Genomic DNA, 72,089 nt, shown 5'->3' on the forward strand with positions numbered 1-72,089 from the left:
TGTTGTATCTTTAGCTCCTCGAAGTGTGAGAGTATACGATGAAAGAAATGTTCACAGCATAGATGAGGAAAGTATGCAAATAGAGGGGTCGATATTGGAAGGGGTGGAGGCCGCCCAAAGCTTGGAGCGTGTAGAGGAGGCAAAATCAGGTAACAATGACGGAAAGACAGGAGGCCAAGAATTCTTTGAGAACGAGGCGAACTCATCCTTTTGTGGTGACCTTTCTATTGACCTTCATGTGTATAAGGAGTTGTGTCAAGAGATTGACATGGGACCATAGGCTACATCATACTTAGAGCATCCATCTACTCAATTTGTTGATAAATCGCTTATAAGGGTACTCTAAAATATGCATTTTAAGTAATATCATTTTTTAAAGAGTTATATTACCGTGCTTTGCTTGAATCTATATATTGATTATGCTAATATCAATTTTTGTTTGTGCAAGTGACCTTTGTGGATATTTGGATCCACACAATGAGTCGAGGGATGAGCGACGAGGGGCTACATGAGATCTTCACACATATGTCTCCAAACTAGATGGCTTGATTCAGAGATAAGAAGCTGTCTCAAGCAACATCAGGCCGTTCTGTTAGATCTACTTTGACACGCTTTGATACTTCGGTTTCCAATAGACGAGATCAACGTTATAGACTTGGGTTAGATGGAGGAAGTGGTTCTAGGGGATGCTACACAGACATGGATGTGGTGAGCCCTCGCTCTTGCGCAGGTTCAAGAGAGGGTGGCTTAGGTGGTTGTTGTGGAGATATTGACGCAATGTCTCCATCTTGTCGTTCTGCTGGAGTTGCGTCACTTGTGGGATTTGTCACATATGTGGGGACGTCTACTCCAGTCACTCCAGCTTTTACTCTGCTGTCTGCAGGTGGCATCCCTATGAGTGCTACTCCGAGAGATTCCACCCCCTGGGTGCACCAGATGTACTGGGGTCTCCTGGATATGCTCAAGAGTGTAGTCACATGTGGGAGAGGACACATCTTAGACATACCGCAGAGGGGTATGGATACCTTGCAGATGGTAGGACAAGAACCATCATCATGAATAATGAGAGGAGAAAAATGATGGTTCGTATGAGAGAGTTGTGCCAACAAGTTTTTCAGCACAACATCTTGGATCATTGGAAGAACATACTAGAGGAGAGTAAGGATTACATAGTAGCATCCTTGCATGAGAAGTTTTTGGTACCTACCATAGTAGATAGGTTTTTCATAGGTTGGATGATAGAGTGCATGCGTACGTTCATGTCACACATAGACGATCGAACACATGCAAGGCACTTAAGAGTGGGGCCTCAAAGCTCGAGTGGCTAGACGCAGATGACTAGTGCCGACTTAGGGTGGAGACTACAGATTCTCCAAGACGTTGGAGACAACAGCGCGAGGCAGTAAAGGTACGACTGGAGGCAGGAGTGGTCCATTAGCTTGGGAGTGGCGGCCACATGACTTATTTGGAGGACTTTGTAAGTTTTTCTTTTGTTCTTCTCGCTTATTTTATTGCAATATTGCTTATACTGACAATCATGTTTCTAACAATTGTATTTTGTTTTCTTTGCAGCACTCCATTACAAACCGTGATCCCATCGACTTAGAGACTCGATATGCAGAGAGACATGGTCTCACTGCATTGATAGATAGATTGTATGCACGCGGTGGCCTAGTAAGTCATTTTTTGGTCATGTGATTTATGTAGGCATTTTCTATGCACTATGTTATTATCATCCTTTGTATCTTGCCATGATTCCATGAGTGCTCATTGAGTGACCTTATATTTATTTTATATATTAGTATTGTGTATTCAAGTACACTTTGCCTTCATTTTGATGACCATTGCACACTTTACTTTAACTCTTTTGTATGGCCCAAATACAGCACATTATGCTACATGTAGCAAGCAAGCTGCCCTACCACAATTTTTTTCTCTGTAATCGTCGCTATTAGCATCACAAATTTACTGCACACGTTGCTATTGACATCGTAGTTTGCATCACAAATCGTCGCTATCTGCGATACATATAGCGATGATTGTATGGCATCGTTAATACCGACATGTTTAGCGACAACATGGGCAATTTTTTTAGTGAACATTTTTGTTGCTTTGAACGTCGATATGAGGTCTATATCTTGTAGTGCATATCACAAGCCACCTACCTTCTCTCACCTTCAATGCCTTGAACCAACCTAGTTTGGAATGACATATTGTCGAAACTTACACTTAAAAAAGCATTGTAACACACGTTGCTCTCCAAGCATATACCTCTCTCACCGCATTCTATGTCTTCAAATCAGTAGCCATCCAACATCTCTAACCAAACAGTTTACACAACATGGACACCAACTATGTAAACAACTAGATGGGTCAAGGAGGATAACCATTGGGTAAATTCCTTAACACCTGTAATACACATCTAAAGTCTAGGCTCTAACCTTGTTCTCTTGTATGGATGCATGTAACAGTCTTTATTCCTAGTCATATGGAGATATACTTTGTTAAAGTTATAGAAAAGTTCTCATTGCAAAACTATTGCAAATCAGTTATGTATATATATGCCCTTCTCGATTTGCAAATGTTATCTATGTATGATTGGAAGGAGGAGGTGAATAATAAGATATTCAAGGAGTACTAGGCAACATCACTTAGGAAAGTCTCTTAATGGGCCACTAAATTGTGTTGATGAGGGCTCTTTAGTTGAGCACTTCACATTGTAGCTCTCATGTAGGCTAACTTGGTTATAACTCACACTCTAAATCACAAAGTTATAAGGAGAAACCATATGTGTAATGTAATATCATGCTTGTATTTAATTTTATTATATCACGCTTATTATATAATATGTATGTGTGATACGTATTCATTAACACTTAATTGATCTCTCATCTATTCTTTCTTTCAATTGCCTACTCTTATTCACTCAATCCCCCCATCTATATGTGAAGAAGAAACAATTAGGGCACTTCACATCCTAAGATATGCTTCATGTGATGTGGCACACACACACACACACACACACACACACACACACACACACTCTCTCTCTCTCTCTCTCTCTCTCTCTCTCTCTCTCTCTCTCTCTCTCTCTCTCTCTCTCTCTCTCTCTCTCTCTCTCTCTCTCTCTCTCTCTCTCTCTCTCTCTCTCGCCCACAACAATGACCTATGTGAAACATATTTTTGCTTTGTGGGTGGGGTTTTTGGTTCAAGTTGAGAGTAGCCTAGTGCAGAATACAGCAAGCAAGTGCTTCTTTACTTTATTGCAAGCAAGAAGTTAATAATATAAGGTAATATAAACCATATATAATATGCATTAGTAATACATATTCTATGATGTATATAATAATAATAATAATAATAATGTAATATGTATTATATGATTTGCCGTATCGTACAGTAATCCGATATGTAAAATAAGGTCCCAAGGGTCTAGTTGTTCACCGATGAAAGTGGTATGTGAGTTGGGTTTGGATTGTTATGAGATTATTCGATTCCTATCTATTGTTGGTTTGTTGGCATGTAATAATACATCACATATACTACATAATAAAATATTTATATATTACAATACACATTATAAATATAATAATTATAACTTAATAATATGCATATAATAATATATTATATACTATATATGATGTGTAAATAATATAATACAATTAATATAGTATATTGATATGTATAAAAATACTATATGATAGAATGTGTTAATTTGAGAATACATATTGTAAAGTATGTATCATTAATGTAATAATCAATATTATATTAAAGGTAAATATAATACATAATTTATTGTACATAATAAATTATATCATATAGCTTTTAATAATGATACATAGTACTTAAACGTTTTGATTCTACTTTCCATCATAGACGATAGAATGCTTTTGTTCTTAATATTCTTATACGATTTATTAAAATAGACTTAATAATCGGATTTAAGTACTAATTTGTAAATAAATTGTACATTTGGAATGTAAAAGCACATATTGCAATGAATGTCTTACCAAAATATCATGCTTACAAAAAGTTTATTATCTAGATATAAATTTATCAACTTCACACTGTTTAAATCGTTCATTCTAAATGTTATTCAATTGTTTTCTTTAAATTATAATATAACATATTGAAAATATTATTTTCAATCTAATATATTATTCAAACTTACTTTTATGATAATATATTATATATTAAAATAAATCATAATATTGTGAATGCAGCAAATATGAGAGAGAGAGAGAGAGAGAGAGGTCAATGCTCGCCACCAAAAAGGAGTCTACTATTTATTACTCTTTCTCCTCTTACAAATCATTGTTTTCTCCCTAAGAAGAGAGTGGGGGTTGATTGTTACAATTAGTTGGAGTTTGTTGGCTCCTTGGATCACCAACTTGGCATCCATGTCATCTCTGTCCTTCTTCACCAGCTTGGAATCCATATCACATCTCCCCTCGAAAAGCGGACAAGGTTCTGTGATTGGAACTACAGTTTGTATTTAGTCATTGGATGCATGAATATATCGTGTCCCACTTTTTATTTCTTTTGGAGGGAAAGTTATGAAATTGCTGAGTATTTTGCATTGTGGTCTCTATCATTAATGGCCTTTTGACCCTTTCCTCTACCAAAGCTCATCTTCTTTTGCTTGTCGGCCATTGATGGATTGTATGTCTGTGGTTGCACATTGTGGGATGTTGGGGAGTATATATCTTTTTTATGTTGTGTTTGTTGTTGATTAATTATGCATCCTTACTCCTATTTTAGTGGCACAAATGTCTGGAATCAGCATACTAGCTTGCTTCGTTGTTATCCATGTTATGTCATTCACTGTTGCTTTTGAGCTATTATATAGTTGACAATAGTCTAGGAAAGGCTAGACGTAAGGTTTGATGCATTGAACAAATGCATATGCGATTGTTCCCTTATGTAAATTTTTTGCTTTATATGTATATTACTTGATCTTCTCCATGATCTAATAAGGACTGATCCATCTATGCTGAAATTGTTAGGGGTAAAGGTGCCTCTGCCTAGCCGCCCGTGTATTACTACACCGATAGTCACCGCCACTGCACACTGCAGGTGGCGGGCGCCCATCACCATCACTTTATTCTTTATTCTTTTAGTGACAGTTTGAATAAAGGAAGGCCCGGTCACACATTGTGACTGTTGGAGTTCCCATTTCTAGTCTCTCCCTTTCTTGCTCTTGCTCTCCTGCCATAGCTCTCGAGTCCAACCTTCGATCCATCACTCCCTTTCAACTGGTATCAGAGCTTTGCTTTCCGACTCTTGAGCTTGGCTCGTGGCATTCTCAGCATCCCATCGACTCCCTATTTGCATTGGGCCTTCTTCCCGACAGCCATATTCGACTCCTTTGAGTTCCCGTCACTCCTCGGCTTCCTGAGCACCTTCCCGGCATTGTTGGGCACCTTCAGGGCATTACATTAGAGGTATTTGATCATTTTTCTTTAGGGTTTACTTCAGTTCTCAGGTCTCACAGGCTGTAAACAAGATTGGGGCAGCCACCATTGAAGCTCCCTTGCTTCATTTCTCACTTGCCTTTGAACAAGACTTACTGGAGCTTGTTTAAGGCCTTCCTTGGCTTTAACAGGACCCCTCCGAAGCTTGGACACCATTTTTGGCAGCCCCAGGACCAACATTTACAATTGGCAGAATCACGCAGCCCTCCCATATGTGTCTTCAGCTTTAACAATCACAACAGTAGCTCTCCCCCTCCATTGGCACTTGGAAAGGCTCCATTTCGGGCATATGAACATGCTTTGATGCTTGGTTTTGATGGTTGATATGTTGGCATAGCATTTGGACTGATTTAATACTATTTTGGGACTATCATAATAGTCCACAAGAAGTTTATGACAGTGTTACACTGACATTTGATGCTACAGCTTGTTTGGCATCATCATTTGATGCCCGGTTGGTCCCGTTTGATGCCCGGATGTTAGGGGAATGTATGCCTATTGTTTGGCAACCATTTGGAGCTGATATTATTGTTGAAATTCATTTTACTCATTTATACTTATGCCTATGCTTTTCGGGCTATGTTTCGAACATATATGGTGATGTATTGACACTTGGGGCTCGACATAGAGCTTGGTTTTGATTCGGGATTGTTGGTTGAGGTTGAGCTCGCTTTGCAAAGCATTTGGATGCTCCGTCTTGGATGTACTTATGGCATGCATGTTGCTTATGTCTGACCGGTCTTGACATGCTTAGCCTATGCCATTACTACATGCTAGTTTCATTGTTTGGAGCCTATTGCTACTGGAGCTCAGTCTTGGCTTGTTGTCCTTGGATTCTCGGAGCTTACTTGAGCTATTTATTGGCTTGCCAGAGTTGTATCTTGGGATGTACTTGATGTCTTACATGCTTATGGATGCTACATACAGATGCTCTATCGCCTACATGTTCGAGATGTACTATTGATGTATTGTCTTGGACTTATATCATTGGCACTGTGTCTTGCCTTGGCTTGAGCTCTTGAGCTCGTACATATGGCTTTTGTGCTAGTGGGAGCATTCTTGAATACTTATCAGACATTGAGCAGGTGGTACTTTTATGCACTGAGCCATTACATGATATTGAGCAGTAGACACTTGAGACTTTGGGACTTCTTACCTTTTGGGATGATACATCATATGTCTTGGTTCACTGTATGCTTATGAGCTAAGTCTCAATTTTGGATACGTATCTTTGTGAACTGACACCTACTTGTGTCAAGTTTTGGTAGTGGCAGAAACACTTTGCCCCATTGCCTGGGGGGTCTGCCTACTCACTAGCAGATGTTTGTATGACATACTTGGGTGTTGGATTCATGCTTATTGACCGTCATATGCTTATGCTATGCCCACATGATGCAGACTTTGGTCTTGGCGGTATCTGATTGCCTTGGGATCCGATTTTGGCACTGTTAGCTCTCTTTTACTGAAATCTGAAATTTATTACATCAAGCATATATGTATGGACTGACATGGATTTTCATGCTGAAACACTCTGAGATGATGTACTTTCACTAGTACTTGGTAGGTAGCAGCTTTGGTTCCACTTTCCTCACCATTTTCCCTCTATTTTGGTGATTTTTGGGTTATTTTTTGCAGTAAACAGCAAGCAGTTTTGAACTGTCTACAGTCTTCCAGCATGCATTATGGCGAGTTCGTCCACTGATCATGCTATTTTCAACATCACTAAGCTTGATGGTATGAATTACTCTTATTGGAAGAGCCAGATTTGGCAGGTATTGGTGCAGAAATCGCAGATCAAACCTTTGAGGTTAAGCGGACATCCGCCTGCAACTATGCCAGATGAGGAATGGCTTGAGCTTGATGAGTTATGCAAGTCCACTATTGTATTGTCTCTCACAGAACATGTTCACTATAATGTCTTTGAGGAAGAACAGAGTGCATGGCAGTTGTGGGAAAATATAAAAAATCTCTATGACAAGAAAAGTCCAGCGAGTCAGATGTATTGGCTGAAGCAGCTTATGGATATGCGCATGAAGGAGAATGTGACTATGTCTGCTCACTTGAGTTAGTTCCATGCTATACCCAAGAACTTGACTTCACAGGACATCACTTTTACAGAGGATGTCACTTCTCTTTTCTAGCTTGGTACTCTTAATGAGTCATGGGATGTATTCCGCACTGCATTATGTGCCTCTACTGCTACCTTGAAATTATCTGATGTTGAGAGTGCTCTTCTGCACAGGAAGAGATTAATTGTAAGAATTTGGATGCCTCTCGTGTGTCTCATGCTATGACAGTTAGAGGCAGGAATAATGGATATGGAAAGCATGGCAGTGGTAGTGGCCGTGGACAGGATTCTCAGAAATCTCGGTCCAAGTCCCGTGGGAAGTCACGTAGCAAATCCCGTGGCCGGAATGCAGATGTCACTTGTCATCATTGTGGGAAAAAGGGCCATATTAGGCCACAATGCCATGAATTGCGCAATGAAAGGTGCAAAGATAAGGGAAAAAACAAAGTGCAGGATAAGTCTTCTGATCGCAGCATAGTGCCTGCAAAGTCCAGTGTTAAAATTGAAGAGATCAATGTTATGCAGCTTGAGAATGTTGATGATGATGATTATATCTTAGCAGCTTTTTCTAGTGCTTCACAGATGACAGAGATACACTCTATGTATGCACAGTGTTGGCTCTTGGACTCAGGTGCGTCCTTTCATGTGACACCTTGCCGAGAGTGGTTTGATTCATACCGTACTGTTTCGAGTTCTGTGCGCTTGGGTGATGACAGCTCTCTTGATATTGTGGGCATTGGTGATGTTAGGCTGCAGTTTCCTTCTGGCAGCAGTTTTGTTATGCAGGATGGATGTCATGTACCTGCTTTGACACGCAGTCTCATGTCAGCTGGACAGCTTGATGATGCAGGATATCATGTATGTTTTGGAGACTCTGCATGGAAGATCACTCATGGTAGACTTGTGATTGCGAGAGGTGCCAAGGCTGGCAATCTCTACCCCTTGATTGTATCAACTTCTTCCCTTGATCATGTTTTGTCTGTGGGCTCTATCCCACATGTATCTCTTTGGCATGCCCGTTTGGGCCATATGTCTTTGAAGGGAATGAAAATGCTTTCTGGTTTGCAGTACTTACTGCCCCTTAATTATGCATGTTTTGATTCATGTGAGCATTGTCTTCATGGCAGGCAGACTAGGTCTACGCATAAGAAGTCTGGTAGGCCACGCATGAGTGAGCCATTGGCATTGGCACATTCGGATGTCTGTGGGCCCATGCCTTGTCAGTCTATGGGTGGTGCAAAGTATTTTGTTACGTTCATAGATGATTTTCATGGAAAGTTTGGGCTTATCCCATTAAGCTGAAATCCGATGTCTTGGCTGTGTTTCAAAGATGGCTTGCATTGGTTGAGAACCAGTCTGGGTATAGGCTAAAAACCCTAAGGACAGATAATGGGGGTGAGTATGCTCATGTGCTTTTGAGTAGTTATGTGATGAGAGGGGTATTAAGCGTCAGTTGACCGCCCCCTACACCCCCCCCCCCAGAATGGTTTGGCTGAGCGGATGAATAGAGCCATCCAGGAGTGTGTACGCAGTATGCTTAGCCATGCAGGCCTACCACAGAGCTTTTGGGCTGAGGCAGTTAGTACAACTGTGCATGTCATAAACAGATCACCCTCTAGTGGTTTGGATTTCCAGGTTGCAGAGGAGGTATGGACTAGAAAACCTCCCTCTTATGTGCATCTCTGTGTCTTTGGATGTGAGGCATTTTGCCATGTGCCCAGGGACAAGAGAAGTAAGCTGGATCTCAAGAGTGTCAAATGCATTTTCCTTGGTTATGGGGATGCAAGCGAGATGGGTTACTGTCTCTGGGATCCACAGGCGCGGAAAGTCATCCGCAGTCATGATGTAGTCTTCCATGAAGACAAAATGCATAGGCAACCTGAGAGAGTTGTTGAGATCCGCAAGGTCATATTTCAAGAGGAGTCGAGAGCTCCTGCACAGGCAGTTGGCCAGCCTACAGCTACAGCAGATGCTCATGGTTAGGGTGTTGGACAGGCAGCTAGGTAGGCAGAAGAGCCTGCCGTGAGACGGTCTACTAGAGACATACGTCCACCTGATAGATTTCAGCCCTCGATGCATTATGTCTTGGTTACAGATGCAGGAGAGCCTTTCACCTATGATGAGGCTATGCGCAGGGGTGACAATCACTCCTAGGAGAATCCCTGCAGTCTGAGATAGAATCCCTGCATAATAATGACACTTGGGATTTGGTTTCCTTGCCTATGGGCAAGAAGGATTTGCCATGCAAGTGGGTGTACAAGCTAAAAAGTACCCCTAGACATCCCAAGCCGGCATACAAGGCTAGATTGGTGGCAAAGAGTTTTAAACAGGAGCATGGTGTGAACTTTGACGAGGTCTTTTCTCCTCTGGTTAAGATGACCACCCTGCGCTTAGTCTTGGCTTTGGTTGCTCAGCTTGACTTGGATTTATACCAGATGGATGTCAAGACGGCTTTCTTACGTGGGGACTTACATGATGAGATTTATATGGAGCAACCTAAGGGCTTTGCAGAACCTGGCAGGGAGCACCTAGTGTGTAAATTGAAGAAAAGTCTTTATGGCTTGAAACAGGCTTGAAACAGGCACCTAGGGAGTGGTATCATAAGTTTGATGCCTTTATGCAATCACAGGGCTACAGCCGGAGTGCTATGGATCTGTGTCTTTACACAAAGAAAGCTCGTGATAGTTTTTTATTGATTTTGGTACTCTATGTGGATGATATGCTCATAGCTGGGAAAGCTCATGATGAGCTAGATGCTCTTAAGGCTCAGCTCAAGAAGAGCTTTGAGATGAAAGATCTAGGACAGGCCGCTCACATACTTGATATGCACATTAGACGCGACAGGCGCATTAGGGACTCCTCTACTTGTCACAGAGGGAGTACATTCATAAAGTCCTTGAGTGCTCATTAGGGACTCCTCTACTTGTCACAGAGGGAGTACATTCATAAAGTCCTTGAGTGCTTCCGCATGCAGGACGCAAAGCCTATTGGTTGTCCATTGCCTTCTTATGTGAAGGTATCACAGGCTAATTGTCCGCAGATAGATGAGTAGAGGGCCGAGATGGCCAAGATTCCATATGCATCCACAATGGACAGTCTTATGTATGCCATGATAGCCACTCGTCCAGATATTGCCTTTGCAGTTGGTGTTGTGGCACGTTATATGGCTACACCTGGCAAGAAGCATTGGGATGCCGTGAAGGGTATCATGAGGTACCTGAAGGGCACTGCAGATATGTACATATGCTATGGCAGCCAGGATACAGGAGTCGTGGGGTACACTGACTCTGATTATGCAGGACATGCAGATAGTAGGAAGTCGACTTCCGGATATGTATTCACCTATGTTGGAGGTGCTGTTTCTTGGATGTCCAGGGTGCAGAAATGCACGGCTCTTTTTCTACTACAGAGGCCGAGTATGTTGCAGCCACCACTGAGGCTTGCAAGGAGGCCGTTTGGTTGGGTCGTTTAGTTGCTGACCTTGGTATTGATGCTATCCCTACACTCCATTCGGATTCTATGAGTGCTATTCAGTTAGCCAAGAATCCGGTCTTCCATGCGAAGAAGAAACACATTGAGGTGAGGTATCACTTCATACATGGGGTCATTGAGAGGACAAGTCTGTTGATCTTGTCAAGATCTCGACTAACCAGAATCCTGCAGATTTGCTCACGAAAAGCCTCTCTATAGAGTACTTTGTCTTCCTCAGGAGGTTGATGGGCGTGGAATGAGATGACGTCTTTCCTCATCCTGTTGTACATGTGTACATGTTGTACTGTCTTTTTTCTTTTTCTTTTCTCCTCACTGGGGCAGATTCGCCTTTAAGTGGGAGGTTGTTGGGGGTAAAGGCGTCTCTGCCTAGCCGCCCGTGTATTACTCATTGACAGTCACCGCCATCGCACACTGCAGGTGGCGAACGCCCGTCACCGTCACTTTATTCTTTATTATTTTAGTGACAGTTTGAATAAAGGAAGGCCCAGTCACACATTGTGACTGTTGGAGTCCCCATTTCTAGTCTCTCCTTTTCTTGCTCTTGTTCTCCTGCCATAGCTCTCGAGTCCAACCTTCGATCCGTTGCTCCCTTTCAGAAATGATTCTGATAATCCTGATTTTTTAATTGGGGTAATGAATACTTACCAACTCCCCCTTCTTGTAACCCTTATGTTGATGATGCTGATCATAGCTCCTCTTTTGTCTGACTTGACCATGGTGTAGATTTTTGTATATTGCATATTTGATCATTGGTTGTTTTTGTGAGAGGGTTGTATATCACCTTACTGCGTCTGAGTGATGTGGATGTAGGCCTATTGTGACCATATCTGGAGGGAAAACAAGACCTCTTCCATAAAGGGATCTAAATGGGCTAATCCTTGTTGAAGTTTGCAGCAAAGTTTGATATGCATGTGTGACAAATGGAAGCATTTCATCTCAACTTTGGTGTAGAGGATCTACATAGGTGTCCAACATTTTTTTAATTGTTTAGTTTAGTCTTTTTGTTACGCCGTTAGTTTGTAGTGATATGGAGATGAGAATACCACTTTAATGCCCATGCTTTTGGAGAGTAACTGCATAGCTTCACTCCTGAAGATGATTATTGGGCATGAATGTTACAAAATTACTTTTTGCAACATGAAATTTGCTATGGTGTTTGGTAAATTATTGGGTATGGCTTGTGTCTCACATCACCGTGTCAAGTAGTCCATCAAGACCATGATGTATTTGTTTCATGCTATTGTCTCTGGAAATGAGCCTATCAAATCCCATCGTACCATTTCAAATGGTGTAATGACTGCAATGGGCTACAATTTTCCATGATTAGCTGGTGGGTTTTTTAGAGCCTAGCATATTGTGCATGCCTTTGTATATTGTGATATGTCTTTTCTCATATGGGGCAGAGAATTTGGGCTGTTGATCATGTTGTAGGAAGTAGAGTAGTTTTTCTTTGATTTGGAAATTCCTTGTTTTTGTAGATTGGATTTTTTTATTGACGTTGGTGATGCTGTCCTTTATGTGTGTTTTCTCCTGCTACAATCTTGCTAAGGTGTCATGATCTAGTGGTATGCAATACACATGTGTTTTGTATCTCTAGATTCCTTGATAAACAATCTATCACATTCGTGTGGCCTCTTGTATGTTTTATGATGAAGTTGTATTATTGTAGTGCAAGTATCCAATGTAACAACTTGCTAGGAGGATGGGTTTTTTGCATCATTGGGACTAACAATTGGTGGTATGTTTTGATTGTGAACTTTCTTTTCATGAAGGTATGGATGTAATTTATTGACTACCCACACTATTGCTAGTAGCTCTTGGTAGTATGTTTCAATTGTGAACTTTTTTTCATGAAGGTATAGATGTAACTTACTGATTGCCCATGCTATTGCTAGTAGCTATTTCTTTGTTGTGCTCTAGTTTTATTTCGCTTTTGTTAGGGAATGACTCACATAGGATATTGGTTGCCATCCATTATCGTGTGTTTGTTGTAAAGGAGTGCTCCTAACCCTTTGTTTGCCATGTCTATTTGCAACTTGAATTATTTGTTGAAATCTAGATAGCTAAGCTTTGTTGTTGTTTGCATTTCCTTTTTAGGCATTGGAAACTCCTTTCACATTGATTAGTCCATACATAGTTGGTGCCTTTTTTTCAGCAGTTTTCTTAGAGGTTGTGTATTTGATGCTAGATTTGGTTGAAAATGTTATTAACCCCAATAATCTTTAAAGTTTTTTGGGCATTGTAGGTCTAGAGAACTTCTCTATTGTGGGAGCTATGCTAATTCTTGTTGCTGAGATGATAAATCCTAGAAATTTGAGGCATGTTGCTCCCAACTTGCATTTGCGAGGTTGTAGTTACAAATTATACTTCTTTATCCGGTCTAGGACTTGTATGACAACACTTTTATGCTCTTTCTATATTACTATATGGATATATATGTAGTCTAAATAGATTGCCAATACTTGTTTTTGTATGACGTCTCCAAATATTTTGTTTCCCATGCGTTAAAATGTGTTGCCAACATCACTTAATCCAAATGGCATCCTTGTGAACTTATATAAGCCTAATGTTGTGTTGAATGATGTCTTATGTGCATCCTTTTTTGCTAGAGGTATTTGCCAATAGCTTGATACCAAGTCAAGGGATGTAAGGTACTTGGATTCTCCCAATGTATCCAAAAGATCATCCAACCTTGGTTGTGTGTATACATCATGTTGTGTGATTTTGTTTAGTGGGTGGAAGTTAATGAAAATTTGATATATTTTATAAAGTTTTTTTTACAAAGCGTGGTTTCGATGCCTAGTCATCACTAGGAGATGGTTTTATGATCCCTTTGTCTATCATTTCCTTCGTCGCTTCATAGATGTCTTGTTTTTCTTTGGGTGATCTCCTACGCATGGCCATCTTTATTGGTAGATCCCTTCTTGTTCTTATTTCATGACACATTGGAAGATTTATGGTGCTAGTGGCTTTTTTGGGTTTGAATCATTCCTTGTATTGCTAGAGTATATAGTTGATGTTTTGTCTTCTTTTGTCTTAATAAACTAGTGGTGCTTCGTGTAGAAGTTTACACACTATCTCTTCTTTTGTGGCTAGTTTTATTAGTTGGATTGTTGGGTGGTTATGTACTTGAAGTGTTTTGGCAAAAAAAGTGGTTGTTTTTAGATTGTCCTATGTCTATGTCTAGCCAAGTGGCTTTCCTTGTGCAATATAGAATGCAATTATTTTCGAATAGTATGGTGATGGGACGTGTGTTTATGATTTGTGTGTTTAATGTGTTAGCTAAAAGTTGACTTATTGATGAAATTGTACTACATGTGTCTATTAATGCCTCTACCTCTTGTTCCTTTGACTTTGTACTTGGATTGTGCATACTCTTTTACCAGAAGGCGAATTCAACTAGTTCATTTGTCAGTGCTTATAAGTTTTGCGTTTGCCCTCTTTGAAGTTTGCAACAATATTTTTTTATGTGTCCATAGTTATTGTGTTTGTCCTCTCTGAAGTTTGCAACAATATTTTTTGCTATATATGATTGCCCTATTTGTCAGTGCTTGTAAGTTTTGTGTTTGCCCTCTCTGAAGTTTGCAACAATATTTTTTGTTATATACGATTGTCCTATTTGTGCTATTTATGCATTTTGCATGTCAATGTCCATGGTTGTTGATCGATTTAATTGGATTTTTGCTATCATTGAGTTTTCTATTATTGCGGTCTTTAATTGGCTATTTACTTCAATGTGTTGAGCTATCTAGATGGCTTGATGGAATATTGTTGGTTCTTGGTCCCTAACTTTGTGGGAGATATCATGTATAAGCCGTGGCCACACAAAGAATAGTTTCATCTCCTTTGGCATGGTTGGGTCAGTTCTTAAGAGTAGCTGATTACTATGCTATAGGTCCATTTTGTTTTTGCTTTATGTTTTCAGTTGTTGAAGAGCTATTAGAGTTACATTTTGTTGGGCAAAATCTATGATCGGTGCTTGTTTAATCATTTCCCAAGTTGTTTTGTTTGTACGTGTTACTATATGAACCATGTTGCAGCTATGCCTTCAAGTAGTGTGTGCATTTCTAATGATTTTCTCTTGTCATTCCATGCATGATAGTTGGAGACGTTTTGTTTAGATGAGGTTAGTGCAGGTGTCCTTGTATGTTGGTGAAGCAGGATTTTACATGTATATAGGCATGTGTGCATATGTGCATACATGTGTATGTGTTTGTACATAGTGTGCATGCATACATTTGTATATGTATGTATATGCTTTGTGTGTTTTTGTAGTATATACATTTGTAGTAATTTAAAAACATGTACACATTACATACACATATCTAACCATTCAAAGATCATATTGTTTCTCTAAAAGAAAGTCTATTTCTCTCTCTTGATAGTATACGTGCATTCGTGAGTGTTTTTAAAGTATATACACATTGTATATATATGTTCAACTATTAAAATAAATCATCCAATCTCATCCCATATGTTCAATTAGAAAATAAATTTATGGAGAGAGAGAGAGAGAGAGAGAGAGAGAGAGAGAGAGAGAGAGAGAGAGAGTTACAACCTTTTAAATACACTTATTTCCTTTTTATCATTATACCACCTTTAAAAAAAGAACCTCTTTTGTATTTCTTGAATACCAGACCTCTCTTGCTTATGCCACATAGACTCGGGACCTTTTGATTGGTTTGAAATCTCCTGAGACAAAGCTCTAAATTATAAGGTAAAGGGGCCAATAGAGTGTCATCTAACAATCATCAATTATAATTTTTTATTTCAAGCGAGTTTCATAAATGTTTTTTAATGGTCAAACTATTAATATCATATGGAGCTCAAAGATAAAACATTGGGGCACTTAGATATTTTTACCAAGTAGGCAGAGTTATAAATGAAGAGTTCAAAGAAGAGTGACAAGGAGGGGCCAATAAAGTGACACTCAAGGATGAATCGTTTTAAAGTTTTACAAAATCTAAAATACAAAAAATTTTACATGGCTCAGTTGTCTGACTCATGTTAAGCCCATCTTCGACTAAAAAAACTTATATCACAATGGCGAGTAACTAAAAATCACGCATGTTTCTGCGAAATTGCCACTGAATTGGGGTTGGGGTGGGGTGTGTTGTCCTGGGGGGAGTCACTTCATTGGCCGTTTTACCTCACAAGAGTCTTGCAATAGAGTTAAAGCATAAGCAATCGCCTTTAACAAAAAGTTTATCTCAAAAGAAACAAAGAGTGTGGAACCCGTCTCCCTATAAAGCATTCGGACTCTCAATTGGCTGGTAATGGGGAAGAATGGAGTTTGTGAATAGCGGGCCTCTTGAGATGCCGGCTCCTTCGAAGGCCATGGAAGCTCTCAGACGCCTCAACTACCAATTCAACTCCGACCTGCAGCTACGGCACACTCAAACAGGTCTTGCTTTTGCTAATCTTGTGGAAGGACGCGCACAGACACAGAGAGAGAGAGAGAGAGAGAGAGAGAGAGAGAGAGAGAGAGAGAGAGAGAGAGAGAGAGAGAGAGAGAGAGTGCGCGCGCACGCGCATTCCTGGTTAGGAACCCTCCCTCCTAAATTTAGACAGCTGCCGGCCTGTCAAAACAAGTTAAAGAAATCTTGCATCTCTCAAGTGACATGACATGTCTTGTTAAAAGTAACGTTTGTCATTCTTCAAGTGATACTATGTATAATATACTTAGATTTTTACATAATTTGAAACTCAATCTGGATGAATGAAAGATACTTCAAAAAACTTACTTGTCATATGAAATATTGGGCATGCTGTCTAATTTAGGCCTTAAGACTCATGGCTCTTGTTGTTACTTACAAACCTCACAAAAAAAAAGTGTCTTTTGATGGTGTTTTAGTTGGAGCTTTACTTGAAAAAGTTCAACCATTCATCAATCACATAGTGTAATCATGGATATCATATAGGACTTTGGCACAGATGGCACAGATACGATTTTCTTTAGCTGTATTCACACCATACTTTCTGCAGTTAATGAAGTTGAAAGTGGCATAAGTATACAATCTCTACATATCTTGGTATGGCCAATGCTATCAAACACGTCATACAATTTTTATGAGTGTCCAATATTCATGTCTACAGAAAATGAATTTGAGGTGGCATAGATTTGATTTGCAAGAATCACAATCTCTTTGCAATTGCTATGATTAATGTTCATCCAATTTGACAAACACCACATACTCATGATATAGATTGTCATTATATCCATATTCATTGATTAAGCAAGTTATATGGTCTTTCTTGTAATGATAATCAATTTTTTATTTACAGGACAAGCATTCAAGTTTATTGACCAGGTTCTTATTTTATTTTCTTTCTTTTACAATGCAGTCTATTGCTTTTCTACAATTTTGAAAGCTACAATGTTGTTCTTTGGGATGCTGTTACCTAGAAAATTTGTAGTAATTTTGATACATTGTGAATGCTAATATTTATTTTGAGAGAGAGAGAGAGAGAGAGAGAGAGAGAGAGAGAGAGAGAGAGAGAGAGAGAGAGAGAGAGATGAAATGAAATGAAATATTAATGTGTGTAAAAAGGCCCAAATTACCTATGAGACCATGAGTTTCATGATAGTTCAAATATCTGAGAGTAGTAAATGAAAATGTAATAAATTGTAAAAAGACTAAAAGCTACAAGTAAGGGAAACTCTAGTTGGCAAATAAAAGAGTTCTAGTTGATACAATGTCATGGGGATATAGACGGCTTGGGGAATAATCTCCTAAATTTGTCTATAGAAGTGTCATCAACACCTATTTTGAGGTCTGGGATGTTTGGATCAGCCAAGTTGGATGGCTCAATCAATCAATACGCCCTGTGTATATGTAGATGAGTGAGGGTGTGGTTGTGGTGAAATCTTGATCTCTCTCTCAAAGAAATTTGTAAGCTGTCGTTGGGTGGAACCTCAGTGTCTTGGAGTTGCTGTGCTCCTGAGGAGTGAGTTTCGAAGCTGTTGTATCTCTAGGAGGAAGAGATCAGGGCATCATTGGTCAATGAAATCCGTGACTCTAGATAGTGGCCCAAACCTATCTCTGAATAGACATTGGAAATGGCCTCGAATCTCATAGTATGCCAAGCATCGACAAATATAGCGCTCCTCTGTCTCTGGCTGTATTTGCTGGTCTCAATCCCCAACTGGTGCGAAGAGGTACATATGTGACCAATAACACATCTAATCCCGTGTGAGAGATGGGTGTCCATGTATCTCGGGTGGCGGACAATAAATCCATTGTCTATAGTGCGGAGAAGATGTCCTCTCTGTAGAAGGCCATCTTCGTCCTTAGCTCCTGGGCTAGTGCCAACCATGGCCTCTTGATGTTTAGCTAGGTAAGATCCATCTTGGTAACCTTGCCAATCTCTGAGTGACTCAAGGTAAGCAGTGGTGTATCAAGGGAGTATTGGAAGGGGGGTAGCCTGTCCATGCTAAAGCCATGTAACTCCAAAACCAAGCTATTTTTTGTGCATACCAACATGAGGTGTCACTCTCCTTGGCAAGCTGTTGAGAGGACTCAAGGGCCAATTTGGCACATCTATGTTTGGGTAGATCCCATAGATTGTATACATATATGATTGATGAGGTGAGGGCTTCCACTACAATAGATATGGCGGCTAGCTCAGCTTTGATAATCCCATGTGGTACCAAGGCCTTGCATTTGATCATTCTGGAAGTCATGGATACAAGTGCTCTCTATTCTTTGCTCTGGCTACCCATCCCATCTTGACGATGTTATCTAGCGTGGCGGCTAACGGTGAGGTGGTTGGCCTCTCCCTTCACACGGGAAACTGGGTGGCCAACGTGTATGCAGTCCTTGATTCACCATAGTATAGAAACTAGTGCCATCACCAATGTATCTTGGCTGCCCCATCATTGCATGCACCCTGTTGTCCAAAAAGCTTTGGATTGGCACTTCCAAGCTGGCCTTGCATATGCATCAATTGCCCCACTAGCATCATTTGCTTTATTATTATCATTAAATAAATGAAAGATAATTGCACTATAATGAAGATGATTAAACTTTTTCAATGAAATACTCATAACTTGTAACATTTTTATTAGATTTATATTCATTGAATTTCAAGGATGATATCATATTTACATTAGATTTGGTGATCTTGGAGGGTGAACAACCCTTGATCGCAATGAAACGAACATCATATTGAAAAAGGTGTGGGAGCTCACGCTTGACCGCTAAGACCCACATACCTCTTATTGTTTCAAGCATTTCAAGCCAAGTGCAATGGCTACCTCTCACATAGCTGTACGCGCTCTCACACCTATGAGTGTAGTGAGCTTACCTCCATGCTCGATCGAGTTGCCTCCTTCCTCAAGCACTCCGGTAGCTCCACGATCCAATGTGCAAGCCCAAGTAAGCTCGATCCTCAAGCTTCAAGCTCCATTGCCATGCGTGTGACAAGAGAAGAGAAGGGAAGAGAAGAAGAAGATAGGAGAAGATGAAGAGCTTCTCCACCACGGTCCCTCACACTCACTCCTTCACTCCCTCACTCTCTCTCTCAAGCACAAGCACAAGCATAAGCAAGAAAAAGAAGAAGAAGAGAAGAAGAGAGCTAGTTTTGGTTGCACATAAGAATGAGCTTCTTCATTCACTTTTTGGCTTTTATACAAGGCCTCATCCCCTTTGGGCACCCATCCCTTTTTTTACATGACCAGCCATTTTAGCCTAGGTCCTCTTTTCCTATTTCCTTCCTATTTACATTGTGTCTTCACCCATGCCCGTTTACATTTACAAATTGCAGAGGAGGGAGCCTGGCGCTCTTTTACAAAAAAAATTTAGGGTGCACCTTCGCATTTAAAATGTACATTTCCTCTTCTGCACTTACCCTGAACTTTTATTACTTTCTTTGCACTAGGATTAACATTATCCCCCTCCTAGCCGAGTGCCAATCCCATGGCACTTATTGGCACTTGTTGATGAAGGCTCGGGTGATTGAAGGGTTGCCATGTGGGTCAATGATGGCACTTTGTGGAGATTGGACGTGGAGAAGAAGTTTCACAAAATGGATGTGAGATTGTGGAGGTCAAGAGTAGATTGAGTGGGTGACGGGGGCCTCCGAAGTTAGTGGTCGGTCACGGATTGTTGAATGTACCCGAAAAGAAAAAGGAAGCGCACTACGTGGGGGGTGTGCCTACCTCACCGTGCAATGCTGAGTGTCCGTGCCAGTGAAATTGGGAGTTGGGTCGAACCTCCGGGAAGCCTGTGGTGTTGTTCTACACTTGAGATTCCAATTTGTGTGCAAGGGGAGATGCTGTGGGTGTGACTTAGGGAGACAAGTCTAACCGTAGGCGAGCGCAAACTCCCTACATGTGTCTTGTCCTTGATGTGCCGTAAGGGTGAAGTGGGGGGACAGGGAAGGCTAGGGGGTAGGCACGGAGCTGGTCGATCGAGACCAACGAACACACCTAACTTTAGGACCCCTAGGTACGGTGTTTGTGGCACTCTGATATTACATGCGAAAGCTCTTTGTTCCTTGCCTTTTGCTTCGTGCAAGTCTTTTCTTCGTTTTTTCGTTTCTTTTTTTTCTTTCCCTCTTTTTTTTTTGAGATACATTGGGAGGGAGTACGTTAGACATCATCTTGGTGCTCTTCAATAGTTACATTTCGAGGGGGCCTAAGAGATTGCTAAGGAATGCATGGTTTTGCATGTAGCTCTTTTGGTTAATTTTTACATTTAGAGGGGTAGTAGATAGGAAACGGTGATTACACTTTGAGAACCTGTTGTTGCTCATATCTTTCAAATGGCTCCTGCAAAAAGCTGGCAAGAGAGCGAACCTTAACATCAGGTGGGTCATTGCACAACTATCTATTCTTGCATTGATATCAAAATAGAGGGGTAGTAGGTGCTCTTCTTGGGTTGCAGGTTTTTGTTTTAGTAGGATTCGCAAGAGATGGAGGTAATTACAAGTGGTAAGGAAAGTGGGTTCAAGGCATGCCGTGAACTTGTCCAAGAAGTGAGTGATGGAGGGTTGGAGGTCTTGTGCCTCAAAGGTAAGGCATTCTTTAGGAGTAGTAGCATTAACGTTGTAGATCAAAGGGAAGTCATATCTGCCATGCTTTTCCCTGTCAAAATTCCACACTGTGGCGCTTCGGGTAAGCCATGTAGGTGGGGTCATCCCTTTCGTATGGTAGAGTGTTGCAAAAAGCTATCCATGCCTCAAAATTGTTGCCCCAGGTCTTTTGGAGCCATTTAGGTTGGGATTCATAGCCTTTGACTTCTCTTGGCTCTTCCATGACCTTATCCTCCCAGTACTTTGCAGGCTCTCTTCTCCATAATGTAAGATTTTTAACCCTCTCGTCTAGCCACCGCTTCCCTAGCCTCTTTGAGAGTTGGATGGCTCCTTCAACCATTTGTGGAGGTAGCACTTGATTCAGGGCAGAAGGATAGAAGAATTCAAATTCAAATGGCTTACATCCATTCTCTCACTGCTCCCAATGGTTCAATTCCCATGCCCAATTGATAGGCAATTGTTCCTTAATTTGCAGCATTTGGACATCAGGCATTTTTTGTGGTCTAGCATTAAACTTTCTCCTTGTGAGTTTAGTCCACTCCCTGCGTTTCCTTTTGGCCTCGATCATTTTTTTTTGCAGTGGTAGGATCTTCCTCGTCTTGGCCTTTTGCTTCTGTTAATGGAAGGGAGGATGGGCTTTGTTCATTGGGCTATGCCTTGGTGTCATTAAGTTGCTCAAATCAGGCCCTTCTTCCCTTGGTGGTTCTGCTTGGGTCGCTTTGTTTGACTGCTCTCGATGCTCTTGCTCTCCAATTCCAAGCTGCTCCAACTCTTCCATCAAGAGCTCTACTCACATCTGAAGTTGCCTTTGTTGTGTCAAGCTTGAGCTAGTGCTGGTTCTAGGGGTGTGCTCTTGAAGCCCATACCTTATGGCTCTCCTTGAGATCTCCAACTTCCTCTTTAGCCCTTCCAGGGAGTCCTCATCTCCAGCTTGAGTTACGTGAAGCACTGTGTTCAGGAAGCCGTGTTGCTGGACTTTTAGCCCTATCTCCATTGCTTCAGCTCTTGCTTCCGCCATGATTCTTCCACTTTCTGTTAGGGCCAGGCGTTTGGCCAGGTCTTTGACCCTTCCAAGATTTCTCTCTTCCCAAGCCGTGGCCTTTTCCTCCATCTTTCTTTGACTCTAGCTCAGCTCTTGTGATAGCATTGTCACCACTTCTTCGTGTTCTTTTCAGATTACCGACATCTTCTCCTTGTCTTGTTTGTGACGATTCAACTCTTCTTTTAGTCGTTCTTGCACTAGGAGGATCCCAAGGAGTTGGTTCTTCGCCTCTAGCAGCTTTTTAGTTGACAACTCGTCTTTCTGTGCCCTAGCCTCTTGTAGTTACTTTAGTAGTTGTTCCTTTTGCCGTCTCTCCTTATGAAAATTGCATGGGCTTGTGTCTTCACCCCTTTCAGCTTCTCGGTGAGCTTCTCTCCAAGATTCTTTAGTTGTTCAAATTGCTCTTCCATGTTCTTTTGCCCTTGTATGAGGCTTGAGAGGTCCATTTCCAGCCCCATTTCTCCCTCTACCTTCTCCACTTGGAGTTCCTTTGCACTCTCTTCTTCCTTCTCCACCTCCATTTTCTTCCTTGCTTCTAGTTTCTTCTTTAGATCATTCACTTGCCTCTGATAGATGGTTATTTGCTTCGTTTTCTCTAGCTGGTAGGCAGCGAACGCATCCTTCTTAATCTCTAATTCCGCCATAGTGGCCTTCCTGTCTTCCTTCATCTTTTCGAGTTGGCTTAGGAGCTCTTGCACATATTTGTTGTAGTTGGTTGCTGCTGATATGGCTAATGGCATGGACGTTGTGTCGATGCTTCGACCTTGGACTTCTTTGGGTCTTTTCTAGATTTTGCGTCCAGAGCAGCAAGTCTCTTTGTCTCTATCACTGGGGCTCTCCCACTTGGCACTGGGCCAAGTTGCTTTACTGAGTTTAGTAGGTACTGCACCTACGCCACTACATTGCTTTGGTCCACTTCCACTTCTGAGGTCTCCTAGGTCGTGGTTGGAGTGGCAATTAGGGCTGGTGGTGGTGGGTACATGGGGCCCTTTCCCTTGCTTGGCACAATGGGTTCTTGAGCTCTTTTCTTTGTTGCGGCACTAGAGCCTGGTTCATCACCTGGGCTTCTCCTTGTGAACTCTTCAAGGCGGGAGGTTTGCTCTACCGACAACCGCAAGGCTAGGGCCATTTGCTCGTCATCTTCTCTTTTCAACCTTTTCTCGTTCTCTATTTGCTTCCTTTTTTGTTCCTCTTTCGCCGTTCTGGACTCTTCTTCCACCTTTCTTAGTTGCTCCTCTTCTTCTTCCTGCTTTTTTCCCATTCGTCTTCTAGCTCTTATGACTCCTTTTGTGCAGCTTCTGATTCCTTGTCTTCTTTTGATGTGGCTTTCTTCTTCTTTTCTGGGATGTTCAACTTGATTTTTCTTTTTGTCTTGCTTGATGGGATTGAGCCCTCCTTTCCTTCCTCACGAATAGTTCTTCTGCTCGATGCCTCTTGTTGTTGGACTTGGAGTATAGCTTGGAGTATAGCTTCCTTCTTTTTTGCGGCTTTGCTTTGCTTTTTCCTTCTACACTCTCATGGCCTCGTCATACCCCAAGTTTCCAATGGAGACTGGGGTGCTTATCTATATGGATGATTGCATAGGCGATTTGTGGGCCGGTGAGCGCTCGGGGGTTTCTTCCACCACTTCTCGTCTTTTTAAGTCTTCAACGGCCTCTTGGATGATGGCGGTGAGCACATCTCCAAACCCTATGTTGGAGGCCTTGGTTGCTGGCTTTTTCCTTGCCATCTCCGTTGTGGAAGTCGGAGATTCCCCACCTGCTGCTTTGGCTCTTGTGGCTAGTGCTTATGCTGAAGATTCAATAGTCTTACGCACATAGCCATTCCAAATGATTTCATCTAGAGACTTAGCCGCAAGGCTTTGGAGCAGTGACACTCCAATCTTGCTCATCAAGGCATTGTACCTTTGACCTAGTATACCGTAAACATCTCTTTTATGCCGCCTCTTGGGCTTGCTGACTAGCCCTAGAGCTCTTTCCACCATTTTAGGGCTCTACTCCACTTCTTCTCTACAAGTCTCTCCTTGCCTCACTGTCATGATGCCATGGTTCCTATTAGCATCAAAAGCTCGCAAGAACTCTATGCACTTGTTGCAGTCAATGGCATGGCCGACGACCTTCTCCATATATTTACCAAGATTACACTGGTTGACAATCAGTTTTACCACTTGCTCTTTTATCTCCATGTTTTCTAAGTTCAGGATACTTTTGAACTTAAGTTGATTAAAGGCCCTTGTTTCCATTGTTAGGTCGTATTCGGCTTGCTCTTCTTCCGTGAATGAAAGCTTGCTACCTTTGTCGTGCCCGGCCATCTCGTGTTACTGTTATGATGCAACAACTCAATATTAGTTCACTTGAAACGACTTTTTGCAAAAGATAAGGGGATCATGAATATATGCTACGGAAAGGTGAAAGACTCAGGTATAGAATGGAAATTTTTGCTTGAAGGAGTCCACACAGTCCAACAAGAATTTCATGAGAATTTTTCTTAAGCACAAATTGACTTTTATCTTATCCGTCCTTTTTGCTCTCTTTTTTTTTTTTTTTTTTTTTTTTTTGGGTTTAAGGTTCAAGTCGTGTCTTCTTTTCCATCTTACCCCCTCCCTCCCGGGAGTGATGAAAATCCTTTCTAGGATTAGCAGGTGAAGGGTTAAGGGCATTAAGTGCATGCTTGCTGTGCTTTACTTTGTTATGAGCCAATCATAGAGGTTTTGGTTATACTCTAAGTGGGTGTTGTATCGCCAGCTTTGTCTCCTAGGCCTAGGGCGTGAGGTTCTGTGGTTACGGGCTCGTGCGGTTTGGCTTTTAGGCGGTTGCAGTTGTCGTTTAGGCATCCATTTTTGATGTTGCTCAGTGGTCTTGGGTGTGTCTCCTTTGGGTTGTGGCCGGTTTGTCTTTGCAGGGTGGGACAAGTCACGACCCCCTTCCTTAGACCTTGCACTCGGTTCATCTACCGGCGGCACTGTAGGCTTCGATGGAGTTGCGCCGCCCTTGTTGAAAGTCATCACTATTCAAACATTGCCAATGGTGAGGTAAATGCACTATGAGTCATAATTGACATTGTAGTGTGCTTGTTTCTTGAATGCGCGTCCTAGCAGCGATTCCTTACGAGCAGCTTTAGTGTTAGGCAACACATAGAAGATTATAGGTAGGCTTTCAGTCTTGATAGAGACCGCTATTTTGCACTTTCCCAGTAGTGAGTAGGACTATTCCCCAAACGGGTTAAGCGTTAGTAGGCTGCAGTTGGGGCTGACCAATGAGGATCCAATGGTCGTGCGTAAGGATATTACAGTCAACTCCCTCATCAATGAGTGCATCAAAGGCATATGTTATGTGACCAATGATCGATATGCACAAGTATGTAGGTGTCACTTCTTTCTCATCCTCTTCCTCAATCTTAGTGATAGTGGCTACTCTTACGTTTATAGGCCGGTTCAACATTGGAGGCTTGTGTGGTGGGTGCGCCGGTGTTGGTTGATTGCTAGAGCTCTTGGCTATCATGTAGAGTGGCGCTGATAGTTGGATCCTACTCTTCAATAGCTGAGATGTTGTGGCTTTATACTCACTGGCTGTCCTTGTAGCTTGCTTATAATCCTCTTCGTCGTTTGAGAATGGCAAGTCGATGATGGTGGCTAGCACATATATCCAATCCCGCTCATCCTCGGAGTAAGGGATATACTTTGTTTGTGGCCCATAGGAATTGCTGACTTGTGAGTCTCCTTTCAACATAGCGGAGATGGCATCTAGGTCGATCGGAGTGGTCTTTCAAGTATCCATCTTGACTCTCACGGCTTCCGATCTATTGCCTAAGAATATGAGACCGTTATCCCAATCTTCTATCACCCGTGCTTTTTGTATCTAAGGTTTGCCTAGCAGGATGTTGTAGTCCACTCCCTTCATGACTATGAAGTTCACTAAGAACTAGACTCCCACTATCTTCAAGGACCAGTCTTTTAGTACCCCAAATGGCCTAACTTTCATTCCATTGGCCAACGTGACATTAAACCTTGCGGTTTCCACAGGTGGGTTACCCCAAGCCTGTAGGATTGCATGGTTAAGTACATTGACTCCTATTCCAGTGTTTGCGATTGCCTTTCTTGTAGCGTCCCCTAATGCTATGAAAGGTAAGATTGCGTGCATCTCTATGTCTTTTCAAAAGGCATTTACGTGCAAAGACTTAGGCATTGAGTTCAAGGTTAAGCTTGGCATGTATGTTACTGTATCATGGTCAAGCAAGTTGATAGCTCCAAGCACGTCATGTTGTTCTATCCACTGCTTCAACACTTGCGGATTTTGCGTAAGCAGTTCTTCCAAAGGTAGAGCTACAGGGGCCGATACTAACATCGTGAGTAAGTTGCCAACTGCTTGCTTTTTGTTGGACTCTACATTCTTTTGCCAATGATCTTGAGTAGTCGGCACTTGTGGTGTCTAGGCTCTGTCTATGCGCGGTGCTATGTGGGGTGCAGATTCATCTATTGATCTTAATTGAGTAGGCGAGATTGGTGTGCTCACGCTAGAGAGCTCATTGATCTGGTCTTCGATAATGAATTTCACATCCTTTAGGTGGGCTTTCTCTCACCCACTCCTTGACCTTATCAACGACTTCTAATTGGTGCCTCTGATCGGGATATTCTCCAACCTTGGCACTTCCCTTTTCTGCCATCTTAGGAGCAAATGTCTCCGCTTTTGCAGCCATGACTTACTGGTAACATGGTGGCACTATCTATCTTAAGCGTAATCTTTGTCTCAGCCCTCTTTCTCCTTCTTTTACGACTCCTCTTTCCTATTGAAGCTATGCCATGATTGCTAGGTTCGGGTAATGAGATACTGGCCTGCTTTATTTGTGCTTGGGTCATGACATTCAACGGAATTGTCGCCATCAAACGTCTCAACTCCAAACAGCCCCAATGGTACGGATGGTATGATAGTCGAACTAGTGGAAGGTTTCCATCTAGGGCACTTGGTACAAGTGTGTGATCCCACACTCAGGGCATGTTAGGTCAGCCTTGTCTCGATTGGCTTGCTCCCTTTCAGGGTATCGAGATGAGATGTGCCCTGGGTGATGCAAGTCCAGTATGCGATGGGTTCTTGGTTCTTCCTAGATCTTTGCCTCTTTGCCGGCCCAACGCCATCACCGGCACTGGTTTGAAATCCATTAAGATGGGGTTATCCTCTTCATCCTTGTTTGGCTCCTCTACGTAATGTATCGGAGAATCGCTTGGTGGATGGGTCACAATGGATTCAGGTGGTCTAGGTATCCTTGTGGGATTGATATCCATCCTAGGGACAACTGGCTTTGAATCATTGAATGCTGGGAGAGCTATTGGATCTCCCCTTCCAAAAGGTAGATGGTCTATTCCCTAGGTAGTAAGGCTGATTGCATAGTTGTGAGTATGGCAATCGCCTTGGTAGTCGGCAATGCATTGCGTCATGGCCAAACCTATTGCAATTGGCACAGGGTTTGGATCTAGGATCCATGCACTCAGTTAGAAGGTGGTTTCCTTTGCAATGCATGCATTGCACATGAGGTCAGGCAGGCCTTTTCATAATCTCTTGAAGCCTAGCCAACTCTAGCTTCACGTCCGCCAGTTTCTAGCTCTAGTCGACACTCTTTTCCTTGTCTTAGGTGTTGTGGTTAGATCTTTCACTAACGGTCATAGCTCTTTCTGAGGTTCTAGAGGCAGTGCTATCTCGGTCTGTAGGTCTTGAGTTTCTTTACTTGAGCAGGTCATCCACTCGTATGGCTTCTTCGAAGACCCTAGCTAGCATGTCCCTTTGCAAGTTTGAGTTGCTCACCAAAGCCTTGTAAAGCTCTTCACTTTGGATTCCGTTTATGAACACGGTGGAGACTGCTCGTTTGCTAGGTCGCTCTACGACTGGGATTCTCTTAAAGAGACTCTGCACATGGGTGATGTAGTCTTGGATATCCTCCTTATTCTTTTGACTGACATTCATCAGCTTGAGGATGAGGTTATTAGAGTATCCTACCTCAGAGAATCTCTTGATGAGGAGACAAGCTTGTGCGTGTTGAGCAAGGTTCGTGAGGCCGTTCGCCTCGCATACTTGCTCAAACTACTCCACAAAGCTATATGGGTCGTTATCGGACTGATACTTGTTGAGTTGCTTAGTAACCACATGTATCTTAGTCTGGCTCTTAGAATTCAGGGTGATTCCTATTTGTGCTAGCAACGAAGTTGCTAGGGCTGCTTTGCTTTGCTATGCAACCGTGTTATCCAAGAGTCACTTCATGAGCAGCTCGCTCAGCGTAAGATCGGCCTCTATTTTCCTCTCCCTCTCCCTCTTAGCGTTTGGTCTTGTCCTATTTCGGTTGGCGAGCGCTAAGACACGTTGGACCTCGCACATTTCTATGTCTTGCCTCAGCTTTTGAGCTGGCTACTCTTGGTTGTAGGCAACTATACCCTACAATGCTTTCCTTGCCAACTTCCGCTCTTTCTCGAGATCGGCTATGATATCCTCGACTGGTCTACCGTGATGCTCTATTTTAGTTTGCAAGTCATATCGGGTTATCATTTGTTGGATATTGAATGGGAATTCTCTCAAGTCAAGCTTGTCATTTTCAGGGTTGGTGTTGGTTCTTGACATGTCGGTTTCTTAAGCAACTAGGGTGTCGATCAAATTGATCAAGATAGGTAGAATTGCGTCCCTAATCATGCTTGTCGCTGTTGCTTCTTAAGTGGCTCGATGATTCAAGTCTCTTAGTATTCGGTGATTGGTGTCCTTGGCCACTATTCGATGTCTAGGGGTCTCCTCCTACTAGTGGGTTCATTTAGCTTATCTTATCTTGCGTGAATTTGGGCACTCAGATGCTAGTGGGGTGCTCCTCAAAGTGTGCTGTGCAAAATCAGGCTTTCAGCTTTTCTGGTGCATGTCAAATGGTTAATTAATACAATGTACGAATTCAACGAAAACAATATAGTGCAGCATACACTTTTTGTGATCCTTTCGTGCGGGTGATGGCCACTCTAACTGGTTCGTTCTGGTCTCTACGGTATTCTAGATGTGTGGCTTGAGGGGTAGCAGGTTCGGCTAGTTAGTCCGGGTCTCTATTGGGGCACGCGGCTGAGGGTCAGCGACCGTAGTCATTTTTTGGACCGTTAGGTCGCGATTCGTGAGTCTAGTGGCCCTATTCTGTTCCACTCGTTTGGAGGCCTACGGGGGGTGTTGTCTAGCTTGAGCTTAGGCTCTACCTGCCCCTAGGGTGGGTCCAATTTACCAGGATTTGGATTCTGCATAGTTTGTTTGCACGACAGTGTTTGAGTGTTTGAGTCGGACCGTTTGAGTCCAGCGGTCCGAGTAAATGGGTGCTCACCGTTCGAGGCCGAATGTTTGCTCATCTTAGTGGACTATTTTTCGGAGTCCAAATTTTGGCCATTCGAGGCTGATGTCAACCGTCCGAGGCCAAGTGGCTGTCCAAGGCTGAGTGTCTTGTCCGAGTTCGAGCTTATGACTCGGACCGGTGTGGTTTGTCTGAGTGGACTGAGGACTCGGATTGTTCAAGCGGTAGCAGGACTCAGACGATTGTGACTATCTAAGTGCGGCGCTGGAAGTTCCAGAATGGTTAAAATCGTGTCGAATCTCACATGCGCCTTGATCAATCTCTCAACTATTATCCTGGGAGCAATCATCCAACAGGAAGGCACACTCAGAGCTTACTTGCGGGGTTCGAAGGTGCGGATGTGAAGATTGCCAAGCATGAAATGGTTTCCAGCACTATAGCTCTCTCTCTCTCTCTCTCTCTCTCTCTCTCAGGTTCTCTCCCTCAACTTAGAAATGACAAATTAGCTCTCCCTCTGCCCTCTTGGCTTTTTAAACCCCTCTTTGCTTAGTCTTTTACCTCCTCCTCCTCTCTCTTTGCTGTATTAATACCTTGAAGCTCTCTTTTCCCTGTTTTGGACTTGTTATTACAATAGAAACCCTGTTGTGTGTTTCTCTATTTTCCTTATTTTTTTTCTTATCTAAGTGCATCCAAATCACAAGCAACCACTTACACTAATCCAACCTATTTACCTAAATACAAAAAACCAAAAAACTTACTTGCAAAGGAGATCAAATACCTCTTCAACTCCCTTGCTTCCTGTCTATCTTAAGCACTAGTTCGGGGTAAATCCTACTTCAATGGTCGATTCAGAGCGTGCAAGCACTCAAAGTTTGAATCCACTGGTCTCGGCAACGGAACCAAAATGTGGGAGCTCACGCTCGACCGTCAAGACCCACGGACTGCTTATTGTTTCAAGCTATTCAAGCTAAGTGCAAAGGCTACCTCTCACATAGCCGTACGTGCTCTGACACCTATGAGTGGAGTGAGCTTACCTCCATGCCCGATCGAGTTGCCTTCTCCCTCAAGCACTCCGATAGCTCCGATCCAAGGTGCAAGCCCAAGCAAGCTCGATCCTCAAGCTCCAAGCTCCATTGTTGTGCATGAGACAAGAGAAGAGAAGGGAAGAGAAGAAGAAGAAGAGAGGAGAAGATGAAGAGCTTCTCTACCACGGTCCCTCACCCTCACACACTCACTCCCTCACTCCCTCACTTTTCCTCTCTCAAGCACAAGCACAAGCACAAGCGAGAACAAGAAGAAGAGAAGAAGAGAGCTAGTTTTGGCCACACACAAAAATGGGTTTTTTCATTCACTTTTTGCTTTTTATACAAGCCCTAATGCCCTTTGGATACCCATCCTTTTTTTTACATGATCGGCCATTTTAGCTTAGGTCCACTTTCCTATTTCTTTCCTATTTACATTGTGTCTTCACCCATGCCCATTTACATTTACAAATTGCACAGGAGGGAGCTTGGCGCTCTTTTACCAAAAATATTAGGGTGTGCCTTCGCATTTAAAATGCGCCTTTCCTCTTTTGCACTTGCCTTGAACTTTTAAGGTTGTCCTTGGGCTTTTAGCATTTTTTCAGTCCAGCTGCCTTTTTTCGCTTTGCCTTGGGTCTTTTTAATTTTCTTTTTACTTTCTTTGCATTGGGGTTAACAAAAGGCTACATGGATCTCATAATCTATACAAAGAGAAGATGATCTATCAAATAATCACATCATTCTAAAAAACGACATCCATGTGGTGGAGGCTCATAAGTTGAAAGTTGAAGGCTTTGTGGTATTGTTGAATCATAAGATCCAATTACGGCACTAGGCTATCTCAATGATCAGCATGGATAACGTATTGTGTGAGGTTGAAGTTTTTGCATTTATTGAGAAAGGAAATTGTAAGTGGAGCCTTTGTTGAACAATTGTATGGCCATTAATTAAACGAGTGACCTTAAGGTCATGCGGGAACATGGTTTTGTCTGCATGGCAAGCTGGGCATTTACTTGCATAAGCAAAACAATCCTTTGCTGAAAATTCAAAAGAGCGTACTTGGAACTGCCTTCTTGTTTTGTAGATACTCCTTATCTCCATAGAAGTGGATGGTTCATAGATATACAGAACAACAATCCTCAAAATGATCCTTGTTGCTAGTTGTCTTGCATTCACTATCCTTCTCCTTTGGTAAGTTAGGAGTAGACTGATGTGAAGCTATTGTTGTGGGGGATCTCTTTGGGTTTGAGCTTATAGTGGCTCAATGGGAATCACCCCTTAACTGGCTGCTCATCAAATATTATCAAAGTTCTTTGCATACATGTAGACATCTTTTGACGAGTTGAGAGGGTTATGTAGCACTTGGTTTTGGTACTCCAGCAGGAACCTAGAGAGGTAACGCATATGGAGAAGGCCTTAGTTTTATGCAAAAGGTCCTTGAACTCTTGTGAGTATGTGTCCAAGGACTTCTTCCCCATGTTGAGCTCGAATAGCTCGTAGAAGTTCTCAACCTAGTAATTGGTTACAAATTTCTTCCAAAGAACAAATTGAAACTCCCCCCATGTCTTGGTTGATGTGTTGTGCATTGTTATCAAAACGATACAAATTGAAGTAGTCCACTTAGTGAGCCATGAGTTGATGCTCGTCTCATCACATTCCTCTTTGAATGAGGTCAGTTTATGACCCATTGTTGTGACCAATGCTGTTGGCACCCATCCAGATGTCCAAGGATGTAACACCATTCCTTTGAAAGTGCCCTGAGAGGCTTTATTTATGTGTGATAAAATTGGCATTCAGCTCCTACTAGACTGTTGAGCACTTGTGCTCTGTTATTTTTTCTTTTGTTGATGTTCAACCGGATTATGGTTTGGCTCAAAATGTTGTTCAACCAGATTATGGGTTGGCTCAAAATGGAGATTCTATGCATTATGATTTCTTCTAATATGCCCCTCCAAACTTCTTCCTCCCCTTTCTCTACAATCAACAATGAACAATGAACAATAGGGAGAATGTTTTGATTTTACAAAGGACTGTTTTGTAATGTTATGACAACATATGTCCTACTTGTGCTTCTGCAGATGCTATATATATATATATATATATATATACACACACACACACACACACGTACGTTTTGTGTCATAATGAGTCAGTTTTTGTCATAAATGAAGTATGCAGGAGTAAATTATTAGAAACAGGGGTGGTGCTGTATTGATGTTTTCAGGCACATTATGAGGAGATTGCGGATGCTGTTGCGGATTATATTCAGGAAGTTATGTTCAAGGTTGTTCTACTTTGTTATTCAGGACAACATGATGTCAGCATTTATTATGTGCCTAACAGTTTTTAGCTTTCATGCATGCAGGAGTATGACATGGTTAAACTTGATTTGCCCTTTCACGAGGATTTGGATGAAATAAAAGAAGTATGATTTCTCCCGTCATTTTTCTGGTTTTTCTTCGTACATTTTTCTGCACTGCAGTCAGGATTGTTGGAGATTTGCATGCATTCCTACCTTTCCTGCTCTGGAACAGGTTCTGTTGCTTTCCTAAGACCTTATGATTCATGAATCCACCTGACACCTGAAAATTCTGAAGTAGATCATTTGTACAGATGGGGGTCTTAATGAATTATTAACTGCTTCATATAAAAGACTTTAGTATATTAGTGAAGCTTTTTAACCGGGTGCATTATTTTTTCGTTTTGCAATTGAAACCAAAAGGACAAATAGAAGTTGTAAGATGAGAGACAAGATTGTACCGAGTTCATTGAACCTACTTTGGAGTTTGCCCAAGCAATGGACTGCATGGTCTTAATGTCACTTTCTACTCTCTAATTACTGTCTTACATTGTTCATGGCATGGTAATGCAAGGCACTTCAGTGCATTGTGCTATTCTAACTCTCTACTTGCACACTTCTAATTTAGCAGTGCAATAAGTATTGAGTCCAGTTTATTCCCCGTAGTCACCTTTTTGTTATGGCTTGTATTGTGCTATTAGACCATGATTTTTGCAAATTTTATCCTTGGGGTGAGCAATGATGATTTATTTATCAAGAACTTAGACGTAGAAGTTGCATTAGAACCAAAGAAGAAGAAGACACCTCCCAAGCATCTCCCAACCAATCCCAAGGACACCTATGAGAAATTATGGGATATGGATCATCATATGTAGATTCAGCAAACAGACTTATTTTATAACCAATTGCAAGAGCATCAAGGTTGATCATATTGCAAGGATTTTTATGCAGCACATTCGTAAGTATCATGGTATACTAGAGTCAATTGTTAGTGATTGAAATCCTCATATAACTAGTTTGTTTTGGAAGGGGCTGTTTGAGAATATGGGTAATACGCTGAAATTTTCATTGTTCTTCCATCGGCAAATTGATGCGCAATCAGAGTAAGCAAACTCCATAGCATTGGATATCTTGAGATGCTATGTTTTAGAGCATAAATCATTGTGGAAACAACTCTTGCCATCAGTTGAGTTTGCCTACCATAGCATAGTGCATAGTTTCATTGAAAAGGTTTTCTTTGAGATTGTGGTAGGTGAAAAGAAAGTTGTGTCAATTTTATACACAAAGGAAAAGGTCCTTGACATTGATAAATATACTGAGAGTGTGAATGTGGCTTGTTAGAAGGCCAAGCAAGCACTTTAGAGGTCACAAGAAAAGCAAAAGAGGGCAGCTAATAGTGTACACATGGGCCTTGCTAAGGTTAAGGCTATACATTCATGGCCATGTTTGAATAATGTACATGAGGTTTATAGTTTCTTGGGACTTTGCTTGTATTATAGACAGTATATTTGTCATTTTGCCAATATTGCTTCTCCATTGTATACTTGTAAAAGAAAGGTGTATCCTTTAGATGGACAACAATGAAAAGTTCAGTATTGGAAATTTATAGGAAAAGAGGACTTCAGATCTAGTTCTTGTACTATTAGATCTTAGGAAGTCGTTTATTGTGTGATGTGATGCACACGGTAATAACATAGGGGCTGTTTTGCTGCAAGATGGATGTGTGGTTGTCTATGAGAGTTGTGTTCTCCATGGTAGAGAAGAATTTGTAGGTTTGTGAGAAAGAATTGGTCATTGTAGCTTATACACTGTCTACATGAAAACACTATCTGTTAGCTTAGTTTTCACAGTACAAATTGATTATCAGACACTAGTAATTTTCATATGCAAACTAAGTTATCTGCAAAGCATATGAGATGGGCAAAATTTCTCTCCGAGTTTCACTTTCAAATTGTGCATATAGATGGAACGAAAAAATGTAGTGGTTGATGCATTGTCTAGAAAGCTTAAAATTTCAATAGTTACCATGTCTTATTACACTGAGTTCGATGCAATGAAAAAGCAATATGCTACTGTCTTGGACTTTGGAAGTGTATATAATAATCTTTGCAATGGCTAGAGGCATGAGCATTATGTGCTTTGAGATGGCTTTCTTATGATGGATGGACAATTATGTATCACAAAGCAATTGAGTTCTAAAGTGATGATTGAGAGTCATGCTCCTTAATATGTAAGACTTACAGACATTGATGCTATAGTCAAGGCGATAGAGCATTTCTTTTATGGGCTAGCTTCGAGAGATGATGTAGAGTAGTTTGTACACACACGCATTCCATGCGAGATTGTTGAGTATGATAGGCAAACGATTCCAATGTTGTTATATCCTTTGCCTATCCTTGATAAGCCTTGGTAGAGCATTGCTATGAATTTTATATTTGTTCTTTTGAGGACACCTATGAGAAACAATGAGATATGAACTATCATATACAAGTTCAACAAATAGGCTCATTTTATAACTTATTGCAAGAAAATCAAGGTTGATTTTATGGCAAGGATGTTTATGTAGCACATTGTTAAGTATCATGGCATACCAAAGTTGATCGGTAGTGATTGAAATCCTTGTATGACTAGTTTATTTTAGAAAAGGTTGTTTGAAAATATGATAATACATTGAAAGTTTCATTGTCCTTCCGTTCACAAACTAATGGGTAGTCAAAGGTAGCAAACTCTACAGTGTTGGATCTCTCGAAGCTTTATGTTTCAAAGCATAATTTGTAGTGGGAACAATTTTCACTAGTGGTCGAGTTTGCCTATAATAATATAGTGCATAGTTCCATTGGAAAGGCTTCCTTTGAGATTGTGGAAGGAGGAAAAAAGATTCCACTAACTTTATACGTAAATGACAATATCTTTGAAGCTAATAAGTATGTTGAGAGCATAGATGTGGCTTATCAGAAGGTCAAGCAAGCACTTCAGAGGTCATGAGAGAAGTAAAAGAGAGTAGCTGATCGCCATAGATATGCATTAGGCTTTGTAGAAGGTAATTGGGTATTGCTACGTTTTGAAAAGACAATGTTAAAAAGGATGAAAGGCAAAGGGCATTTGTCCTAAGCTGAGTATGTGTTACTATGTGCCCTTCCAAGCGGTGGAAAAGTTAAGTGATGTGGCGCATAGGTCGAGACTTTCTCCGCATTGCAATATACGTAATGCTTTTCATGTTAAGTCTATTAAGACCTTTTTATGGAGATGTGTCAGAGGATGTATCTGTTGAAATTCAGCTAGAAGTTGAGGAGCTAGATGAGATTTTGGTACTCCAGTAAATCTTGGTATATAAGGAAGGCAAAAGTTAAAGTTTCGAGATGCTACTTGGTGAAGTTTTAGAATTATTCATCAATGGATGCAAAATGGTTGGAATAGGGTGACTTGGTAGATTGCTTTACCTCGATGCAATTCAACTTGTGCCGACTTTAGATTGGGCTTTTTGAGGTTGAGTAAAGCAAGAGGCCTAGAGTACCACACCTAATGCACAATAGGGAGTTATCTTGGACGTACTTAGGTTGCATATCCAAGGTATTGTTTGTTGACAATATGTTTGAAACGAGGTCACAATTTAGTATACTAGTTATTGTTGTAGTTGGTATGCAGATGGGTATTGTTTTTTCCATGGCTTTGAGACTATACATTTGCATTGGTTTTACTAGTGGGCATTGGTTATTGGTAGTTTTCTGCTAATGTATGTTGCATATCAATATTATGTGATGCCATTGGATACACAAGCATCACATTGGATGCCCAAGAACCTACCAAGACGATAGAGATGATGGTTATCTTCATCTCCAGAGTCTGGTGATCTTGGAGAGTCTAAGCCATCAGAAAAAGGGTGCTCATCAGCTACCTAGTGGCCTATCGGGACCTACAAAGACAATACTAAATTTCTTTTAACTTTTTTTCAAAAAGTGGTAATGGAGTGATCAGCAAAAAATAAAGGGATAGGTAGAGACAATTTCACGAAACAAAAGACTATTGGAACCACCCATCTAGGGTATAGGTGATAAAGGAAATGATGAAGAGGTATGACAATATGGTGGTATGCAACAAAGTATCACTTGGATAGTGTCCCTGAGTTCTTTTACAAAGATGATGATGATTATGCAATGCGAAGGGAGAGTGCACAGAGAAGGGAGGTCGATGTTAAAGATGAATGATGAAACCTTGTAGGTACCAAGTGAAGGATAGAAAGACCTTTCCAACCATAGATGTTGATTCCAAAGTAGGAAGAGAAACCTGATGTTGATCTTCGTGTGGTGCTAAGAATCATGAAGAAGGATGAAGATCAAGCACCCCGATTGGAGGAGCTTGAAAGTACGATCCCTAAGCTAAGTACCACATGTTGAGCTAAAACACGCATTACAGCTGATTAGTATTTTTAAATAGCCCCAAAATATACTTAATTAATGAAAAACACAAATTTGGTGAGCGGTTTAAGAGTGTTTCAGTGGTCCCCCAAAACCTTGATTTTTTGGGGCACTCTTCAACATCTATAAATAGATAGGTTGCCCACCATTCAGCCTCATCCTTTGGTGCAGGTTTCTCACTCTACCGTGCAGATTTTAGCCATTAGCCACATGCCAGTTGCTGTCCAACCATCGCCGATTGCAGCCCATCACCATCCATCTCTAGGCGGTTTGTTTTCAGCCATTGCCCTGCTGTTTGGAGGTCTTCGCATGCTACATCATTATAGCACTTGATCAGCTTGCATTGTCAGCATCTGGTGCCAACTGACGAGCTGCTGTCATCTCTCCCATCGGGTGATTGTTGTAGTATCTGCATTTTTGTTGTCTAGCAGGCCGTCTACATCAGCAAATATCTCTTCTATTGTTGCCTGGCAATTCTTTGCTTGGGATGATCAGTTTTCAGCCTTATGTGTGGAGGTACACTATTGCGTTTACCAGGTTTGAGCCTCCGACTACTATGTTTTGGTGACTAGCCTACTGCCCTTTATTATTTAGCACTCTCTTATCTCCGACTAGTGGTTATTGCGCTTAGGATTAGTCTCCGGTGGACATCACTCTCCGACACTGCATTGCTTTGCCCTTGGGTATTCCATACACTCTTACATTCATTTAAAACATTCATTTACTTCTGAGTTTCTTCTCTCTGTGTTTGGGTTTTGAGTTTTTGCGTTTTGCGTTTTGTGTTTAGGATTTGAGTTTTGCTTGTCTCTGTCTGAGTCTTTGTGTTTCAGTCTTGGTTGTACATGTTGTGTTTTCTCAGTGCAAACCCTAGTATATCTTCACACTACACTCATTGACAAGTGTTCACATGGGAAAAAACCCTTCTCCAACAAGAAGGTAAAAAGTGCCCATGGGGTAAGGGAGTGTTCACACCAAAACTTAGGAGGAACACGATATCTGTAAAAAATCCCCCTCGAGTGAATGATGTGAATGTATACAAGAAATAGGCAGATAATTCTGCAAACGGCATCAAGGCAAGAGCCTTGGGAAAGGCTTTGAACTTCTCTATAGAGAGGGCCTTTATAAACACATATGCCAAGTTGTTACGTGTAGGGATATAAAGCAAGTCAATCTCCCTTGTATGGAGCCTTTCTTTGGCACAATGATAATGCACCTCAATGCGCTTAGTGCGAGTATGAAAAACTAGATTTCTCGCAATTGCCATGGCTCTTTGATTGTCAATATAGATAGGAGGGGGTGACTGCTGTCCCATACTAAGATTGATTAGAAGGCGTCTGAGCCGTACACATTCCAATATAGTTGTCAATACTGTTGAGAAATACGCAATCACTCTCCTATGATAGCCTCTTTGTATGGAGCAGTAAGGCAAGGAACATGCAATAGTCTAGAAGAGTTGCCTTGTATTCCATAGGCAAAATGAGGGAAAAGTGGTACCATTCTGCAACTATAAAAGAGTGTACTTAACAATCATTTGACTTCAATGCTATTGTATTTTGTACTTTTAGTCTACGTCTTTGTCTACTCAAGATTGTGTTTATGAGTCTAAGTTAATTAGTCTTGGAACCTAATTCACTCGAGTAAGAGTCTTAGTCATCATGCTTCTTGTCTACAATTTCCGATCTCCATAGCTAACCTTGCCCAAGGTCCATGTTTCTCAACATGGTATTAGAGCCATGGTGAGCTTGGTTTAACTCTGCACACTACTCCTCGAGCTCTCCTCAAAGCTCCAAAAGAAGTCTTTATCTCTTTACTTCATCTTCACTCTACTCTTCTTGACCTCCAGAGCCAGCAACACCCTGCTCACTTGGAGCAACTAGATCTCTTCATACAAAGCATATCTTACCGAGCTTCCTTTTAGAGATCTCCTCATTTGTTCCTTACACAACTCTTTGTCACGTCATAGCCTGACATTAGGCTACAACCAGCTCAGCATTGCGAGTTTCTCTCTTCACTGCCTCTTTTTTACCTGTTGTTGGTCGTACAGCTCTCGCCGATAGCACGTACTCCGATATCGCATGTGACCATAGAGCATTCAAGGCCTATGCCTTAAGCTACCTCCCCATGAGAGATCTTAAGGAATGGTCGCCTATACATGCTGCTGCGAGCAAAAGGTCAGTCGGGTTGAGAAACCCAAAAGAGGAAGCTATAGCCATTTGATCTGAAGCTCATAAATCTCTTCATTTTCTCTCTTCTCTCAGCTTAAACATGTCACTGATATTTTGATCTTGCTGCAATACTCAAGTTATCAACAAGGAGGGGATTCAACTCGAAGGTCAAGCATCTAAGTTCAACATCAAGTTGAACAAGCATAGTATCTTTTGATACTCATTTAGTTTCTTTTGACACTAGTACTTCTTGTGTCTCTTAACACATCCAATTTCAGCTCACTTGGTAATTTGTTGTTGCTCAAACCTCTAGAATGGGCAAGGATTCACCCTCTTATTGCTTCAAAGGAGTTGGCTTTCACACATGGCAAACAGGGATCAAATCAATCCTTATGAAGAAAGGTATGTGATCAATAACCAGTGGCCAGGAGAGGAAGCCCAGAGATCCTGCTCTTGCAGCAGTATGGCTAAAGAGCGATGACAAACCCCAAGCAATCATCAAGCTTGAGCTTGATGACAGTTATATCCACCATGTAGACGCGTGTGATACATCTCATACTACTTGGGAACGGTTGGACACACTGTTTGGTGCCTAATCTAAATCTTCAAAATACGGATTGTTGTTTGAGTTTTTTAAGTTGGATATGAAGGTTAATACATCCCTTGCAACTCACCTTAATTATATGGAAAGTCTGCTAACTCAATTTGCAAGGATTGACTTAAAAATGAAAGAAAACATATGCATTGGTGGAGTCTTGCTCAAGAGTCTTTCTCCAGAATTTGGTAATGTTTCCACCACACTGATTAATATACCAAATCCAAAGCTGGTAGACATCAAAGCATCATTCCTTGAAGAAGAGAAGAAACTCAAAGGTAAAGAGGAAACAAGCACTTCAAAGGAAGAACAATTGCTCTATGTCAATAACAAGTACAAAGGGAAGAAAGATATTGTTTGTGACTTTTGCAAAAGAACTGGACACATTGAAACATTTTTTCATGCAAGGAAAAGATCATAGAAGACCTACCTTGCAACTGTCGAAGAACAAGAACACTCAAGAGCAAAAGAACAACCCTCATTAGTCCTTCTATTCCCATTATTTAGATCAACTTTTTAAAGCCTTGCATGAATGCTCCAATCATAAGCCTTGTAACCCTCATGTAACGTGTGCACTACAGCCTCTGCACACTTAATGAGGCCTTGTGACAACCTCTAGCTTTATATGATTGGTTTTTCCATGTCTACACTTAGTATTGTTCTACTCATGACAGCCTTTGTATACTCGGTGTTTTCTATGGCTGTGATTGAGAAGGGGTATTGAGAAATATGCAATCACACTTCTATGATAGCCTCTTTGTATGGAGCAATAAGACAAGGAACATGCAACAGTATAGAAGAGTTTCCTTGTATCCCATAAGTACAGTGAGGGAAAAGTGGTACCATCCTTCAACTATAAAATAAAAGAGTGTACTTGACAATCATTTGAATGCAATGCTATTGTACTTTATACTTTCAGCATAATGTTTTGAGTGTCTTTGAGATGATGAAATACATGTTTAATTGCTTGCCAATGTGTAGTAATAGGACTGTGCATAAAGCATGTTAATTGAGAGACCCTAAATTGAATATCGAGTTGTGCATTACACAAGTATAATAAACATCGAACAACTTGCTAATAAAGAGGAGCATCAAAAGATTCTCTTACATCCTCAAGTGTAAACGTGTATCGTATCTCAACGAGAGTAGAGATAGGCTTGTAGACTTGCATTTGAAAAGGCTCAAGAAGCTACTCAATGTACTTAAAATAATGCCCCCCTCCACTATAGTAAACTATATGCCAAGATAGTAGTGCAAGGTGCCAAGATTTGTCACATCGAAAGCATATGTAATTCAGCTTTTAAAGCTGAAACATGTGTCTCATGGGTTTGGACAATAGCATGTCATCCACATAAAGAATGAGAATCAAGAAGCTGAAGCCAAGAGCAATTAAGTATGCATGTATCTTCTCATACTGTGCCGTAGGTGCGTGCTTTAAACTATAGAGGGCCTTACACAAATAACACACTTTGCTTTCTGGCCCTTTTTGAACAAATCTAGGAGGTTGAGTGACATAAACCTCCTCATGAAGATCACCATTCAGAAAAGCAGTCTTCACATCCAAGTGATGCACATGCCAATCATGATGAGCAGCCAAAGCAATGACATTGCCAGTGGTGGTCTTACATGGTTGCTTTTGGGCATACCCTTTGGCAACAAGACGTGCCTTGTAGTGATCAATGGTATCATCAAATCCGTGTTTTAATTTGTAATTTCACTTGATGCCTATAGCATGCTTGCTAGTAGACAAGTCACATAACTCCCATATGCCATTTTTATCTAGGGTTTAATTTTGATTTTAGTAGCTGCCATCCAATGTTCATTTTGTAAAGCATCATGTAGAGAAACAGGTTCTTCATTACATGCAGTAGCTACAAGTGCTTGCGCAACCAAGTTACCCTATGCATGGTGAGTGGCTGCTCTAGTTCTATCGGGAAAAGAAACGGGCTGTTTGCTATTCCATAATGTATCTAATAACCATCTAGGGACTGCTTTAGCTTCTCGAATAGCAGCCCTCTCATTGCCCACTTCATAATCAACAATGCCTTGCTTGATCAATGGGCTGAAAATTAGGCTACTGTTCAGCATGTGTTTGCTGCTATAAACCCTCAATATGTTGCTGAAATTGATTAAAATCAAATGCACTTTATTGAAATAAAGGCAATAACAAAGTATCAAACATATCCATAGGTCCGACATTGGACTGATTTTTGTAGTCCATGAAGGGCTGACTAGCATGTTCAGTGAATACCACATCTCTACTAACAAAAATCTTGTTGGTGGAGGTTTGGTACAAGTGGTATCCTTTACTTTCTGCACTATAACAAGTAAAGATGCATTTGACAGGCTTGTCTTCCAGTTTATGTCTTTGTGGTTGTGACATCAAAGCATATGCCAAACAACCAAAGACATGGATATGTGGCATTTCTAGTTTCCGGCTATTCCAAGCCTCATAAGGCATACATTTGTAGTGAAAACCAGGAACTTGTAGATAAGAGAATACTGTGCACAATAAGAGAAAGAGATAGAGGCAATATAGAAATGGAGTGAACTGCAATTGAACATTTCATTGCTAGTAGTTGTATATATACATGGTACATTAAATGAGGTAGGTGAGCTTCATCTCTAAATATCTGAGATATTGACAAAGTGGATATCTATGAGATTCTTTTGTTCACATACTGACTTGCTCTTATCTTATCCAAACTTTTATCCTTATCCACAACTTTATCTTAACATCCCCCCTCAAAAGGATTCCATAGGTATCTGTAGAGAAATAAAAGATTATATTCAATTCACCAATTCAACTAGAATGTTTTTCCTCTCCTCATCAGATCATGCAAAGGATTTGCATGGCAATTTTGTGCTTCAAGTGAGGAACTGATTTGGTGAGGAAATCAGCAACATTATCACATGATGGTACATATTGAAGGATGATATGGAAATTTTCAACTAATTCACGTACAAAGTGATATCTCATATCAGTATGGCGGAGTTTAATACTTAATTTTGGGTCTTAAATGATAGAGATTGATGCTTTATTGTCGGTGAAGATTGGAATTTGCTGAGGTTGATACCCAAAACTGATGTCTTCCAAGAGTTTCTTCAGATAAATTATTTCCTGGGCAGCCATGCTGCATGTCACATATTCAGCTTCAATAGTAGAAAGTGCTACGGAGTGTTGCTGTTTGGTGCTCCAAGAGATGGGACCTCCTGCTAGAGTAATGATAAAACCAGTGAGAGATCTTCGGGTAGCAAGGTCACCACCCCAATCTGCTTTGGAATATGCTCGTAAAAAAAAATCATTGTTGTCTTTTGTAAAATAAATCCCCACATTTGATGTTGCCTTTAGATATCGTAAGACCCGTTGAGCTGCTTCCGATGTTCATAAGTGGGTTGATGCATGGCTTTGGAGAGAATGTGTCCTGCATAAGATAAATCTGGACGGGTACAAGTAATTAGATATCGAAGATATCCAAGTGCTTCCATATAAGGAATAGTCTCCATTTCACAAGCCTGGTCAGTTGAAGGAGAATGGGATGAGTATGGATTCAATTGGAGATTTTGGGCAAGTGGAGTGACCATGGGATTACATTTTAGCATGGAGTAACGGGAGAGAATAGATATAATGTAGGTATGTCGATGCATTTGGATGGATGTGGGCGACTGTTCAATTTCAATGCCAAGACAGTAATGCATAGGACCATAGTCTGTGATAGCAAGCTGTGAAGATATGATAGATTTGGCTTTGGACATTGCATGAGGAGAGTTGGCAAGCATAGAAATGATTTCAACATAGAGACCTAAGGTAATGATGGTGTTTCCCTGAAGAAGAGTATAAATGTTGTGATCTATTTCTAGCCTCCGAAAGCCATGGTATAGTAAGTGAGAATGAATACGAGTGTACCATTGCTTGGTGCCTATTTTAGGCCATAAAGAGCTTTATACAGTAGACAAACATGTGTTGGATCAACAAAGTTTGGTGCTTGAGACAGATTTTTTATTCTAAGTGACTATGTAAGAAGGCAGTTTTGACATCAATATGGTGAAGAATTAATTTAAAATAAGTTGCTATTGAAAGTAATACCCATAAGGAGAATAAAGAAAGCACGGGAGAGAATGTACTTTGTGAAGATGTTTTGGGTTGTAAGCAGTCATAGCTAGAGCCTTGGATCCTTGATTTGACGAAGTAGAAAGAGTCTCTCTCATGACTTGCTCTTGCATGATTCTATTAATCAGTGACTGAAGCTTGAGTTTATCAGTGGAGGTTTGAGTAGTAATAAAGGCTCTCTAAGATAGAGGCAAGGAAGAGAGAAGAAACATGGCTTGTAATTCTTTTGAGATGATTAAACCAGATATTATGGTTTCATCTAGCAAAGATTGCCACTGTTCTAAGAACTTGGTGGTAGACTGATCTTCATGCATAGTGGCAATAGATAGTTTTTTAAACATGGTCATTTGATAAACAATATATGTGTGTTCATATGTATTGTTGAAGAATTCCCAAATACATTTGCAGTGGGTATTGTTCTTACTAGTTGTACTTGCCGATCTCCACAATGGACAGGTATTTTCATTCTCGCAGCTGCATCTCTTTGCATCCAATCTTCCTTGTCTGCTCCTTGTTCAGGGAAGTCTTCCTTGCCATTGATAATATTCCATAGGTTGCTCGAGATAGGTAAAGTTCCATCCTTAGCTTCCATACTTGATAGTTGCTTCCATTGAGTTTGTCGACCTTGATGTGTCGGTTGTAGAAGGTAGTGGCATTGACGAGAGCCATTGGAAGAATGAGAGTAAAGGAGGAGGAGTAGTTTGTGAATTTGAGGAGGATATAATAAGCTAGAAAGATAGGACCTGGTGCTCTGATACCATGTAGTGAAAACTAGGAACTTGTAGATAAGAGAATACTGTGCACAATAAGAGAAAGAGATAGAGGCAATATAGATATGGAGTGAACTGCAGTTGAACATTTCATTGCTAGTAGTTGTATATATACATGGTACATTAAATGAGGTAGGTGAGCTTCATCTCTAAATATCTGAGATATTGACAAAGTGGATATCTATGAGATTCTTTTGTTCACATACTGACTTGTTCTTATCTTATCCAAAATTTTATCATCGTCCACAACTTTATCTTAATATACATTCAGCCAATGCTTTAGTGGCAGCTGTGATTCAGCACATACATTGCACACACGATAGCATCAAGCCAAAACTTTGGGAGCTACTTATTGTGTGACAGCATACAATGTGCCATTTCCATCAAAGTGCGATTTTTTCTTTTAGCCACACTGTTTTGTTAAGGTGTGTAAGGTGTAGTATACTGATGGATTATGCCCCGTTTAGCCAAAAAGGAATTGAATTCCCGTGCCATATAATTCCCTTCCCCCTTGATCGGTATGTAGTGTAATCATCTTGCATCCACTACCATTTTCAGCCAAGACCAAGAATGTTTTAAAACATGCGAACGCTTCGGATTTGTGCTTCAATGTATATGCCCAACAATAATGAGTCATGTTATCAACAAAGGTGACAAAGTACAAGTATTCTTCGATGGATTTGACACGCATGGGCTCACAAACATCACTATGCATAAGCTGTAATTTCTGATTAGCATGCATAGAAACACCCTTGGGAAACGAAGCACCATATTTTTGCTTCGATCTTCTTGCAATAATTGCACCTCTTTTTCTTAGCACCATAAGTTGCTTTGCCTTTTCCCTTTGAGTTTTTAATCGTAGTTCCCTTTGTTTTGATGGCCGGCTACAAATGCTTGATTATTCGTACTTATATTAGAGCGATTCGGCCTTGATTGCTCTTCTTGCAACGATAGTAGTATTAATGCATCAAATATATAAGCATTAGCATCCCCTTTTGTAAGTAAACAGACTATAGTAGCAAAACTCTGATAAGTATCAGGTAGGCCAGCCAAGACCATAGATACAAGAGACGCATCGGAAATTATTTCATCAATATTAGTAAGCTGCTCCATGATGTCCTTAACACATGTGATGTATGCATCCACAGAATCACCCTATGTCATGTGCCCCATTTCAAGCTACTTATGCAAATAGCCTACACAAGTCTCATTGCGCACTTGATATAATGAAGCAACTTTATCCCAAGTATCCTTGGCCATTATGCATAACTCAATATGCAAGATAACATGTCTCTTGTAAGAGAGTGCAATCAAAGCATGAGCTTGGGCATCATGTCCATCCCATCTCAATTGATTTGCTGTGGGAGCCCAAATTTAATTGGTGAAATTTGAGCTTGAATGTGAAAAGCCCCAATTTTTTGTGTAAAACCAAGCAATTTTTGAGCACTAAGGGCAAAATCCCCAAATTTGTTGAAGAAATTTGAAGGACATTGATGTTTGTTGTGAAATCCCTAAATTTTGTGCTTAATAGGGGCACTGTGCGTGAGCAAGAGCTATTTTATGTTGGTAAATTTTGATTAAGGCATGAGAACATTAATATTTAAATGTTTTTTCTTGAAGGTGATTGATGAAGCACGTGTGAGACTGTCAGCACAAACTAGAAGTGTCGGGCCTGTCGGGAGCAATTTGATGTAGGGAAGGCTGGCAAATCTGGCCAGCATGGTATTTCGGGCAGGAAACGGTTTGTGGATAGGATGTGAGACAACAGGCGTACGGCAAAATTTCACGTGGCAAAGGAAGAACGCAAGCTATTGGGTCCTTGATGGGCAGTGCAATGGAAGAAACAAGCCACAAGAGTCTTTGGGGCAATTGACCTGGCTTTGGGGCTTTTAACATAGGTCAGAGAATGCAGCAGGTAGGTGAGTGATGATGAGGAGCAAGAAGAAGAGCAGCCAAGCGCAAGTCTTGACGGCGGTGCACAAGCAAAGTGACAGTGGTTGAGAGTTATGGTTCTAATACCACTGTTAGGTTAGGGTTCAACAACACACGCACACAGAGAGTGAACAAGTGAACAACAAGAGAGGAGTGTGTTGGAAGGTCACATCCACTATGTGAGAATGAATGAAAGTACAATCCCTAAGGTACTAAGTACCACACCCACTGATGGGTGTTCACACAGGAAAAAAATCCTTCTTCAGCAAGAAGGTAAAAAGTGCTCGTGGAATAAGGGAGTGTTCACATTAGAACGTAGGAGGAACACAATAAGTGTAATGTAGACCCGAGCCATTAGCCTAAGGAACTAAGAATATTGAGGAAAATCTAGACCAGCCTAGATAAATCTAAGGGACCTAGAAAATCCTAGCCTAAGAACAAGGTATCATACGCACTTGTACAATTTAGTATGAAAAAACATGTCCTTTTTTGCCACTTTCCCCCAAGCCTACAACTTTCTTTATTTCTTTCTCCTTTCTTTTTTTCCTTCTTTCTTTCTTCTCTCTTCCCCCCAAGCCTCTATGTGTATGTGTGTGTGTGTGTGTGTGTCTCTCGCTTCTCCCTATCTCTCAACTTTCTTTCTCTCAAGCCTACACTTCTCTTATTCATATGATCATTCATGTATGATGTATCCACTCCCATCTATGTACTTGTTTGTTGTAGGCGACAATAGCGCATGTTGCACATGTGGCATGAAGTTTTGGCACGTTACCCTCAAGTATTCATCTTATATATTGTGATAGCATTGCTATTTAGACTTTAAACATCTATTCTATTATCTTTAGTTCAAAATAATCAAGCTTTTAAAAAAATTTCATACTAATATCATACTGAACCTTGTAAAATCTTAAAGTACCATTTAGTACCATATTTTATCGTATTGTACCGTATCGTACCTTTCGTACCTAACAACTATGCTCAAGAATGTGGTCATCATTGCACATATCAATTAGCAGGTCTTTGCCAATGAAACTTATGGTGAGGTGGGGAAGTGGTCCCAGGTGGGGGTGCATAAGACCTTGAAATGACGGCTAGAAGTAAACGTGGTAAGAAATCTAATGGAGTGGGTTTAGTAGACCGGTCACCCAACCCTTCAAGAGACCTATAAGGCTAGGATGGAGGGTTTAGCCATATGCTACATATCAAGCAGTAATGCCACCTGTGGATGCAGTCGTGGCTTATTGGGATTTGTAGCTAGAAGACCCTAGGCTTTAGTACGGCACTCCTCATCTACATGGCTAGAGTGTTGACAATGTGTGCAAAACTTATTGATTTTAGGGAATTGCTACTAGAGGGGTTTAGTATTTTTGGTTTCTTTTTTTTTGTTTGAGAAATGAGTGTTACCTTTGTGTTTGTTTGCTTCCTATCTTGAGAGTTTTTGCCACCTTTGGATTTTTGCTTCAAAGAAGAGGATACTAGAGCCCCCTCCGAATATGAAAATGGAAAAGAAAACTTCTTGTAGACTTGATCATATGGTCTCATGTAACACAAGAACTAACATTTGAATTCATAGAAGGTTGGCAATTAGGGGTAATGAATGATGTGTTGCATGAAGTGAAAGTATTTAGGAGGCAACTTGTTTAATAAAAATGTAACCCGATCATCATTTAACTTTAGTGAGCTAGGGTAGTGGCGAACTCGATAAGTAATAAAAATGTAACCTGATCATCATTTAACTTTAGTGAGGTAGTAGTAGCGAACTCAACAAGTAACCTTTCACATTTGGCCAACTGGACTTTCAGATCATGCCCTTAATAGAAAACTCTTTGCAGCTCATGACCTTTCAATTTCAACTCCTTATTATAGAATGGTCATATTTTACACATACATGTATAAAGATATTTTCAAAGTTCAAAGTATGCCTTTTTGTTTATGTATGTTTGTGTGTGTCACAATGCGATTTTGTAACTTTGCATGTTTTATGTGGATGCTTGTGTGGTATACTTTGTCTAAATATGTATACATGTATATATGTATACGCGTGTGTGTGTGCATGCATGTGTACATTTGTGTGTGTTTTATACTTAAAGTAATCTTTTCCTATGGTTGAGAATAAGATTGATTCTACAAGGATTGTACCCTTGGTATATTACATATAAATCATGGAAAGAGTAGGGGTTCAATCTCTTATTGCATAATGGTTACAGAGATGACTCTAACAATTGGATGCCAGGGAAAGTGTTGTAACTTGAGTGAAACTCAAAAAGTAACCCCCACATTAACTCAACATTTTTTGTAGCATTGTGAGTTCTTCATTGATGGATATGGTCAAGGTGAGCCATTCGAGGGTCTACTATAGGCTTTAGACTAACTACTAGGTTCCAAAGATCATGAGACTTACGCACTTGCTGCATAAGGTTACACCAAGTAGTGAAATTCGACCCTAAAATGAGTCTTACTTGTAAAGGCATTTTTGGCCATACCAATCAAAGTGTTAGGGTTGAATGAGTAGGGTGGTACATTGTTAGGTTTCTCACCCTTGAGTATAGATTTTAGCCATTAGTCCACACACATATCGATTGCTACTCCAGTGCCTAGCGTCCCTTGCTACATCTACCGCCCACTAAGAGAACTCTTCTAGGCCCACCTGGGAGCTATCAACCATCGCTAGCGTCTTCATCATCTCTAGCTGCTTGCATTTGGTAACTCTTGCTCCAAGCGACAAGTGTTGGTGATTCTCCTCATCTTGGGGACATCTTCAGCTTGTGTTTACATTCATGTGGGGGCTACCTTCCATCTTCCACACCTCTCTTGCTTGCGTTTGGTGCTTCAAGTCCTTCTAACACTTGCGTTTACAGCATCCTCTTCATTCTACACTAGACTGGTGGTCATAGACTTGGGATCCGTCTGCGGTGGACGTCACTCTTCGACACACTGCTCTGCCCTTGGGCACGCTGTTTACTCTCATATTCATTTACAACATTCATTTGCTTTGGAGTTGTGTTCGTTCTCTCCCTTTTTCTGTTTGTGTTTGAGTTTCTGTGTTTGGGGTTTTGAGTTTTGCTTTTTGTGTCTGTGTTTGTCCCATTGTGCTTCTTTTGTGGTTGTACACTCTGTGTTTCCTTAGTGCAAACCCTAATAGTGATTCCACAGTCTTCTTCACATGGATATGATTGCCACATGAGTAGCCCAAAGAGGATGGATGGGCACACTGTAAGCAAAGGATGGAATCTCTATGTCGATGACCCATGGTGTTGAGGTGGCACACCAGAAGTAGAGGATGGATATCCCTATGTTTGAGAGGCTGATGGAGTGCATAGTGCATGCCCAAGGGAAATGAGGGGGATATCCAACATTGCCATCCCAAGATAAACAGGTGTGCTCACTTATAGGTGTGTGTAAGATATAGTGTTGGTGGTATTTTGGATAACAATGAACCAAGGTGCAGAGCGGCATTCACCTATGGGTAGCTAACATGTGGTACTGAAAAACGAGTGCTAGAAACAAAAATAGATGATCCTAATCCTATTGTGCTTGATGTAGACGTGGAATTTAAACTTCAGCTATTGAAAGCAAATGAAGGAGTATTTGCAAAAGAGAGCAAGATGGAAGGGAATTGTGTATCATCAATACCAACTCCACGCTCAAATGAAATAGAGGGCACAATTTCAAGTATACTTTTGGATGTATGTTTGTGTCTAGAGCCTCATCTATTAAAGTTAACATAATCAAACCTTTTATGATCCAGATCTTGCACACTAAACAAAGAAACACGGAAAGGTTTTTTTTCATATGACTCAAAATGGTTATACAAACTCGACATGGGGTGTGGTTGTGATGAAGAAGATAAATTGCTAATCGTCCGAATGTAGCATGTTCTCCCCTAGTAGAGAGGTGGGTAGCCTCATTGATCGATCTTGACTAGTATGCAAGGCTTGTAGGAGTGTCTAATACACATGAATTCATTGAACTCCCTTTCCATCATGAGCCCTACATCTGGCCAAGAAGGTAAAGAAGAAAATGATGCGTCGTCCTCCTCATTGAGGCCATAATGTCTCCTCAAGGCCTCCAGTGATGAGGAAGCTTGAAAAGATATTCTAGGGTCCCAAGAGGAAGGAGTCTCATACATAGTGAATTGGTTACATGTTGTTTGTGTATCTTGCACAATCAAGCCTTCATGGTAATCGCATGATGCTCTTTAGAGGAGCATTGGCTTTGATACCATGTGAAGATACGATAGGGTTTGAACTTTGCATGGAGAAAACATAAAATGTACGAATACAACTAAAACACAATAGCTCAAGGAAAAATGCAAAAAAGCAAGATAACTCAAAAGTAAATGAATAAGTGTTGTGCATAAATGAATGAATGTACAATATGCTCAAAGGCAAAGCTGTCCAACAACCGATGACTCTCATGGGATCGGGCTGAGGGAATAGTCAGAGAGTGACACCCAGTGGAGATGGATCTCAAGTGCTGTAACTACTAGTCGGAGATTATGCTGAAAATGGAAGGGCAGCAAACTGGAAACCAAAACGCTGTAGTCTAGAGGCCTGAACTAATAAATGCAGCAATGTACCACTTGAAAAGCAGTGCAGCTGGTTGCACACAGCAGTAGAGATTTGGGTGACAGCTGATGGGGGTGAATCTGGTGCAAGCTGGCCTGTATTGCTGTAAATGTAGGCTGATCAAGACACAGGAAATTGGGTAGTATACAGCTGAAAACATAGCAGTTTAGGCACCAGGAATAGGTTGCCAGCTGATCTAGCAGCAGACAATAGCCATATACAGTCACTGGCTGATCTAGAAGGTGTGGCAGCAATTGGTAAAGAGATGGTTGACTGCCCAGTGCAGAGCTAATGGCTGTAATCTGCAAAATCGGGATGTAGGCAAGTGGCTGGGAAGATTCCTATTTATAGATGTGGATCCTCTGAAAGTTTAGGTGTTTGCTTATGGGACACCGAAACTTTGGTCATTTTTGAGTTGTGGGGGTGTTTTAATGAGCTAATGAAGGTTTAATGTATAATGCACATTTTTAAGCTTAACAATTCAAAAGAGAATATTACTTCACAAGTAAATTATTGTAATCAAGAACCGAGTTGTGTTGTGGAAGTGTAGAACTATATACTATCACAACTTAATATAAGAGGAATAGTTATCCTTTGCATTAAAATTGCACATTGAATTAGCTGATAAATTATTTTATTTGTAAATTAAAATCTATTTCAAATATTGCATTAGAGATGAGTGCTCATAGGTTAGGTGGACATTGGAGTGGGTTAGAATGGAGATAAGCAACCTACCTCTGATATGACCCGATTGGGAACTTGCGATTGAAACTCAAGCATATCAACCTTAGACTCACACAGATATAGGATGAATGCCATGGGTTGTGGGCTAGATTTGCCAGAACATACAATTACAATCAAGAATTTGGCATGACTTGTGTTCTTGATGATGGGCTCTATCCATGAAAGCTTTCCAAAGTCTTTTAGCAAGTTATGCAAATAGTGAGCCATGCAATAAGAAATAATAATGTGAGGAGATACATTATGCAGAATAACACCTGCTGCCCGATTTGTGGGCTCACAACAAAGCCCACCACAAGTTCCCTACCAATAAACTCTGCCTTCTCATTAGCAAGTGCATCAGCTGATTTTGTTGTACCTAAAGCATCATGAGATGAAATGAAATACATCTTTATACTGGAGAGGATAAGGGTAGCTAGGTGTAAATGGACTGGAGGATAGAGGAGCAAGGGGAAACCCTAACCCTAACTTCTCCAGAGGCTATATAAACAACCTAAAGTACACACTCATAGTTGAGGAGAGTGTACTAGTTGTACCTTGAACAACTGACTAAGCAAGATCTTATTCTTGTACTTGAGCTCTCTCTCTCCCTCTTGTGCATGCTCTCTCATGCTTCCAACTCTGATTTTCAACATGGTATCATAGCCATTTTTGATCCTTCAGCTTTTGTTAGCTTCCCTACATCATTAAGTGCACATGAGCCTTCATTTTCTACCTCTTACCTCTTGACCACCATATCCACAGCCAGACCCACCTTTGATGGAGGACTTGGGGAGAACAAAGGAGGAGGTTTTAGCTCAAGGGTTCTTCTAAGGAACTCTTCCCCAGCTCAAGGCACAATAGCCCAGTACCACAAACCCCCCCATTGGCCACGCAGAATGATGACATTGCTGAAAACGCAGAAATCGGTGCAGATTTGCAGAGGTGGCCTGATTCGAGCTGGACCACGACCAGTAGAGGGCACGATTGAGGTGGCCACCATAGGGCTTTCAAAGCCCCCCAGTGAGAGTAAGCGACCACCCCATGAATAGACCACTTATGTATGTCACTCGATCCATGTGCAATGAGCAACATACCATTTCTTTTGCCATGCACGTTCAGTATGCAAATTCTTTGTTGAAGGAGGATTGTAAGTTGGGCTATACTTCCAAGTTTTTTGGCACATTGCTTTGAAATGTTCTAACCTTGCAAAGTTAAATGCAATGTGATTATGATAACAGAATCATGTAACAACATCAACTTCCTCCCTTCTTTATGGATCCCAAATAGCCTCAAGAGTGCACTGTTGCTTGGCAGAATCAATAGATGCAAGGCCAAAAGATGTTCCTAGTGCAGATGCATCTAGAAGAGACGATGTGTGACTAGCTCAAGTTGTAGATGGTGCATGTGATGCTTGAGAGCTTGATCCTATCACAAGAGTCTTTGCAATAGAGATATATTGAAGATCAGTGACATGGCTACACCTTGCAATCAAAATGAACAAAGAGATAATGCTAGTAATCAACTCCCATTTGTGGCCATGTGTAAAGGAGTTGACACTCAAACTCATTGAAGGTTGGCAAATTTGGGCATAGTAATTTGCCGCATTAAGTCTGACTTTTTGGGCAGCTTCTTAAGATATAGAGTAACTTGATTGTCATTTGACTTTGGGCTAGTTGTGGGGATCTCAACTGAAGTTTATCCCCTTCCTTAATGAAAAAATCTTGGAGCTCATGATCAATATTGATACATATTAGCACTTCGAGACCTAATGAGGGCCTGGAAAGTCAATAAGAAAGTAGTGTGAGGTCGTACTCGGTCACGACAAGGACTTCGCCTATAGGCAAAACCTATTTGCACATGCAGCACATGTGAGGTTGTACTCCGTCACCACAAGGACTTTACCTATTGGCAAAACATATTTGCACATACAGCTCAACTTGTATACCAGCTGCAGTATTATGTAGCTAAGAGTGAGCAGTCAGATTAGGATTGCTAGTTGTTGAGCAGTGTTTGGAGGTCTTTTGATCTTCTGTTGGATGCTGCACACATGTGAACACAGACATACGAGCCAATGTTAAGGTCTAGCTCTACACATTGGGCTTGGCTATACACCCAAATATACATAATACATGTAGCTCTGCTAGTTTTAGGTTAATGCACTCCTTTTTTCATGTCATGAGATTACTTTTAATCTGGCTTCTAACTTACCTTTAATTTCAAAATCTCAGGAAGATTATTATGGGGAAGAGATTATTGAACACCTACGTTGCCCCATCTATGCATCATCAAACTACAAGGAGGCCGAGACTGTGATGATTCTTTTGTGTGGGACTGGTCGAGTTGCGTGAGTCTTTCTACTCCCTTGGTGCCTCAAGATGGTTTTACTTATGCAGCTTCAGAATTGGATTTCTGAATATATTTTTGAGATTTGGCTCAAACCATGTTGTTTGATTCCCTCTCATTAGTCTATTTGTGCAGATCAGGGCAATGGGCCAGGAAGCTGTGTATAAATGTAAATATAAATATTCGCACTATTTATTGGTGTAAGTTTTCAAGAAGAAAACGTATGTTGACCTCTAGTTACATAACTTATTGCAATCTGATTCACTGTAGGACTCACTGAAGGTTGGCAGTGTTCTACCGTTTCTGGGTAAGAGATTTCTCATTTCTTTTTGTCTGGAATGATTTGAAACATAGGTCTCATAGTTGGCCTCACTGTGTTGCATCAGACTGGGCTAAAGAGCATTCATTTGGAGTACTGGTACTTAATCCCAATAAAAACACTGTGGAGACAAAAGAGGTGGTTTGCTAGTCCAGACATGCATCATTTTGGCTGTGATGACTTGTTTTCATGCAGTGATGCCTTCATTAGTCATACGCACATTTGTCTTGCAGGGACGATTGAGAATTCCATTCAATGGTAGTTCTGAGGCTCATTTCAATTATGTTTGGATGGCCCTTTGCAAGAAACTTCCAGCAAAGCATTTTCTCTTAGTGGCTCATTCTTACGGGGGCATCAGCACTTTGAATCTCTTGGAAGAACATGGTTAATCAGACTAACTTTATGTGACAGTATATTTGGTCTGATGCTTGAAAGCTTTGCTACTAGATACAGTTCTGAGTTTGAACTTCTTATTTACTGCAGGTGAAGAAGTTTTGGAGCGCTTACGGTGTATTGCCTTTACTGATTCAATTCACACTCGGCTTTCAAGTGGGGTATGGTACTATCGCATTCAACTACTTCAGAAGAATATACTAAGGTATTATGTGGGGATCTCATAACAATGAAAATTTCTCCACACATCGCTCTCATGCAGAGTTTGCTCCTAGAGGTTGAAGACTTTCTTTCAAATCAGTGTATAAACTGGGCATCTAGTTTAGAACCTCTTGATACAGTTTTAGATATGCCCAGAAGAGTGGGCTCTGTCAATAGGGAGACTGATGGCAAGGGAAGGACTGGTGATGGTTATCATGGAAGCATGGACGCTGATGTTGATGATCAGGAAAATGGGAAGGAGACGGACTGCTCAACTAATGCTCCAGATGTTGGAGGGGATACCATACTCTCCACGTCCATTAGAAACAGTCAAGCAAGTGCTGACATGGATTCTTGTAGATTGGAACAGACCAGCAAAGAGAGAAAAAGGTCTAAAGCAAGTGCACAGAAGACAAAAATCTCAGATTGGTTTGTGGCACGTGATTGTATGTGCAAGGTCGTGTCAGCTGGTACAAATGTCCATGAGCTGACCACAATGTCAGCTTTTCCATCTATCTGCAAGTTCTTGTTAGAGTCTGGAGGTAGCCGTGGCACAGAATCCATAGAGGACCAGGAAGTAGGATGAAACCTTGAATTGACAGAACATGTGATAACAAAAGCATTTTGTCTTGGAGTTCTGGTTCCCAGGACCACTGGCATGAATGGACAAATCAGATATTTGTAGGAACTCTCTTTAGAACAGTCTACATACTACAGATACTTTTACACACTGCAAAGCCCTGTAGCTCACGAAGAGGGGATGCAGATTGAGAGCAAGCATTTTGGTGCTAAAAAGATGTCACAAATGGTTATTTGTAAGTGGCTTGAAACCAGTTTGGTTGTGCCAATCTTAGTACATAGATTTTTCATGATGTGGTTTGAGCTATTAATTGCATTGCCTCATTCATTTCACAACAGTACTATGTTCTTTAATGTGTCCTCTTTATGGAAGTGTTGAGGCTACCCTTCTATCAGGTGAAACACCCACACGATCATAACTAAATCAAAAAGTATTTCACAAGTCTCATAGGGGAGGATCAATTTTGAAAGATGATTCTCCGAGAACTAAGCAAGGTGGTGTGACCACAATGGCGTGGTTATTGAAGGTTGCTAAAACTAAGAGGTTAACCAAGTGTGGATTAAGGCAACATTTGTTGCATTCAAATGCCTTAGAAGAGGTGAAATCCACATCTTTGGTTTGATTAATTCTTTATCACATCCTAACTAAATAAAAATAGGGGAAGAATGACACCCTATTAGTTGCTTGTTTTTCATTAAATTTTGGGTCAAATTAGCATTAAATAACAATAGTAGCTCCATTCTTTCTCTCTTCGCTTTTCTTTCATATTTAATATCTTATTCCCAAGGATTTTGATTACATTTCCTAAGAAATTTGCTCACAATCGCTAGATGTCCATTTTTCAAGTTTTAATTATGTTTTATTTTTGGGATTGTATTATTTAATATTTTCACATTTATCTCTTCTTTTGTTTACAGCTTTTTCTTCTTTGTTCTCTTTCTCCTCTCAACAATTGTGTCTGTGTGTTCATGCGTCATTGGAAGAATAATGAGATATCACATATGCACCAATGGAAAAAGCTCGAGATATCATGTTCAATTAATGCATTGTTGAGGGTTTTAGAAGTATTACTTTTTTTGTATATTTGTATGCCTTATTGGAAAAATGCTTAGATACTCCCATTTCAAAAAAAAAACCCCCTCTATGCATGGCCATGCCAATTCTTAATCTCTTTGATTGAGCAAGATTCACTAATACTATGTCGAATGCTAATAGCTCCTCTATGGTTCCAAATTCATTTTTACAATGTTTATTCTCCTTGCAAACTGTGAAAAAAATCTTGTTTTTTGTATATAAAATCAATCCATTCAAATGTTAACTTCCATTTATCATTCCAATGAATCCTAGCTATTTTCCAATGATGAGGTTTATCTTTTCCAAGATTCTATATATCAACGTTATTTGATTTCTCATCATCAATTACATTTTCTAAATTTTTATTCCCTTTTTCTTTACTAACTACTACTTGTTTAATAAAATTAGGCAAATCAAGTAAAGTTATTTGCTTTTATAAATTTGAAGCCATTGGAAAGTTTTACTTGGAGGTTGGAATGTGGAAAATAATAAAATTAAAATTTGAGCCTTGAGATTTGGAAGGTCTCCAATTAAGTAGTAAAACTTATGAAACAAAATAAAACCAACATAAACACGTTATTAGTTGTACTCACATATACACACTCTAGTTTCGCACATACATACATACATATACATATACATATATGTGCATATATATACACACACATATATGCATATGTATGTATGTATGTGTCACGTTCCAAGTATGTCTTGTTACATTATGTTGTCAATTACATGGTTAGTATTTGGCTCAAAAGATCTTGTTATTTGTTAACAAAACCTTTAAAAGGGGTATTTGAATGTATAGAATGTCACATTACAAGATAATAGCTCGAGGGATGGTGAGGCCTATATTGATTCGAGATTGTCTTGTGACTCGTGTAATATAGAATATATGATCAATAATATAGGTAGGTAGGTGTAGTAATTGTCTTTTACCTTGCATGATATAGAATAATAACATGCATTATAACTATGAGAAACAACGAATATGATATATTATTGATATGATAAATCCTTTGCTAAGGTATTTTTTATATAATTTTATTGATATGTATTAGTTGGGTTTATAAACTTAAAAGATATTAAGCTTATTATAGAGCTCTATTCACGAGTGTAATATTTACACGTTTTATTTTTTGTATTTTAATATTCTTCTCATTTATTTTTTGCATAGCATTTCAATTACCTTAGTAAGTTTTGGGTTCTTCCAATCCAATTGACATGCTAATGACTTTTCAATATAGCATATAAATACATAAAAACCATAAAAGAAATATTACAAAGAAAAAAAGATAAATGCATGTAGTAATGAAAGATCTTTAAAATTTATATACTCAACAATCTAATTATCTTTAGAACTTTTTTGCTATTCTAATCCAATTGACATGGCAAGCATATATTCTCTTTGTTTTTTCAATTTATTAGTATTATTGTTTTTTTAAAACATATTTGTATGTTGGGTATCTCATTATTATTGAGTATAGATCATCAAAAGAGCTTTTATATGAGGTGATGTAGGAGCTTCTCACTCGACCGTCAAGGCCCATGGACCACTTGTTGTTTCAAGCATTTCAAGTTAAGTGCAATGGCTACCTTTCACATAGCCATACACGCTCTCACATCTACAAGTGTATTGAGCTTACCTTTATGCTCGATCGAGTTGCCTCGTCCTAGAAGCTCTTCGATAGCTCTACGATCCAAGATGCAAGCTCAAATAAGCTCGATCCTCAAGCTCCAAGCTTTGTGCCCCATTGTCACACATGAGACAAAGAGAAGAGAAGATAAGAGAAGAAGAAGAGAGAAGAAGATGGAGAGTTTTTCCACCACGGTTCCTTACCCTCACACACTCACTCCCTCACTCCCTCTCTCAAGCACAAGCTTAAGCAAGTAAGAAGAAGAAGAAGAAGAGAGCTAGTTTTGGTCACACACAAGAATGAGCTTCTTCATTCACTTTTTTCCTTTTATACAAGCCCTAATCCCTTTTGGGCACCCATTCCTTTTTTACATGACCAGCCATTTTAGCTTAGGTCCTCTTTCTCTATTTCCTTCCTATTTACATTGTTCATTCACCCATACCCGTCTACATTTACAAATTACATAGGAGGGAACCTAATGCTCTCTTACAAAAATTTAGGGTGTGCTTTTGCATTTAAAATGCGCCTTTCCTCTTTTTCACTTGCTTTGAACTTTTAAGGTTTCCCTTGCACTTGGCCTTTTTTCCTTCCGTTTCTTCGGTTAGGCAACATTTTTTTGCTTTGCCCTGCATCTTTTTAATTTTCTTTTTGCTTTCTTTGTATTGGGGTTAACATTATCCCCCTCCTAGTCGAGTACCAATCCCATAGCACTTGCAAACACTTGTTGGTGAGGGCTCGAGTGGTTGAAGGCTTGCCATGTAGGTCGGCCATGGGGCTTCATGGAGATTGGATAGGGAGAAAAAGCATCACAAAATTGGATGAGAGATTGCGGAGATCGAGGATAGATTTGAGTGGATAATGGTGGCCTTTGATGTCGTGGTTGATTACAATTATTAAGTATACCCGGAAAAAAAAAGAAAATGCATTACTTGGGGTTGTGTCTACCTCATTGTGTAGTGCATTGTGTCCATGCCAATGAGACAGGGAGTTGGGTCGCAAACCACATGGGAGCTTGTGGTATTGTCCCACACTTGAGGACCCGGTTTGTGTACAAGGGGAGGTGTTGTAGGTGTGACTTAGGGAGACATGTCTAACCGTAGGTGAGCACAAAGCTCCCTAGGTGTGTCCTACCCTTAATGTGTACTAAGGGTGAAGTGGGGGGACAGAGAGGGCTAGGGGGTTAGCGGCCAGTGAAGGCCATCGAATGCACCTAACTTGAAAACCCTTAAGTGCAGTTTTTGTGGCACTCCGATTGTACATGAGAAGCTCTTTGTTCCATTCTTTTTGCTTCATGTGGGTCTTTGCTTAGTTTTTTTTTTTTTTTTTTGAGATACATTGGGAGAGAGCATGCTAGACACCATCTTGATGCTCTTCAGTAGCTACATTTCGAGGGGGCCTAAGAGAGTTGCTAAGGAGTGCATGTCTATTCATGGAGCCCTTTTGGTTAATCCTTACATTGAGAGGGATAGTAGAGAGCAAAGGATGATTACATTTTGAGAACTTGCTATTACTCATATCTTCTAAAAGGCTCATGCAAAAAGCTGGCAAGAGAGCGGTCATTAACATTAGGCAGGTCATTGCACAATTGTCTATCTCTACATTGATATCAAAATAGAGGTGTGGCATGCACTGGTTTTTGTTTTAGTAGAAATTTGCAAGAGGCGGAGGCAATTACAAGTGGTAAGGAAAGCGAGGTTGGGGCATGCCGTGAAATCGTCCAAAAAGTGGGTAATGGCAGGTCAGAGGTGGTGCTCCAAAGATCAAGCATTCTTCAAGAGTGGCAGCATTGACATTGTAGATCAAAGGAAAGTCATACCTACCATGCTTCCCCTAGTCAAAATCCACATCATGGCACCTCAGGTAAGTCATGTAGGTGGGGTAATCTCTTTCGCATGGTAGTGTGTTGCAAAAAGGCATCCATGTCTCAAAATTAGTATCCCAGATTCTTCAGCGTAATTTTGGTTGGGCTTCATAGCCTTTGAACTTTCTTGGCTCTTCCTGACCTTATCCTCCAAGTATCTTGCCAACTCTCTTCTCCATAATATGGGATTTCTAGCCCTCTTATCGAGCCATCGCTTCCCTAGCCTCTCTGTGACTTGAATGGCTTCTTCAACCACTGGAGGGAGTAGCACTCGATTCAGGGCACAAGGGTAGAAGAATTCAAATTCAAATGGTGTGCACCCGTTCTCCCTCTGCTCCCAATGTTTTCATTCCAATGCCCAATTGATGGGCAGTTGTTCCTCAATTCGGGACATCTAGACATCGGTCATGTCTTATGGTTTGGCATTAAAATTTCTCCTCATGAAGTTAGCCAACTCTTTGTGTTTCCTTTTGGCCTCAACAATTCTTTCTATGGTTGCAAGATCTTCTTCTTCTTGGCCTTCTTCTTTCGTTGTCGGAGTTGGGGGAGTGCTCTGCTCACCAAGCTGCTATGCCTTTGTGTTGGCAAGTTGCTCAAAATCGGTCCTGTTGTCCCTTGGTGGTTCTACATGGGCTGTTGTAGTTGCTTGCTCTCGATGCTCCTATTCTCCAATTCTGAGCTCTTCTAACTCCTCTATTAAGAACCCCACTCGCAACAAAAGTTCCCATGATTGTGCTAGGTTTAGGCTAGTGCTAATCCTTGGGGCGTGCTCTTGGAGCCCATATTTTATGGCTCTCCTTGAGACCTCCAGCTTCCTCTTTAGCCCTTCCATAGGGTTATCATCCCCGACCTAAGTTACATGAAGTATTGTATGGAGAAAGGCGTGTTGCTAGACCTCTACCCATGCCTTCACTACTTCGGCCCTTGATTTTGCCATGATTCTCCTACTTTTTGTTAGGACAAGGCATTCGGCTAGGTCTCTAGCTCTTTCAAGGTTCCTCTCTTCCCAAGCCTCGGCCTTCTCCACTATCTTGCCTTAACTCAATCACAACTCTTATGATAGTGTTGTCACCACCTCTTTTTATTCTCTCCATATTGACAGCATATTTTCCTTGTTGTGTTTGTGGAGATTCATCTCTTTTTTTAGCTCTTCCTGCTCTTGGAGGGCTCCGAGGAGTTATTTCTCTGCCTTCAGTAGCTTTTCTATTGACTCCGTGTCCTTCTGGGCCCTAATCTCTTGCAGTTCCTTCAATATCTATTCCTTTTTCCTCCTCTCCTTCTAGAACTCTGCATGGGCTTGTGTCTTTACCCTGTTTGGCTCCTCGATGAGCTCCTCTCCTAGGTTTTTTAATTGTTTGAATTGCTCCTCCATATCCATTTGCCTTTGTATGAGGCTTGAGAAGTCTATTTCTAGCCCCATTTCTCCCTCTATATTTTCCACTTGTAGCTCTTTTGCACTTTCTTCTTCCTTCTTTGCCTCCATTTTCTTCCTTGCTTCTAATTCCTTCTTTAGGTTGTTCACCTGCCTTTGATAGATGGTTATCTGCTTTGTCTTCTCTAGTTGGTAGGCAGTGAACATGTCCTTTTCCGCCTCCAATTCCGCCATGGTGGCCTTCCTATCTTCCTTTATCCTTTCAAGTTGGTCTAGGAGTTCCTACACGTATTCGTCATAGTTGGTCTCACTGCCGGCATGTCCAATGGCACAAACGTTGTGGATGCGACCTTGGACTTCTTTGGGTCCTTTCTAGATTCTGCATCCACATGGCAGCATCTCTCTTTGTCCCTATTATTGGTGCTTCGCCGCCGCTGGGTGCTGGGCCAAAGCAATGTGGTGGCATGGGTGCTGGACCCATGCCACCACATTGCTTTGGTCCACTCCCTCTTTTGAGATCTCCTGGTGGTGACCGGCGGCGCAGCAATCAAGGGTTGGTGGTGGGTTCATGGGGGCCTTTTCCTTGCTCGACACAATAGGCCCTTGAGCTCTTTCTTTTGCTGCAACGCTATAGCATGGCTCATCACCTAGGCTTCTCGTTGTGAGTTCTTCGGGTTGGGAGGCTCGCTCTAACCAACAACCACAAGGTTAGGGCCATTTGCTCATCTTCTTCTCTTTTCAGCCTTTCCTCATTTTCTATTTGCTTCCTTCTTCATTCCTCTTCCTCCCTTCTTGACTTCTCCTCCACCCTTCTTACTCGCTTCTCTTCCTCTTCCCGCTTCTTTCTTTGTTCATCTTGTAATTCTCTTTATTCCTTTTGTGCAGCTTCTACTTGTCTCCTTTTTCTAAGGTTTTCTTCCTCTTTCCTGGGATATTCACCTTGAGTTTTCTGTTTACACCTTGGCTCAATGGGACTGAGCCCTCCTTCCCTTCCCCACTAATGGTTCTCTCACTTGAGGCCTCTTGTTGCTGCTGGACTTGGGTTGGAGCTTCCCTCTTTTCGGGGAGTGCATGCAAGAAGCGAGCTTTTATTGGCAACCTCCATTTCTTATTCCACACAGTCCACTTATTCCACCCCTTCATTTTTTTGACCTCCACCACTACCACATCTTTCTCCACCATCGTTGCCGCCACTGTGGCCTCCACCACCATAGCTGCCTCCACCACCACTATCACCATCTCTATCGCCACCAATACTATTGCCACCTCCACCACCACTAACATTATCCCCACCACCTCCACGATTGCAACTACTACATTCTCTTTCTCAGGCTCTCTCTCTCTATGTTTCTTCCTCTACATGTATATTCTCTTTTTCTCTTTCTAGCACACTCCATCAAATAGCACTCCATCTCATGTAAACGATTTCTCTCTCTCTAGCACATAACATGGATTCATTCATGCGATCACCCCAGAAGAATGTAACACCACGGCCCACACCTCTCTCTCTCTCTCTCATAATGTGAATGCTTGGGTAGCCACTCGGTGTTTTAAGAACTTTAATTTCAATGCATTGATAGCTCCATCCCCTCCCCCTCTCTCTCCCTCCCTTCACCGCCCACCCCCCGGTCCCCAACAAATATGATACAAGACAATTCATACAAGCAATCCAAATGTACATTTATATTGTGTTAACTCTGGAAAATGTGCTTTTGCTTGTCAAATTAAGAGAGACAAGGTCACCAAAGGCTTGCCATCCAAATGGATTGTATAACGGTGACTTTCTCAACAAAATAAAATGTGGTTGTGCTAAGAGGTAGTGTTGGCAGGGCATTGCTAGTCATTATATAGGTGGTGTTAGAAAAGTTCTTTTGCTTCCAAATACAATGTACAAGTTTTCTTCAATGAGTGTGGGTTGATATATAAACATGTTGGCATTTGCATCCATCCCAAATACTCAAAGGTACACATAGTATAGGTGCTTGCATGCTAAATACACTTTTCCTTCTATGGCACAGTCCATGAAATCTCAGCAATTACATGTTGGATTCTTTGCAATGTGCACATCATAACACACTCATGCATGACACTTGAGTTAGTTGTCTCTAGTTTGAAAACCTCGTGCTTCAAGGGCTTCACCACTGTGTGGCCCTTCACAGTTGCATCTAGAGCCAACATTGAGTCTATCCTTTTCCTTGCAGCGTGTGAAACACCTCTTCGATACCTACACAAGCCCTCATTAACATTCGCCTCTTGTGCCACCTTTTGTAAAACAAACCAACCACTCTCCATCATGTGGATTTCTTCTACAATCAAAGTAATGCCTCGTACCACTAGCCATACTTGTGGAACTTTGGGCAGTGCGTGATGAATGGAAGAACAAATGTTCCATGTATGGTCCACACTATCAAAGTAGTGCCTCGTGCCACTGGCCATACTTGTGGAACCTTGGGCGGTGCGTGATGAATGGAAGAACAAATATTCCATGTATGGTCCACACTATCATTACAAAACCACATGAATTGGCGCTGCATTCCATGTTGATTGCTAGCTTCTCCTCTTGAGCTAGACCACTCCATGATGCCCCAAAACGAAGGTGCAGGCACCCGATGTGACATATTTTTTATAGGTTTTTTGCATTTTTCCTCTCTAGCTCCCAACCATCCTTGACATTGTACACAACTGTGAGCTGGAATCCTTCTTATAGCCCAAACGGTGTCATGAAGGACTGTCTCCACCACCATTTCCTTCGAACAATTTGGTGATAGTCCCTTGATTGGTCGGAAGGCAAAGGGTCCTCAAAGTTTAGTTTTCTTGTACTCTTCCTTCTCGGTATGTTTTTGGTCACATACTTAGGCCTATGAGAGGCATTGGCTTTCTCAAACCCCACTTTCCCATCAACCTTGCATTTTCTTACTGCAATCACATTGTCCCCTCGAAAATCAGAACGTTTATGCAATTCAGTTCCTCTTGCCACCTCCTCAACCATCCTTACCATTGCTCAAGGTGTGGGGCTAATTCCTTGTTGTAGTCAACTCAAAAGCTTCTCTGCACTAGGTCCTACACCATGGAACTTTCCACCAATGAATGCATGTCATTTTGTGCTCTGTAGTAGAGCATTGGCCAAGTCACTGACACATGCATCGTACAAGGTGATAGATCCCTTGAATCCCTCCCTTGCCAATCAACTTGGATGCATTGGCTCTGCCAAGTTCATGGTTGGCATATGAGCAATGTCCTTCACCACCTCGACCAAAATACAGCACGAGAAAGTATGGACCGTGAGAAAAACAAATGCACCACACGTCACATCCTACGATTATGAACTAGTCTTACCCCGGCAAACTCCAACAAAGTGCTAACTCCAATGTGGATATATGATATGCCACCAACTAAGCCAACAATCCATTGCTGGTATATTGCAATCCGCAGCTTTCCCTAAGGCCCACCAAGCCCGAATGAATGGATATTGCATTATTGCATCATCTTCTATGATTGCACATCTCCACATGCGGCACGAGTGCTTATGCTCATCTTGAAAACTCTTATGCACATACTGTGATGGTATATTGCAATCGGCAGCTTTCCCTGAGGCCCACCAAGCCCGAATGAATCGATATTGCATTGTTGCATCATCTTCTGTGATTGCACATCTCCACATGTGGCACAAGTGCTTATGCTCATCTTGAAAACTCTTATGCACATATTGTGATGTGTGTATTTGGAGACTTTGCTCCCAATGAAATAAGCAAGATCTCTCCCTTCCTTGCATTACGTTGTACGGACCACCATTGAACACTGTGTGGATGGCCCTCCATTGGCAACTGCCTTGTCTGCCATGGATCCTCAAAAATCGGTGCTTGGGTGTCTTGCATGAAGTTTATCTAGGTGTTCCCTACTGAAGTGAATGCATAGATCATCACCAAACACCTCGAATTCTCGCCTCAACATGCCTTTGAAGATGGTACACATGAGCCACTGAAAGGTAGTTGGTGCATTCATCAGTCTAAATGGCATGACTACATAGGCAAACATGCCCATTCCATTGAAAACACTATTTTATGCATATCGTCAAGGTGCACCTACACATGGTTATAACCTAAGAAGCCATCTAGGAAATTGTAGGCCTCTCTTTCCACTGCTCTCTCGAGCATGTGCTCAGTGTCGGGCTTGACTTTTTTATAGTTTATGCACACTCGAATTTTGTCATTCTTCTTCAAGACAATTGCTATTGGTGAAACCTAATCCATGTGCTCAATTTCATAGATGAATTTGGTCTTTAACGGCTTATATATCTCTACCTTGATGATGTGTGCATGCTTTGGATTCATCAGGTCTGGCCACTACTTAATAGGTGTTCCATCAGGATCATCGAGATGTTATGGGTTACGACCCTCGAATTGACTCCTTTGAGTTTATCTAAGGACCAAGAAAATACATATATGTACTCTCGTAGGAGAGCAACAATCAGCCTCCTCTTGCTTAGTTAGGTTATCAGCTATGAACACGGGTTGAGGCTTTTTCCCTTCCCCTGCCAAGTTGGCTTCCTTGACCTTAACAGGCCCCCTTCGATAGGTTCATTTGCTTGTCCTTGCCTCTTAGCTCTACTTAGGTAGGTCCTGGGGCTTTCCTTGTTCTTTGGCCTCTAATCCCCTTGGTCGCTTCCTCTTGTCCTCCTTCAATCGCCTATGCCTTGGGTGGATTGGGAGATCCCCTTTGGTGCATTTGGCCTTAGGTGGTTGGGGCATTTTCAAGTCACTCTCAAAGCTCACTTCGGAATCGGATTCAAACTCACAACCTTCACTAAAAAGAGTTTCCCCTTGTGCTCATAACTCAGAGGCCAATTCTGTTCTAAGGAGTGGTGCGGTAATTGGTTGAACTAATCCAACTGGCTCATAATCTATGACCCCGAAGTGGTCCAACCAAGTACGGTCTCCGATCCTAAAGACATTGACTTTCTATGGCTTGGATTCTACTCGTATCTATTAAATCACTTGGTTGTCTGTGTCATACTCTATTGTGTTGGCTTCTTTCTCACTTTTATCATTTGTAGAGTAGCAGTCTTTATACTCATCGTCTGAATCGTTATCTTTTGACTGCTCATCATCCCCTAGGCTTCTAGCCTCAACTCTCTTCTCATCCACAATCAGTGCCCAATTGTACATCAAGTTCAAGTTGTGCACCTTGGTCCACTGCCACTTCAACTCATCCATGAGATCCTTGAGGGGTTTGAGATTAGCAATGTGGTTACCTACCATCCCTCGTTAAGTATTCAAGGGTCCCCTGGAGTTCGAGTTTGTTAGATGGAATGTGAAAAGGGACAAGTGTTGGTTGTCTGCTCATGGCCATCATGCAAAGTGGTATTGATGGCGAGGTCTTACCCTTCAGCAACTAAGATGTTGTGGCTTTATCGGACTCAATGGTTGTCCTTGCAGCCTGTTTATAATTCTCTTCCTCATCTGAGAATGGCAAATCGATGGTGGCTATAGCACATGCATCCAATCCCATTCATCCTCTCGGGGCATGGGATGTACTTCTTTAGTGACCCGTAAAAATTTCTAACTTGTGAGTCTCCTTTTCAAGACAATGGAGATGGCGTCTAGGTTGACTGGCATGGTTGTCCAGGTATCCATCTTGACTCTTATAGCCTCCACTCTCTTTCCCAATAACATGATATTGATGCCCCAATCTTCTATCACTCCTCGGGTGTTTTGCATCCAAGGTCAGCCTAGCATGATGTCATAGTCCACTCCCTTCATGACTATGAAGTCCACTGAGAACTGGACTCTTGCTATCTTCAAGGGCCAGTCTTTTAGCACTCCAAACAATTTGACCTTCATTCCATTAGCCAACATGACATTAAACCTTGCAGTCTCCACAAGTGGGATACCCCAAGCCTATAGGACTGCATGGCTGAGCACACTAACTCTAGCTCCTGTATCTACAATTCCCTTTGTTGTAGCATCTCTTAATGCATTTACATGCAAGAATACGTACATCTCTATGCCTTCCAAAAGACATTTATGTGTAAAGACTTAGGCACTGAGTTCAAGGTTAAGCTTGGTATGTGCATTACATCGTGGTCAGGTAATTCGGTCACTCCTTCTACCTACTCTTTCAACCCTTGCCATAGTGTCAAGTTCTACGTGAGCAACTCTCCTAGAGGTAGAGTCACAGGGGCCGATATCAACATTGTGAGAAAGTTTCCAACTGTCTACTTTTCATTAAGTTCTATAATCTTTTTCCAATGATCTTGGGCAGTTTGCCTACCTGTGGCGTCTAGGCTCTGTCTATGCAGTGCCACATGGGGTGCGGATGCATATCTTGATCTTAATTGAGTCGATGAGACTGGTGTGCTCACGCCATAGAGCTCATCAATCTCATCTTTGATCATGGATTTCGCATCCTTTAGGTACACTTGGGCTTCTCTCACCCACTCCTTGACCTTATCAACCACTTCTAATTGGTGCCTCGAATCGGGATACTCTCCAATCTTGGCACTTCCCTTTTTTGCTATCTGAGGAGCAAATGTCTCTACTTCTACATGTGTGACTTGCTTCCCCTTTGATCACATGGTGGCACTATTTGTCTTAAGCCTAATCTTCGTCTCAACCCTCTTTTTCCTTCTTCTGCAACTTTTCTTCCCTATTGAAGTTATGTCGTGGTTGTTAGGTCATGGTAATAAAATACCCGAATGCCTTGCATGTGCTCAGGTCATGAGATTCAAAAAAATTGGCGTGGCTTTGCCATCAAGTGTTTCAACTTCGAACAATCCCAATGGTACGAACGGCACGATAGTCAAACTAGTGGAAGGTTTCCAGGTCACTCACAACATACAAGTGTGTGATCCCACACTCAAGGCATCTCAAGTCAGCCTTGTCTTGATGGGCTTGCTCCCTTTCGGGGCATCGAGATGAGATGTGTCTTGGGTGGTTGCAAGTCCGGCATGCGATGGGTTCTTGGTTTTGTCCTCCTAGATCTCTACCTCTTCCCCTACCCAACGCCATCATCGACACTGGTCTGAAATCCATCAAGATGGGATTATCGTCTTCATCTTACGAGGCATAAGGGTTCATGTATACTTCATTCTCTTTTGGCTCCTCCACATAATTTATCATAGCATTGCTCATCGGTGGATGGGTCATGATGGGTCCAGATGGTCTAGGTATCCGTGTGGGTTGATATCCATCCAAGGGACAGCTAGCTTTGAATCATTAGGTGCTAGGAGAGCTAGTGGAGCTCCCCTTCCAAAATATGGCGGTCTACTCCTCCCTAGATAGTAAGGCTGATTGTATGGCTATGTGTATGGCAATCGCCTCAATAATTGGCAATGCATTGCATCATGGCCAAAACTACTACAATTGTCATAGGGTCTGGATCTAGGATCCATGCACTTGATCGGAATGTGGTTTGCTCTGATGCACGCATTGCACGTGAGATCATGCGGGCCTTCTCATCATCTCTTGCAGCCTAGCCAACTCTAGCTTCATGTGTGCCAACTCCTTGCCCTAGTCGATGGCCCTAGTCGACACTCTTTCCCTTTTGTTGGGTGCTCTGGCTAGGTCTTTCACTAATGGTCGTAGCTCTTTCCGAAATTATAGAAGAATTATGGAGGTGAACTACTAGAAGAGACAATAAAATTCTGTGGAGTAGATAAAACATTAAAAGGGGCAAGTTTATTGAATGATCTATTGATTCTACTTGTTTAAGAAAAGAGCTTAAATATCTTTAAGTTTTAAGCATTCAATGAATATAAAGGATAGAATTTTAAAAACACATGGTCCTACATTAGTAATAATGAAACTTTGAGAGAGAAATATGGAAAGGTTACTCAACTAGCTTCAATACAATATTGTAGCATTGTTACTTCTAAGTGTGGCTCTAGTATCCAAAATGTGATTAAAAGTAAATTGTTAAATTCCATTACTACTAAAAGCATATGCACTTTAATAAAAATTTCTATTGAAGGCCCTCAAATGTCCAAGCTTGACTTCAAAGCAATCGCATTGTGATGTAATGACATGAAGACTTTAAGGCATGCTCACACCTCTAATGTTGCTTAATATATAAGCTCCATGAGTTAATAAATAAGCCTTATATTTCATGTATTACTTGAAAATCTCTGTAAGCTAATTTGGTGGTTTTTTGGATATTTATGTCTAGATGAAGATGGAAAGATGGAAAGAAAATGGAAATCCCTAAGAAAAAAGATATTTTCCCTTTTGTATTAGTTTACAAATTTATAAAGCCAAATGAAACCCTTTTGTATTATTGTTTTGATCTTTATAAAATGATCTAAATAAGACTTTTTTTGGAATGTATCTTGTTACTATTTTTAATTACATTGCAACTTATGTATATTGTTTTTTATATTTTTTATAAAGTTTTTTGAGAATCTAATGAAAGGTTTTCAAAGTGTTAAATTTTTTTGTTGGCCTTAATCTTCTTTTAATTTTATTAATGAAAAAATATTTTACAAGTCATCACATTAGAACCTATAAGTTTGCCACCTTATAAGGTCTTGGAGCCTTGGGAAAATGGAGTTTTAAAAGCATAGATGACTCATGCATTTGAAAATGTGTAAAATGGGCCTAAGTGAGTGTGATAGAATGGAAGCTTCTCTCAAAATGATAGATGATATAAGGTTGATATACATGATGTAGATGAGGTTGACCCGATCCATTGCACATGTGATTTTGCTAGTCAGTGCTCCTGCTTCTCACCTACTCACCTCCTACCCAAACCCCAATACTACCTCACATGGGCGTTTAGGAGAGGGGAGAGTTAGGATCAATGGTTGAAAAGGAGGCATGTGTTTTGGATCAATCTTGGTCATTCACCGGAATGCCACATCACATAAGTAAATTAAGATGCAAAAGTAAACTAGGATGTAGAAGCAAATGTCTAATGGCTTAGAAATTTTGGACTATACACTCAAGATTAAGGGTTCAAATTCTTTCATAATTACTATCTTTGGGTATCCTTAAATCGAATTTAATTTCTTTGGTCATTCGTTTTTTGTGTATTCTTGGTTTCAAATGTGTCTTATCTTTATACTTTAGATTATTAAAAACTTAATAATAAATACTAGTTTTTATGATTTTGTAAATATGTTTTGTTAGATGGTCCAATCTATCTTCCAATATTATGGTGTCTCAACTTATCAAATGCAGCTGCAAGAGGCATTACGGCCATTAGCAATGAATGATATTATTCGTAGATCCCTTGTAGGGGTGATTAAAAGATTGCCAATGGATGGGTTTACCAATGGAAACTTTTCTTTGTATATAGAGATTTTGTAATATGGTTATATCTAGTACTTCTACATTATGCAAACAAATGTTTCACACACCAAGCAGATACCAAACCACTGGAGTAAATGGGAGTTTAAGGATCTCTTATATTTTGTTACTTTGCATCAACTCCATTTAAATTCCACATATTGCTCTACCTATGCTAGAGGATAGCATATCATCACCCCAGGTAATACTCCACGAGATTTCACTTCTAAAACTTAAACTAAATAAAATAGATTCAGTAAAAACTGTCATTTTTAATATTTTTAAACTTTTAATGTGTGGTAAACAATGCGGGCAAGCCATGTGGTGTAACACCATCTAAGAGGGGTCGTGGCACATCCCCCTTAGATGTTGTGTGACTCACATCAGCTTTCAATAATTCAAGTAGAAAGAGGAAGCTATCTTTCCAATAAATGATTTGGGATGTTTTAGAAGAATGGAGGCAAAAGTCAAATTTATGTGAGTAACTTGAACAATGTTTTCGATTTCTTTCTAAATACTAAAGTTAAAAGATTACCTATTGTACTTGATGCATTATAAAAAGGTGAAACTATATTTTGAAAGATAAAGTTATTTATTCAATTCGATATGGGACAACGAATCTATCTTACCAAATTTTATTTTATTTTTTGTTCATTCACATTTGTGAATGGTTGACATATAAAAACTTGAATTATGCACTTTTTTTTGTACTTTAGCATTACTATATGTTGGGATATTGCTTGCATATTCATATACAAGTATATATGTAAGTTTAATTTATGTGGTGATTTTGAACAACATTCATACTTTTAATTTTAGATAAACCCTACAATCATGTTTAAAAAACATTTAAATATGTCAAAACATCTATAAAGAAGTGCTTTGAGCGAGCAATGGTACAAAGCACCAAGAGAACATCAATGTGAAGCGCCTTGAGAAACTAGGCTCAAAGTTCCTCTGTGTGTGTGTGCGTCTGCATCTGCGTCTGCGCGCGCGCGTGTGCGCGCGTTCGTGCGTGTGC

At 40.9% G+C, this 72,089-nt stretch overlaps 1 protein-coding gene across 2 annotated transcripts; it reads left to right on the plus strand.

Moving 5' to 3' along the window:
• The first annotated feature begins 16,254 nt into the window (after positions 1-16,254).
• On the plus strand, positions 16,255-56,135 carry LOC148021977 (uncharacterized). Of its 2 annotated transcripts, none has more exons than XM_087697523.1 (11): positions 16,255-16,438; positions 17,320-17,345; positions 32,654-32,701; positions 32,795-32,854; positions 54,236-54,351; positions 54,486-54,519; positions 54,621-54,657; positions 54,737-54,807; positions 54,903-55,053; positions 55,153-55,223; positions 55,325-56,135. In XM_087697523.1, the coding sequence occupies exons 1-11, from the start codon at positions 16,321-16,323 to the stop codon at positions 55,847-55,849; spliced, it is 1,257 nt and encodes a 418-aa protein (XP_087553649.1). In that variant the 5' UTR covers positions 16,255-16,320; the 3' UTR covers positions 55,850-56,135. The 2 variants fall into 2 exon arrangements, with proteins under 2 accessions (XP_087553649.1, XP_087553648.1); XM_087697522.1 differs by having other exon boundaries at positions 16,258-16,438; positions 32,654-32,713.
• Positions 56,136-72,089: the final 15,954 nt, after the last annotated feature.

This window comes from Lygodium microphyllum, chromosome 17 (assembly GCF_053477565.2).
Source record: "Lygodium microphyllum isolate KBCC chromosome 17, Lygodium_microphyllum_v1.1.10, whole genome shotgun sequence".
NCBI lineage: Eukaryota > Viridiplantae > Streptophyta > Polypodiopsida > Schizaeales > Lygodiaceae > Lygodium > Lygodium microphyllum.

Excerpts from the sequence above, each read along its gene's own strand:
- LOC148021977 (XM_087697522.1), top strand. The coding sequence starts at position 16,321 with ATGGAGTTTGTGAATAGCGGGCCTCTTGAGATGCCGGCTCCTTCGAAG. Across the intron at positions 55,054-55,152 it reads GAATCTCTTGGAAGAACATG|GTGAAGAAGTTTTGGAGCGC; the intron begins GTTAATCAGACT and ends TATTTACTGCAG. Across the intron at positions 55,224-55,324 it reads ACACTCGGCTTTCAAGTGGG|AGTTTGCTCCTAGAGGTTGA; the intron begins GTATGGTACTAT and ends GCTCTCATGCAG.